Source organism: Rattus norvegicus, chromosome 4 (genome assembly GCF_036323735.1).
Source record: "Rattus norvegicus strain BN/NHsdMcwi chromosome 4, GRCr8, whole genome shotgun sequence".
Classification (NCBI taxonomy): Eukaryota; Metazoa; Chordata; class Mammalia; order Rodentia; family Muridae; genus Rattus; species Rattus norvegicus.
The window spans coordinates 51,438,850-51,510,938 of record NC_086022.1 but is presented as its reverse complement, the minus strand read 5'-3'; the positions used below and the strand labels follow the sequence as shown (position 1 = coordinate 51,510,938).

The following is a 72,089-nucleotide window of genomic DNA, read 5'->3' as shown; positions in this document are numbered from 1 at the left end:
TTATGAAACCCTGGACCACCAGCTCAGGGATGGCACCACCAACATTACTCACTAATAAAGAAAATCCTCTACAGGCTTGCCTCCAGCCCACTCTTTTTTTTTTTTTTCCGGAACTGGGGACTGAACCCAGGGCCTTGCGCTTGCTAGGCAAGCGCTGTACCACTGAGCTAAATCCCCAACCCCACCTCCAGCCCACTCTTATTGGAGGCATTTTTCAGTTGAGCACTCCTCCTCTCAGATGACTGTAGCTCATGTCAAATTGACATAAAACTGTGCATCACTAAGAGTCTGTATGGAAGGGTTTTGCATCTCTCCTCCAGGTGGCTTCCTTCTGAGCTAGGCTCGCCTCATTGGTTCGTCTCTACTGTCTATCCCAGTACACTGGACTCGCCATATGCTTAACAATAGAGGGTATTTCAGTTAATGAGCTGTCCTGCAGAATCTCTAAGGCTATTCGTGGAAAGAAGAACTAGACTTAGCCTGGCACAGTGGCACATACCCAACTGCAGCACTCCGGAAGTTGAGGAAGGACTATCAAGATCAGTTCAGTATTAGCCACAGTACACAAATAGGCTGTCCAAGAAGGGAAAGGAGAATGTGAAGACAGGAGGAGGAGGAGGAGAAGGAGGAGGAGGAAGAGGAGGAGGAGGAGGAGGAGGAGGAGGAGGAGAAGGAGGAGGAGGAGGAGGAGGGAGGGAGAAGGAAGAGGAGGAGGGAGGGGGAGGGGAGGAAAGAGGAGGAGGGGGAGGGAGGGAGGGAGGAGGAAGAGGAGGAGGGAGGGGAGGGGAGGGAAAGAGGAAGAGGAGGAGGAGAAAGAGGAGGAGGAGGGAGGGGGAGGGGAGGGAAATAGGAGGAGGGGAGGAAGAGGAGGAGGGAGGAAGAGGAGGAGGAAAGGGAAGAGAAGGAGGAGGGGGAGGAAGATGAGGAGGGGGAGGGGAGGGAAAGATGAAGAGGGGGAGGGGAAGGAAAGAGGAGGAGGGGAGGGTAAGAGGAGGTGGAGGAGGGGGAGGAGACGCTGGCAACCTAGCTACAAACTATTGCTGTCTGCAACTGTACAGAGCAAAGCCCAGGGAAAGTAGAGAATGCAAGCTTGTCACCTAGACTTTGTAGCACTATTCATATGTTCTTTGACAGTATCTCTCTTCTGGGAGTGCTACAAGGGTGAAAGAGTTAAGACTTGTAAAGCATGGAGAGCCATGCTTTCTACCTAGCAAGTACTGTGCTTGTGTTTTTAAAATAGTAATGTCTCATCCTTAAGCGTGAGGAGCCAAGGAAATGTTCTGAATCTGAACTATGTGTGACACATATGAGTCTGACGGGTGCAGCCAAAATCAACAGCACATAATCACCTTCTGTACAGGACACTTTGGGGGGGAAAACATACTTAAAGCAGTCATTCCCCCTTGCTGAAGAATATGGTATTTTGTGGAGGAAGAAACTATTTGTCCTAGTTTGCTTCCTGTTGCTGTAATAAGACACTGACCAAAACCATGTCGGGGAAGGGAAGAATTTATTTGGATTACAGGGTACAACCCATCGTTGAGGGAAGCCACCTCCGAAACTCAAGGCAGGAACCCAGAGGCAGGAACTGCAACAGAGACCGCCACAAAGGGCACAGCTTACTGGCTTGCTCTCCATGACTTGCTCATCTTGCTTTTTATACAACCTGCAACCGCCTGACTGGGCTTGACATCACTCACAGTAGGCTCTCTTGCCAATCGGTAATCAAGAAAATGCTCCCTCCCACCCCCGCACCCAGCTCCGCCATCACTTGCTTACAAGCCAATCTGATGGAGGCGTCATCTCACTCAAATTTCCTCTTCCCAAATAACTCTGGTTTGTGGCAAGTTGGCAACTAGCCCACACACTCCAAGAATTTACCTGCAAAGTGGGATGAGACTCCTGAGAAAAATGTATTTGAAAAATAAACGTAGAAGGGGTGTCTGGAACTATGCCTAGCCATGTCCTCTGATCCACATGGGATTATAGGGAATGTGTGATCCTCACTAGGCCAAAGTAAACAAACAGGCGTCTGGGTGAAAGGGGGAGATGGATGTTTCCAAATATATCAGTGCCACTCAAGTGAAATACAAGGATCCAGCATTTCTCTCCTCACACTATTTTTTCCCTAACCACAGGACACGCCTCTGTTTCAGCGGGCTCGAGCACAGCACAGATCGGAAATGAGCAGAGCGTGTCTCCAACTCTTCAATCATTTCATTTTGAAAGCTACCATGCCTTCCCCTCCACCCCCCTCAGCCAACATTGATTTAAGTAAGAGCACTGTAACTTTCACCAGCATGTCCTATATCGGGCCCATTTTAAATAACGAAGAAGTGCTGGCCCTGTTTTATTATAACCTCGATAACTTGTCCTAAAATTCCAACTCACTTCTGAGACTACAGTGTATAGAGGAAACAAGGTTGTCAGGAAAACGATGTTGCTTTATTCTGTAGCGTAAATGTGTCCTTGTAATATTTATAACACAGCGAATCAGCAGAGTGGCCCAATACCAAAGGGCAGGGACAGTTTTAGCTAGTCCAATAACAGGTGCACATGCTTCGTAAGTGAAACAGAAACTGTGCAAATAATTATGTCAACCGCACCAGCAAATGCAGGACTATCAAACGTGAGAACTAGCGCTTTGGGAAATAGCTTGTGCTCACACTGTCGGTTTCAAATGCGTACCTTTAGTGGAACCATGCGGCTAGCCACTGTTTGCGACTCCAGTGTCCACTCAGGCTCACAGCCCTGCCGGCCAGGATGTAGCAAGGCAGAGGTTTTCATACTGCAAACCCCTGAATTACTTGCTGCTTTCTTATTGAGAGGTTTGTAAAGTTCTTCCCCGGAAATCAAGTTGCTAGACTAGGTGAGAGCCTTTTTACGGATGAGCACACTATTTTTACTGGAAAGACTTCAAAATCTGAACTCTTTATATCACCTTAGATGAAGCGAAGGTGGATTATTGCAATAAAGTACTGAGACTGTTTGATGGAGGAATGTACAGCAAATGGAGAACTGGATCGATCATCACAACGTGGGCTTGAATTCTGGCTCTGCTGCTCGCTTTACAGACTGGGTCGAGTGTTTTAATCTGTCTATATCCAAGCATTCTCAGGCATGTTGCTGACAGAACAAATCCTACCACTTGTGCTTGTGTTGAGAGCAAATGATGTTTTGATATAGAAAAGCCCAATAACACAATGGTCTACCACTCAATGATGCTAAAACGTACATAAAGGTGAATTACAATAGTGTAGTATAGCTGTCCTTTTATATTAGGAATTCTCTAAATTGGTAAGGTTTTGTCTCTGTCATGAAAAACAATTGTTATAAACTATATTCTTATATTTACGATGTTTTCCTTTATGGGGGGTCACCATCTTTTGTTATGCAAATAGAAGTCTATTTTTTTTAAAGTTTTATGGTTTTATTTCAGTTTTAGCTTGTAGACATATTGCAGAGCAACTGGGGACTGAGCTGGGATTCTTTGTTCCTGTTGACCAAAATTCATCAAAAAAACAGCAACAAGAAGAACAAGAAAAACCAAGCCAAAGAAAAACAAAAAACTTGTCTGCTAACTGTAGAAGCCTTTTCACAAATGCCTGCTAAAGCAATATAAACCCATCACTTCATATTTGTAAGATTTATTTGTTTAGCTTTGCAGGGTGAAGGATTGAACCAAGGGCATACGGCATACTGAAGTCTTCTTTTACTAAATTATTATGTGCACATTTTTCTTTCTTTTATTGAAAATAGTTTTTACTGCAAAGCTTCTGTAAGGCAAAGGACACTGTGGTTAGGACAAAACGGCAACCAACAGATTGGGAAAAGATCTTTACCAATCCTACAACAGATAGAGGCCTTATATCCAAAATATACAAAGAACTCAAGAAGTTAGACCACAGGGAAACAAATAACCCTATTAAAAATGGGGTTCAGAGCGAAACAAAGAATTCACAGCTGAGGAATGCCGAATGGCTGAGAAACACCTAAAGAAATGTTCAACATCTTTAGTCATAAGGGAAATGCAAATCAAAACAACCCTGAGATTTCACCTCACACCAGTGAGAATGGCTAAGATCAAAAACTCAGGTGACAGCAGATGCTGGCGAGGATGTGGAGAAAGAGGACCACTCCTCCATTGTTGGTGGGATTGCAGACTGGTACAACCATTCTGGAAATCAGTCTGGAGGTTCCTCAGAAAATTGGACATTGAACTGCCTGAGGATCCAGCTATACCTCTCTTGGGCATATACCCAAAAGATGCCTCAACATATAAAAGAGACACGTGCTCCACTATGTTCATCGCAGCCTTATTTATAATAGCCAGAAACTGGAAAGAACCCAGATCCCCTTCAACAGAGGAATGGATACAGAAAATGTGGTACATCTACACAATGGAATATTACTCAGCTATCAAAAACAACGAGTTTATGAAATTCGTAGGCAAATGTTTGGAACTGGAAAATATCATCCTGAGTGAGCTAACCCAATCACAGAAAGACATACATGGTATGCACTCATTGATAAGTGGCTATTAGCCCAAATGCTTGAATTACCCTAGATCCCTAGAACAAACGAAACTCAAGACGGATGATCAAAATGTGAATGCTTCACTCCTTCTTTAAATGAGGAAAAAGAATACCCTTGGCAGGGAAGGGAGAGGCAAAGATTAAAACAGAGACTGAAGGAACACCCATTCAGAGCCTGCCCCACATGTGGCCCATACATATACAGCCACTCAATTAGACAAGATGGATGAAGCAAAGAAGTGCAGACCGACAGGAGCCGGATGTAGATCTCTCCTGAGAGACACAGCCAGAATACAGCAAATACAGAGGCGAATGCCAGCAGCAAACCACTGAACTGAGAATAGGTCCCCCGTTGAAGGAATCAGAGAAAGAACTGGAAGAGCTTGAAGGTGCTCGAGACCCCAAAAGTACAACAATGTCAAGCAACCAGAGCTTCCAGGGACTAAGCCACTACCTAAAGACTATACATGGACTGACCCTGGACTCTGACCCCATAGGTAGCAATGAATATCCTAGTAAGAGCACCAGTGGAAGGGGAAGCCCTGGGTCCTGCTAAGACTGAACCCCCAGTGAACTAGACTATGGGGGGAGGGCGGCAATGGGGGGAGGGTTGGGAGGGGAACACCCATAAGGAAGGGGAGGGGGGAGGGGGATGTTTGTCCGGAAACCGGGAAAGGGAATAACACTTGAAATGTATATAAGAAATACTCAAGTTAATAAAAAAAAAAAAGAAAATAGTTTTTATAGAATGTATTCTGATCCTAGATTCCCATCCTCCAACCTCTCCCAAGTCTTTCTACCTCCCCACCCACCCAATTCCATGCCCTTTCTTTCTCTCTCTCTTTAGAAAACAAAAGAATAAAAATCCAAAGAAGTCAGAAAAAAAAATGAAGAAACACAGGAGTTGGGGATTTAGCTCAGTGGTAGAGCGCTTGCCTAGCAAGCGCAAGGTCCTGGGTCTGGTCCCCAGCTCTGAAAAAAAGAAAAATAAATGAAGAAACACGGACACACAAAACACATAAAAATACAAAATTAGAAACCACAACATAGAATTTTTTTAAAAAAGTAAACAGAAAATGCCTGAACACAAGCAACATGAGACAAAAAGTCTACAAAAATACCTTCGAGCTCATTTTATCTCAGTCTTCTACTCCCGGGCATAGGGCCTACTCTTAAGTGTGGTCTATATACCCAAGATTCTTTAGAGAAAACCATTTTTCCCTTTGTCAGTGGATTTCAATTGCAGATAGCTTCTGGGATGTTAGCAGAGGCCCTCAACCATCTCTCCCTGTCAGCACTGAGATGCCGTCCTGCTTGAACCTGTGCAAACCCTGTGCTTGCTGCTGCAGTCTCTGAGAGTTTGCAATTGTAGCAGTCCTGTTGGGTCTTGAAGAAAGCGTTTTCTTGTGGTGATCCATTCCCCAGGCCCACACCTGGTTCTAACATCTCTTCTCCATAGCTTCCTGAGCCCTGAAGGGAGGAGCTTCAAGAAGAAGCACCATTTAGAACCAACTGTTGTAAAATATCTCACTTTCTGTACATTGTCTACTTGTAGGTTCTGTGTGAACGCTCATCTATTGCAAGAAGAGGCTTCCCTGATGCTGGCTGAGCAAGACGCTGACCTACAGATAGAGCAGAATGTTGTTGGGAATCATTTTATTGCTCTGTTCCTTCAGCAGAATAGCATTTGGTTTCCTCATGGTCTATCTAGTCTCAGGTTCTTAGCCACCTAAGCAACCGGCCCAAATTCTATTTCATGGAGTAGGCCTTAAGTCCAATCAGAGAGTGTGTGGTTACTTCCACAACTACTGTGCTATGTGTACATTTTTTATATGTATGAATGTTTCTCTGCATGTATGTGTGTGTTCTATACCTACGCCTGGTGCCCCTGGATGCCAGAAAAGGGCATTTAAATCCCCTGGAATTGGGGTTGCATTGGAATTGGTTTTAGGCTGGTACGTCAGTGTTTGGGACCAAATCCAGGCCTTACATAAGGCCAGTGTCTGCTCTTAACTACTGCTGTCCAGCTGCACGTTGGTTTGGCAATCAGTTATGCACTAATGAAATGTGAGGAGCAGAAAAGCCTGCTCCGCTGTTTCTCCCTTCAGTGTTTTCTTTCTTAGAGGTAACTTCTTCCTTCCTTTTTCCTTCCTTCCTTCCTTCCTTCCTTCCTTCCTTCCTTCCTCCCTCCCTCCCTCCCTTTCTTCCTCTCTTCCTTAAACTCCTTTCAATGCTGCTTTTGAATTGTTATTTTCTCTATCCTTTGCAATGTTCACATATGCACACATTGTATTTTGACCACACCCCCACCCTCTTCCCTGCTCCAACTTCTTCCAGAGGTCCTCCACATCCTCCTCCCAACTTCACATGCTCTTCTTTCTTCTTTGTAACTCCGAAATTGAAGTCAGATCTTCCCTCGTGCCCACAGGTTTACCGCTGCCCAGTGGAGGGAGCATAGGCAATCAACTAAAGGCCACACCCGTTGACCCTCCCTCACCTGCCAGTAGTTCTCAGCTAGGGATGGAGCCTCACAAGCCCCTCTCCCATCCATAATTGATCTTGTTCAGACAGCCCCACAGCTGCTGGGAGTTCATGAGTGCAAGAGCCATGCTTATATCCAGAAGATCCTGTTTCGCAAGAGTCCTCCCTGACCCCAGGCTATCACGACCTTCCCACCACATTTTCTGCAAGGTTCCCAGAGACTTGCCCTGAGGAAATGAATAGTTGTCCTGGTTGGAGCTGACCACTGCTCAGTTCTTTGCTCTCTGCAATTAAACTAGTAGTGAGGCTCTATGGTAAATTTCACATAAGAAGTCTCTCAAGGGGCGGTAGTGGTGAATGCCTTTAATCCCAGCATCCGGGTGCAGAGACAGGTAGATCTCTGTGAGTTTGAGGTCAGCTTGCTCTCAGTCTACAGAGTGAGAGTTTCAGGACAGCCACAGCTACATAGAGAAACCCTGTCTTGAAAAAACAAACGGAAAAAGAAGTTTCTCTAAGGAGGGCTAGGAGCTGCACTAACCATGGATGTAAGGGTAAGTGGTTAATGTGATCATTTAGGAAAACAATAATATAGATTCTCCCCTAGACATCAAAGGGTCATCACCTCTAATAAGCAAGCATTATTTGTTTTATATTATGTCCACTATCGGCTTCCTTACATCCAAAGGGAAATAAGTTTGTGTCTGTTGAATTCCCCTTTGTTTTCTCAGCCTAAGGACAGTATTAAGCATAAAGGCACAAATAACAACATGTTTTGAATGGATTCATGTAAACATTTTATTCTTTAATATGCTCAAAATGGAAAGTAATTAAATTTATGTCAAGAAATATAGTCTAATAAGATTTTATATTATAGCAGTCATGGCAAAGATGAGTTTGTATTTGAAAAACACAATGAATTTACATTAAAATACTGAGTAAAGAAAACATTCTTAATGTATTATATTTCTCAGTTACTGTCAAAGTCTTCACTGAAACTCACACAAAGTCAAAAAGTACAGCTCTTTAAAATAGTATAGGGCCAGAAAATAAAACTTGCTTTTTTTTCCCACATGACAAAAAGACTTTTTGGTGGATTTATTGAAGTAACCGTGTATTTATGAGAGCTTTTGATCTCAAGTACAAATCATATGAAAGACTTTGGGATGAGTGTCATAGACGACTAAAAGTTAAATTGCCTTTTTGGTCCAGACTTTTGGCATTTAAAAATATTACAGAATTCTATCATAGTGAATTATGTTTTAATTTCCCCACTGTAAGAATAAAATAGGTTCTTTCCCACCCTCAGGGAAATGTACATTTATATAAGAGAATTTAGGTAATAAAATGGAAGGTATTTTTTTTCAGACACATATCAAACATAGTTTTACTTAAAAGTCTAATTGCAAGACAGTAAGAACCCAGCGGGTTCCTGGACTTGCTGGGAAATCCTCCTAAGAGCATCTCCTGACCAGAATTGGCTCAATGGCAGTATCACTTGATGCACAGGCTTAAACCCAAGTTTGAGCTCTAGGACCCATGCATGTGGCCCCATCGTGGCCCCATCACACACAGAGTACCAATAAATGAGTAAAGTCTGAGGGCGCAGCTCTTGAATGAAAGGTTGGTGAAACTTCATCTACATCTTGCAGTAGATCCAAAGGAATCTCAAGATGGTCGCCAGATGGCCACATTTTTCAGAGCACAAGAGTCTTTTGATCACACTCCTAAATCGTAATGGGGTATCTGGACTCTTGGTTCTTCTGGACGGACAACTCTTTCTGTAAGTTATTCTGCGTTGGTGCCAAGCAAACAGCAGAGTAACTAAAGCAACAATGTGTCAATGTGGCGGGCAGCTTTTCACCAGGGATACAAAATATTCAAGCGACCACGTGGCTTACCTCCTACACTCCAGGAACCCACTGGCACTAAGAGAACTAACAGAACTAAGAGTCCACCATGGAGAACACACAGAAACAACCGGTTACAATCATACTAACATCCCTCAAACCCAGGACAGAAGATGCTGAGGAAGCAGGGTTCTCTCCAGCTGCTTTCTCTAATTCTCTCTTGCTCTTTCCTGCCGCTCATTTGCCATTCGTTCATTTACCTCTTTTCTATTTTTCAAGCATGGTGTGCATGATGCTAGGACTCCGGGAAGGCAACAAGGAAAGGCCTAGTGAAGTTCCAGACCTCGCTGGAAGCGTTTGATGAAGTCGAGCACAATGTGACTTCCAGAGGAGATAATGGTTCTGGCCTGCCAGATAATGGCTCCGGAAGAACGCCTCCTGGATGGCATGTCACCGTGGCTCATCTGTTTCGTTGAATGTAGCACAAGAAAGAAGACAGAGAAGCAGAAAAGAGATGAGAAAGGAAGCCCAAAGGTCCTTGAAGTTCAGCGCCATGGCATTCTTTACTGTCTGTGGTAAATATGGTCGGGTAGGTAATAAGAACTGTACCTGAGGGGGTTTTAGAGAAGAGTAATGCGGACTTACGGGTTGTCAAGCAGCCAGTAGGAGATCCAGACCCACGTAGTCAGGACGATAAAAGTCCATCAGTTTATGCTGACTCCTTAGGAAGGTCTTACTTTAATGAACTTTGAATCCTTCTACCGAGAGCATGGAAGGGGAGACTAGGGAACTGGACTTAATGCAGGTAGAGGGACGGCAGTTCTTGTTTTCCTGTTTTCTGAGAGCATGAGCGTCTGGATAGGTTCTTGAAGGTCAGACAGACTTTTGACTAGAAGCACTCCTAAAACCTAGTAGCTACTTCATGTCATACAGAAAGTGGGTTTTTAAAGCTGTGTCGGTGGGCGGTAACCCGAGAGACTCAGCAGGAAGACCGAAGGGTGAGGCTGCACTCAGGTGACTCCACCCATGAGGGAAGCCTGGGAAAGAACTGTAAGGGCCAGCTATAGGCTCTACACCGTGGAGCGAGGCCTGGTGTGGTAGAGGCGGGCGGGGGTGGGGGTGGGGCAGACCAGCAACTGCATGGTCCAATACGATTTGAGAAATGGTTTTGGATACATTCAGTAAACAGCCAAATATGACCCTGATTAGCATACAGGGGAAAGGCAGAGAAGAGTAGACACAGCTGGACCGGGCCATCTGCACAAATATTTGTGGATACATGATCCGATACGAGAGTTGTAATATGTCCTTGAGAAACATCTGAAATACTAACATCTAGAGTACAAAGTATGAGGCTTGCTTATCAGGAAAAACTCCACATCTAGAAAACACGAAGTACGCTATCTGCAGGTTGTGTCTAAAGGCTTCCCAGGTTGCTCTACCCAAACCTGTGAAACAACACGATGCCTTCCTTCGAGGGGCCACACTGTACAGTTGCTGCATATGAAGAGAGAAAGAGAAGCAAGAGGAGAGGAGCAAGCTGCAAGACAGAAGGCAAAATGAGGGAAGGGAGCAGCTAGCTTCTCAGCCTGCACACTCCAGCAAGGATGCGGCCATGCTGTATGAGGGGTCATGTCTGTGTCTACTCGTTCCTCCTGCAGGGAAAGGCTTGCATACAGCATGGATCTTGGAGATGAGGAGAAATTAGAAAGGAAACCAAGAATACAACCATAGCAGTGTCTCCTGGAGTCCTAGCCATGACTGATGGCCTACCCTGGTCCTGTCATCCCATCTCTGTCCCCACTCCCTTTCAGATAGCACTAAAAAAACCTATCCTCTCTCCCACCTTGGCTTTTCCTAATCTGCGACCCCCCTCTGTTTTGAAAGTAATAGAAAACCTGTTTTTCAGCCTCCTTTGGAAGATATTCCTCAGGCGAATCCAAGACTCCTTGCTTTGAGATGCCACCCACCATGCACAGCTGTGGGCCATCAGTTTTCTGCTTACTATAACTCTGCAGACATAACAAAGCCCCAGCTGAGAAGATGAAAACACAGCGAGAGCTGGGACGCAGTGATCAGCCTGCTCCGTTCAAGATGGCTTTCGGAAAGAACTGTCTTGAAACGAGATCGGGATGGAAATACTCTCGCCTAGTTAGTAGCTACTCTGTACTGTGGAGCCAACGGAAGCCACTCCTTCACTGCGTAGCCCACTTTAGTCTCTCTGCTTCCTTCTGTCTTCTTCCACTGTATCCTCCTCTCTGTGCAACCTCTCCAAACTCCGATAAAGCTTAACTGGAGTAGGAGGTTGTAATTTTCTTTGCAGCCCAAGCTCTGGTCACACCCCATCTATGGCAGAATAGCTGCCCAGCTCCTTTGTGGGATCCTTCTTGCCCTCCGACCCTCCTAGCACTCCTTACAGGACATGGTCCATAAGAAAGAAAACGCGGAACCGGAAATCCACCCTCATGAAATAGCAAGGCTCGGACAAGGAAAACCTTGTTCTTTGGAAACATGTTAGAATAATAGCCTCCATCCCTGGTGCCTAAACAAGGAGGTAATTCAGCAACTCGGCCTTAAAATAGCAAGTCCCTACAAAGTGAGCGGAAGAGAAAGGAAGGCACACTGGGGCTGTTGCCACGATATCAGTACCTAAGAAAGCACCAGGACCCGGCCCGGCGTCTTCACGGATGCCTGACGCTCTGAGTCTCAGTTTGAGGCTCTTCCAGCAACACTCCAAGGCCTGCTGAGTACCAAGTCTCCTTCTCGTTCCCATCACACCATGGTCCGTTAGTCAGTTATCTTCTGTCCAGTCCTCCTTTGACGCATTCGGTTCTCCTCACCCACCCTCGGCAATATCATCCCCCATCTTTCCACTCCTGCCAGTGAAAGGATCAAAAGCCCATTCAAGGAAGCCTCCAAAGCATACAGTCTTTCATGGATGTAGAACCTTTTAAAGGAAATGTCTTAAACGCACATACCTTAGAGGTATAGGCTGGCCAAAAATAGGTAACTCATAAACTGCACGGGTTGATATGCGTTAATTATCAGTTTTATAATAATGTTCTATCAGTATATTCACACATCAGGATATCAAAAAGCCAGTTATTGAACATTACATTCCCTGCTGTTGCTTAGAAATGATGGTCATTCCTAAACACTCTATGGACCTTCCCATAATGCCTACTTATTCAGCTCCCAAACGTCCCAGTTTCAGCCTCCATCTCATTCTTCCTTCTCCTCTTCCCATGTGATGAAAGACAAAGCTCGCTGCCTGTCTTCCCACTTCCAGACCTGTTTATGTCCCCAACTGTCTGCCTATGCTTGCTATCTTCTCTGCGTGTCACCTCTGCAGTGGGGTCACCGTGAGAAACCATGTGGCAGCTGGCCTGGAATCTGACTCTGGCATCAGAGCGTTCATGTTCCCCTCTGGGCAGAGTCCAGCCTGAGGAAGCACCTGCCGGATGTGAGGGTAGAACTCAAGCTCTGAACTAAATGACTGAGAGGTTTTCCGTCCACTCGCTGCTACCTTATATTTAAACCCCCAAGAGACAGGAGGATGGGTTCCTTAGCCTACATTTATTTCATATGATCTAAACCATGCGTATTCCATCTCTGGCTGTTTCTGCCTTCCTCCTTCCTCTTAACATTCATAGCTGGTTTATCTGGATTCCTTCCCAAAATCCATGGCTCCAGGAACAGCACTCCATGCAGGTGTTCCTGTGTCCCCAGGGCAGCTGAGGTCAGCTCCAGTTCTTGTTGAATATCAGGCATGGCTATAAGACAGAATCACAGACCTGCAAACTCAGAGAAATCCTTATCTCCCCTGTGCAGGAGCCAAAGTGGTAAGAGGAATGAGGGAGAGCGCGCTTGGTATTCAAGAATCACGCCCATGTGGAAGGAGTTGCTGGCTTTGCCTACAGCACACAGATGTAACTTGCCACTTGTTCTGTTCCCTCACTTCTTCTGAGTGCCCACTCGACTGTTCACTCCCTAGGGGCTCTTATCGTCCCCTGAGTTCTGCATTTCTGGGCTGTAACCTTGGCTGTTCCTTGCAGATGACCCTGAGCAATGCTTTTTCCTCTCCTTAATAGCTGCTTACATCAGCAGATGTTACAGATGATGAGGAAGGCTCTAAGTACGCAAACGACAAACTTGTTCCATAAGGTGTTAGATGCCGGCTCCTTGCTCCCAGAATCAAGACTTGGCAACGAATGGTAGTCTCTAAAGAGACATGTACATAAATACTCAACAATTCAGACCCATCTCAGCATTCCCAGTTCTTTTCTCCGTGGGGCAGGCTATGTTGAAAGTTTTATATGAAGTATGAAACTCTGTTGAAACTTTTAGATATTTTTTGTTGTTGGTGGTGGTGGTGGTGTGACAAACAAGTTCCCTTCCTAGACGTTAGTTCTTAAAGTGTCCAGCAGAAACCATCCCTTTTAACAGGGCAGATGATTTCTAATCTTCTCAATCCAGCAGGAAGTAAGTATCTTTTAAGTGGAGGAGGAAATGGGAGGGGAGGTGAAATACTGGTGAAGATATCAGAATTCAAGGATCCAATCGCAAGTCCAGAGGACAGTTGGTCTCTCTAGGACATTTTATACTGGATACACAACACAAAATGGCAGTGCCTCCCCTTCGTCCATTTACCTGCCACTCAGTGTCAGGACTGAGGTAAACATGATCTCTGCCCTGACCCCTTCTTAGCAACTTAATGGGAGGTTTTGCTTTAACGCCAAGCTTCAAGATTTTGGTCACATTGTGGCAAATGCTTGGCTCCCTTGTTTGGGATTTTGCTAAGACGGGTATTTAAGATTGTTTGCACACCGTTGTATGATGAGGCACACTCCCTTTATTAGCACAGGTAATTGTTAAAGCTTCCTTTTAGGAGCTCATGATTTTCTATTAAGCTAAGTGAAAGGGGGCTGGAGAGATGGCTCAGAAGGTAAGAGCACTGACTGCTCTTCCAGAGGACCTGGGTTCGATTCCCTGCACCCACATGGCAGCTCACCATTGTCTGTAGCTACAGATCCAGAGGATCGGGTATATTCTCATAGACATGCATTCAGGGAAAACACACATATACAAAAAATAAATAAAATTAAAATGTAGAAATTGAGAACACAAATTAGAATAAAAGATAGGTGAGTAAAATAAATGATAGGTGAGAATCTTGAGGTTTCAATATCTAAGGAATATATTTCCACTAATACATTTTACCCCTCTCCATCAGTCTCTTAAAAAATAGATACATGGGGTTGGGGATTTAGCTCAGTGGTAGAGCGCTTGCCTAGCAAGTGCAAGGCCCTGGGTTCGGTCCCCAGCTCCGGGGGGAAAAAAAAAAGAAAAAAAAAGAAAAAAATAGATACATTTTCTTAATTTTTTTGTAAGAAAAAGAACGAGTTTACCTACTCCTGCTCCCCACCCCACCCCCTTTGCTTCTTTGTAACCAAATCTATCTGCTTCAAATAGCTCTGAAATCCTTGGGCCAATTGATTCATCTTATACTGTGGGAAACTTCAGATGTGTTGTTAATGGTTCCTGGTTGGAGGGGTATAGAAAATACTGATAAAGATGAGCAGGACCTAGGGAAATCACGTCTGCCCTGGGTGAGTCTAGGGAAGCCTCATGGCTCCTCTTTCTTGCAGAGGCTTTGCTGAGGTCAAAGAGTTCCTGGACAGCCAAGGAAAAGTTAATTTCCTGTTCTATTTCTCCAGGACCATTTGTGCATCTTGGCTACATTATTGCCCATTCTTCCACTAGGGGAGAAGCAGGCTTGCCGCTGAAGCTCTTGAAATGCCATTAAACTTCCTACTGCTTGTTAAAGAAGCAGAGAAACATCCAGAGGAAATTCAATTGCGACAACACAATTTTGGACTTCTACTAGCGTTTTAGAGCCTAACTTTGTAATTTGACATCTGTGGAGCACACTCTATGGCAACTTTTTTAAAAATGAAAGTAGGAGTATTTCCAGTAATCACATTTATGGTTCATATTATGCATTTTTTCCCCAAGAGCGGCCGAAGGCAATGAGGATATGCTCATGACATTGTCCTTTAGGAGATAATTTCCCTGCCTTTTAGAATCTCAAAGTATTTTGAAGCTTTCTCACCTAGTGCCTAATTTGATCCCACAACAGAAAGATAGTCACTGCCATTCCTAGGCCACATTAGGAAATTCAAACTGAGTCTCTCTCTCTCTCTCTCTCTCTCTCTCTCTCTCTCTCTCTGTGTGTGTGTGTGTGTGTGTGTGTGTGTATGTGATAGAGAGAGAAAGAGACAGACAGAAACAGAGACAGAGAAAGACAAAGAGAGAAAGGAGAGAGAGAGAGAGAGAGAGAGAGAGGAGAGAGAGAGAGAATATCACTCAACTCCAGCACTGACCTAGAACACCTGATGCCAATCCTGGACAATGTCCCTTCTGTTTGGGGAGGGTTTGAGGGTCACAGCAAGTCCTGTCTTATACACAGGTTGTTAAGGTGCTTTTCAGGACAATCCACTACTATCTGAACAACACACCCATCTTTCTATGCTTGCGAACCAGAAACACTAATGCCCAGAAGCAACAGCAACGTTGCTATTGAAGTACATGACTTTCCTCATACATATTTTTCACTGCTGTGAGGATTTTCCTGTCACCTAACTCAGCCATCCTGAACTGACCAAATACCCAAAATAGCAATGTCCAACCTCAGTTTGTCAAGCACATCTGTGAGGCTGGTTCTAAGAGGTTGCCTAGAACACTAATTAAAATGCCAAAGTTTACGAATAATGGACATTCATGCCAACAGTCTTATTTTTATCAGGAAAGGCAGGCTGCACTTCCCCCATCAAACACACGTTCTTGAGCAGGATAGGAGACATTTCTCACAACCAGGAAAGCGTTAAACCGTATACAGTTGTCATGGGGGACAGTGACAGAGGCCTGGTGCCAGAAGACAAGTGTCTTTAAACATTTTCCTCTACAAATCATAAGGAAGGAAGGAAGGAAGGAAGGAAGGAAGGAAGGAAGGAAGGAAGGAAAGAAAGAAGGAAGGAAGGCAGGCAAGCTGAGAGTAAAAATACGGGCTGTACTGAGTATCATAATAAATGTACTCTAATCCATACCACGTGCTTTGTGCAGGGTCCCGTTCAACGTTAGATTTGTTTCCATTTTTTCCCTCAATTTATTTATTACTCGCTTTACATCCTGATCACAGCCCCCTCCCTCCTCTCCTCCCGGTCCCACCCACATGGCCCCCTCCATATTCAAAGCTAGATCCTTAAGCACACAGCACTGCATCTGCAGACTGTGGCCCATGCTTGCTTGATGTGTTCAAGCATGTGAGTTGATTCTTATATGTTGTCCTCATTGTTGGTTTTTCCCCTGTTACTGTCTGTGATAAACCCTCTGACCAAAACAACCTGGAGGCCAAGTAGTTTACTTGGAGTTCAGGTCACAATCATCAAGGGAAACCAAGGCAAGAGTCTGGAGAGAGGAACTGAGGCAGAGACCACAGAACTTTGCTTACTGGTTTGCCTTCCAAAGTTTGCCTGGCTTGCATTCTTATACGACCCAGGACTGCAGACCTGGAGAGGATATCACCCACATCAATAACTATCCAAGAAAATACCTGCATAGAAATGTGCACAGGTGTATCTGATGGAAGGAATTCCTCCCCTGTCTGACGGTCCCTCTTCCCAGATGCGCTACTTTGTGTCACATTGGACAAAAACTAACTGTCAGCTTAGATAGTTTTACTTCTTCTCATGGAAAGACTGGGGTCTTACAAGGCTAAGTGAAGTTTGCTACGGCCCTATACGCAACAAATTATACAGCCTGCTTTAAAACAGACCCATGACAGTAACAGACTTACTCACTATAGTGACAGGATTGGCACGGGAGGCTTTGTTGGAGACCTATGTGTCCATCCCCATTGGTAACATGCAGAGCTGAGGTCTTATCCCTTACCATGTTTGGACGGGCTGCGTACTAAGCAGACTGGTGGGGAATGGTGACAGAAAGGTGGTTATATTTCAGGGCATATCAGCAGGCACACTTTGCATCACTAAATTCTTTTGTCCTGACTTATAATCATCTGTGCGTTCGGATCATAAACACCGCAAGCTTCCCTGAACTTAATTGAAAGGAATACCCTTTTACATATGTAACAGATTCACAAAATAATTTCTCGTTATATAATATATTCCATCCTGGAACCTCATACTAAGTTAAAAGGATGGTTACCTTTTGAACATGTATCTGAAATTATAAATGGCCAAGGTACAACTTATCTTGTCTATTTCCAACTTTGGCATAGTGTATAGCAGAGAACACCAATCTAATTATACAAATGAGCTCATTTTTTTAAACCAATGTTGCTTGTCTGGGGTGGGGGGGCGGAGTATTAAAAGGAAACCAAGAGGAATTTGTCTGTTTTTTTTCTTTCTTTCTTTCTTTCTTTCTTTCTTTCTTTCTTTCTTTCTTTCTTTCTTTCTCCCTTTTTTAGAATTAGCAATGCTTTTATCATTTGTATATTTTGTTATAAAATTTTTAAATGACTCCGAATCAACCAGCTCAGAGCAACCCACAAGCATTGAGTGCCCACCAGGCAGTCTACGTTCCTCAGAGCAGCCATACACCCCTTTGTTTGCTGGTAGCCTCCAAAGGTCTACTGCGCACGGGTTCCCATATTTAAAGAGCGTTCTGTCTGATCCAGTTAAACTGAAGAGTACAGGAAAGTCCAGTTTTTAGTACAATAAGTCTACTAAAGGTACAAATTCATTGATAGAGAGGTGGCAAAGAGGACAAGAAGGATGGGAAGAGTAAGGCAGGGAAGCAGAGAGAACAACTTACCAACCCAAGACTCCTGTTTGGGTTACACATACCACCATCCTTGTTGAATTGCACACTTGGCAGCCTGACCCCTTTATGTACTTATGTGTACATACTGTATCCATCTCCAGACGGTAAACCTGGCAACCTCAAAGACTCCTCAGACCACACACACACCCTTCTCTGAGCATTAGCATGTGCCTTCCTGCCCTTCACAACTGTCAAGTTTAGAGAATTTCCATCCAAATATACTTCTGATGTATTCTGTGTGAACAGGGGAAAGGCCAGCCCAGTCTGAAATGGTTCTGAGTGTGTAGCAAGAAAAACTACATCTTCCAAGTGAACTTTTCAAGCAAATCCCCTATTTATCCTCCTAGGTCTCTGTATAAATTATGTGTGCCTGTGGTTAAAATCAAATGCTTTATAGGAAGGAACGCTTGCAGAGGGAAAAGTGATGTAGGACTTAATCTATCAATCAAAATAGGAAACAACTCAAACTTTAAACCACACAAAAAAAATTAGACCTCCGACTATAAATGACCTGAAGCCCTAGAACAGGTTTCAACCTGTGGGTTGAAACCCCCTTTGGATGGTGACTGACCCTTTCACTAGGATTGTCTAAGATTCTTTGCATATCAGATATTTTTGTTATGACTCATAACAGTAGCAAAGTTGCAGTTATGAAGTAGCAACCAAAGGAATTGTGTGGTTGGGGTCCCCACAGCATGAGGAGCTGTTTTAAAGGGTGGTAGCATTAGGAAGGCCGAGAACCACTGCTTGAGAGTTCCGTGCACCTGTGTCTAGCTTTCAACCTTGATGGTCCATCTCTTTCTAATCGGATCTATCATTTGTTTCCAAATAAAGTTATCTTCGCTACTTGGACAAATTTGTCTAAGCCCTTATTTTAAAATCTTTGTATCAAGAATCTGGGAGAATCTGGCCAGGACCCAACCACCTGAAACAAAAGCATTCCCTTTCAAAAAATATATATATATACATACATACATATATATATACATACATACATATATATATACATACATACATACATATATATATGTATATATATAAATTGTTCATACACTAACAATTCCAATGAGACAAAAAGGGCAAAGTAACAGAAAAGATTGGGTAAGAAGTCATGGAGCAAATTCAGCAGATCGCTTAGGAGTCCAAGAATGAGCATGGAAAAGCTATGGGGGTTACTGCTGCAGGAAGGAGAAAGCTGGCACTCCTTGGAGAGCAAAGGAAGGAGGTCTTGTCATTTCCTGGCGTTGCCTTAGAGTTGGAACACACTAACCCTCAGGTCCCCCACAGTCCTTACTCAGTGCCCACTGCATTCCAGGCACAGCCTTAGCACAGGAGATGTACCAGTAAACCAATGAAGTCATCTCTGACTATACGCAGTCAATATTCCTTGTAGAGAAAGACAATAAATTAACGAATTGGTATGCCTGTGTATTTATTTGGGGTCCCAAACAATCTTATAGCTGCTCCTCACTCAGTTCACCTCTCCAAGTCCTCAGCTACAAGATGCTGTCAATCATAATATCCTGTGCTTTAAAATGTATCTGATAACATTTCAAGCTGCACCCACAGATAAGTAGATCCACCTTTCGATCTCTCCAATCCTTGCTTGATTCTAAAATTCCACTTCGCTGTGAAAGATAGCCTTGTGGAGGTGGGGGAGTTGCTGTTCACTGCAAAAGCGGTTGCTCACCTACTTTGTGAGGGAAACGATTAGGGAATATTAATGGGGATGATGGAGCTGAAAAACCCTACGGCCGAGTCTGCCAGGTCCGGCAAATGTTTCAAAGGTTTCATGTGACTTAGCTCACTGGAGCTCCTTGTTCGCCACAGGACAGAAGTACTAACGTATTCATTTTCAGGGAGAGAAACTAAATCCCAGAGAAGTCAAGAAGTGGGTCCAAAGGAACAAGTTAGCAAATGGTACTCGTTTAACTCCAGAGAGTTTGGTTACTAGGGCATTCTGCTTCCCCGGTTCCCCTAGCCTCTGAAGATTGCATGACAAAGTACCAAAATCTGAGTGGCTTAAAACCAGACAGTGAGGGTTGGGGATTTAGCTCAGTGGTAGAGGGCTTGCCTAGCAAGCGCAAGGCCCTGGGTTCAGTCCCCAGCTCCTAAAAAAAGAAAAGGAAAAAAAAAAAAAAACCAGACACTGGTTATTTCATAATTATGGAGGTGAGAGGCCTAGAATCAAAGTGCTCATGGAGCTACACTGTCTCTGAATCCCAAGGCGGGATCGCTGTGCCAGCCTCTGCTGCTCATCTCGGACGCTCTTAGGTCTGAAGCTTCGGTTACATCCCTACCTTCAGCCTTGCACAGCATCTTTCTTAGAAGATCTTCACCCACATCGCATTAAGGGCCCACTGCACTCCAGTGGGACCTCGTCTTGACTGATCGCATCTATTACAAATTTACTTTCAAATGCAGTCACGCTCTGAGCAAGGGGTTTGGACCTCAACCTGTCTTACAGAGGAAGGTAGCTAATTCAACTCTATAACACTAATGGATGGTTACAGGGCATGAAAAAGAACAGAGACAGAGAACAGGTCTCGGTCCATTCCTGTCTTTACTCTCAACTCGAGGCCTCATTTTGTGAACCTCATTTTCTTCCTTTATGGAAGAAAACCACTGAATCCAATATTACCTAACTTACTTTAAGTCATAACACTCTACCTTTTATGGATAATTATAATGAAAAATGACTTCCACCAAGGAAGTTTGAAAAACATCCACTTATAATAATAACGGCTAGAATTAATAAAGGAATGAAACTTCATGGGCTTAAGACAGCTTTAAGAGATTGTGAAGATTTATTGATGGAGTTATCTTGACTGGGGCTTACCACTTGGAAGAGACTTTAGACAGAGGGAAGATTGGAAAATAAAATTATAGGCTGGGTTCTGAAGTTTGATAGACAGGCAGAATTCCAACAATAGTAGAAAGGAATCCTAGGCCATGGCAGGATGAAGTATAGTTCAGGACTTAATTATCTTAGTAATCTTATTAACTTGAACCTGAAATCTTTGGAGGTGGGGTAAAAACAATTCCACCTTATACTTTGCACTTGGTATAAATAGCTAGTATTAAGGCCACATTTACTAAAGTACTCTGTATAACAGGTTAAATATCTTTCATGGTCTCAGAGAAAAATCAAAACTTATATCTAGAGAAGGAACTGTGTGCCTAAAGGTGGTATATAAAGGACACAGAGGAAATATAAGGGTGTTTAGATGCTAAAAGCACGGCAATAGCTCAGGAATCAATAGGCAAACAGGATGAGATAAATGGCTCAAAATATGCATTGTATATACTTAAATGGTTAAGAGTATACATTTTATAGCATATGTAAATAGTTTTACCAACATTAATTATTTTTAAAAGGATTAAAACACAGCGCAAGAAAGAAATACGATGAATGCTGTGGACGCTCCAATTTGGAGCCAGTCTTGTGACTGAGTGACCAGCCTCAAATCTGGTCAGGAGCCAGATCACTAAATTTAGAAAGGACAAAGTAATCCCATGGTTCAAAACCATATATCAGTATAATCAGAAGACTGTAGGAGGAAGTCAAGTCTTATCATTAAAGTAGGAAGGTCGAGGAATTGTTGGTGTCATCATATTTAAATGTGCATAGGCATTTTTACCACTCTAGACAGCATAGCAGAGAACGGAAGGAGTAGTTGATGAGTGACGCATTCGTTCATCAAGGAACAAAACAAGAAGAAGCCGAGGGATGAGAGAGGGAGATGTCTATCTCTATCATCGTCATGGGAAGAAGGGACATGAGCGAACCTTGAAAATAAACCATCAATTACTCAGAGATCATGGGATATTTCTATTGTCCTGCTCTGGTAGAGAGGGAAATTTTAAGATGTTTTCTTTAGTAACGAAAGATGCTTCTAGAGGAAGGAAGAAGGTGAAGGTGTCTAATTATTGATTGTTTGTCGGGGGTAGCCAGGAGAGGAATTCAAAGGCTAGAATGGGTGGAGATGACCAGGGAGTAATCATAAGAGAAGCAGTTAGAGTGTCTGTGAAGGGAACGAGAGAAGGAGCAAGAACGGTAGGCAGATTTGTCCTGTGCTAAGAAGCTTGTGGCTGTGTTATCCTTACAAGCATGCTTATTGGGCCAATGGAGATGCCTGAAACTTCTTATAAGTAACAGAGTAACATGGGGCCAATCCTGAAGGAGACTGAACAAAAAAAAAGTGCTTACAAATGATCAAGGAAGGCTGGCAAAAGAGATGTTTGTTTAATCAGCTTCCCAAGCGGTCTCTCTTTAGTTCTACTTGGCTTCAGTTCCTTTTGTAACTTGTCTTCTGGAATATTTTCTCATGAATCAATGTGTGCCCACCTCTGCATTCTGTAGGGATTGCCCTATACCTTAGGAGTTCAGACAGAGAATTATGCACACACTATCAACATCTGGGCTTTTATTAGATTTTTTTGCACATATGTTTGAGAGCACACACACACACACACACACACACACACACACACACACCACATGTGCATGCACCGTAACAGTTTATTAAGGTACACAGTGTTTTTCATGTAGGATTTTATGCTTGCTGCACCTTAAAAATAATCTCCAGGTCCTTCTTGCCTCCTCTCATTACCTCTAAAGAATAGAATTTATCCATTTTCTGGCATTACACTTACTCTGTCTCGCAATGGCTTCTATTGCTGTCACCAGTATCGTACTCGTTTCCCTGCTAGTATCAATAAAAATTTATACATTGAGTAAAAATGGATGAATAAATGTTGAAAAAAGGATCAAGGAGAGAAAGAAAATGAGAAAGTGAAGAGTTTTTTTCCAATTGAAGAGTAGAGTTCTCCATGAGACAATTGCAAATATTTTTTTTTATTAAAGAGATCAAAGTCATTTTCTGAGGGGTAGAGCCATGGAGATGTGTTGAGCAGATGCTTAGACAGTAAAATGACTACCACTGCCATAACAATTGTCATTAGATTTCTGTGCTTCCCCAACCTTCTGGTGGGTGACTATCACACCATTCCTGTGGCTTTCAGACAGGACTGTTTTTCCTGTACCCAACCCTTCACACACACACACACACACACACACACACACACACACACACACACACACACACACACACAGAGAGAGACAGACAGAGACAGAGACAGAGACAGAGAGACAGAGACAGAGATAGACACAGAGAGAGACAGATAGACACAGAGAGAGAGTGACAGAAAGAAAACATTCTCACTGCCACTAACTCTTACTCACATTATATATTTAAAAGAAGGGGCCATTTCAAACAATTTCGTACTGGCAAAGTGACACCTATGTAGGTAGGTCCTGACAACCCCTAATGGTTGCCCTAAGAATCCAGTGACTTTGGATGGATACCAACCAATGGAAGACAGGAGAAGAAGAAATCAGGGTCTCCTCTGGCTTCTAATGTCTAAGATTCAGCAGCTGAAGACAGCTTCTCTGTATGTGACACCAAAAAGTGCCACTGACCTTTCAATCCATCCTTCTTTCTCCTTTTTTTTTCCTCCACTTTGGTATTCCTGAGATTGTGTTTGCCAATAAAGTGTCATCATATAAGAGTTTATCTAACTTCCTGATGCTACAAAACTTGGACTAAACAAGACATTTTCAAGACATCTTCAAATGCTAACTCTGTTGGTTATCTTTGCAAACACAAACACAACGGACTGGAATATGTTTAGTGAAGACATTTGCTTACACTGGGCTGTGCTGGATCCCGGGGGTAGTAAAACGTACACAGACCAGTCCTCGAAACTGAAAGGAAAGTGAGGAAGACTTGAAGCTGCAAACGGTCCAGCAACAGTCTAAGGAATAGTAGTCCTCATTGTGTAGGCTCAACAGGAGATAATCAGAAACACATGGCTCTCATGAGTCTAAACCCAGTCCCCAAATAGCTGTGTTTCCAATAGAGGAGCGTGGGCTAAGGAGATCTTACTCATTGTGTCTGTTTATAATGTAATGTCTTTGGTGTTATGCAATGCTAAGGCATCGGCTTCCATGAAGTAGAGAGATCTACAGAGGAACGCACCTCAGGGAAGACAGCATAACTTTTATAATTAAGTTGGAATGGGCTTAAGACGTAGCAGATTATTAAATAATACTCAAACTTCCAGTGCGGAGAGAAAAATTCAGAAGAAATGACAATATTACGACTGCTTAGCAGGGCACATTGGAAAGGACAAATGGAAAAAGGCATTAAATTTGGCCGGAACGAGGGAGCGTGATTCCTTGTGGAAAGTTGGCAGGGCGAATCCTAGGATCTCACTGGCACTGGGAACAGTTTTAGTGCTGAATCGAGTCCCAGTGGGGAAGGTGTGGAAGGCAGTGTTAGTGTCTTCAAGTTTTCCAACTCCACAGTCCTCTGTTACTGGGTGGAGAGAGTATAAACAGTCTCTTCTGAGAAGGAATTGCAGCTCCAAAGACCAGTAAACCCTTCTGCTTATTCATCAATGACTGACAACTGTGATTAGAGAAATATTCTGTTATCTGCTAGTCTCAGAGTTTACCCCAAACACAGCTCTGTGTCATTTTTCCTTTGTTTGTTTTAAGATTCTCATTTGGACACTTAATTAAGATTTTTTATTCATTTTAGATTTACTTATCCAGACCAAAATTATATACTCAAATTTATGTACACAGAAAGCCAGACAAATTTATATGCAGTTAATTAAACATTGAAGAATGCAGTGGTCTTGGTATGTTTTTAGTTCTGAGATCTCTATAGACACATACACACAAGAGTTTGCATGAAATTTCCAGTGTTTGGAGATCTTTTAAATAACCAAACACACTTTATTTTTAAAATGTAGGTAATAAAGTCCAGTGGTTTTAAGCATCTTCTAAAGGTGTTTATAATAAAGGAGAAAAAGAAATGAAGGATTCAGGTAAGTTGAATATTTTGATCTATCAATAAAAGTAATCACAAACTTCGAAATATACAGATAAAAACAAATCTGTAAGATATCATATCTAAAAGCCACTTGTAGGTCTAAACACCCACCTAGACAGTGTCTCACTGGTCATTTCATTAGTGACTTTTAGTGGTAGGAACCAGGCATTTTTTTAAAATGATCTATATAGCATTCATAGATTGTTTTCTCTCTCCACATTAGATATCTGAAGGAATGTTTAATCATTGCAGATGTTATCACTTGATTCCTTTTGGAAGATAGGTGATGAACAGGATTTGTTGTTTCTGGTTTTAAATAAAGCCTACATGACAACACCTTCCTATCTTCCTTGCTGTCAGTGGGTTGCACACATTAAAACCAGAGGCACAGAGTAAATGTTTGGAAATACCATTTTTTTTTGTACTGACTGAACTATAATTTTGAATTTAGAAACTTGCTTGTGATTTTTAACATTTAAGACTGTGAATCACTTGGAGGCCAAAACCATCATGCGTTTGGCATTCTTTTGGTTGAAGAAAATGCTAGAGTGAATGTTTTGTTTTGTTTTGTTTTTACACCAACAGCCAATATGTTTCAGATGTTTCCCAAGGAGCAGGAGTTCTGAAGCTGAAATGGAATTTTCTGTGACAGTCTACAAATAACAGTTAGCATATGTTTAAGTTACAAACAAGGCAGGAATCAGGAAATGCTTAGTAAGGAAGTAAAGGAGGCTAAAAGTTAATTAACAAAATATTTCCATCTAAATTTCCTAGAAAACATTTAAGTATTTAAAAAAAAAGATGCTCCTCCTCTATTTTTAAAGGGCATCACTATTACAGACCACCAAAAGGTAGCTTTAAAATGAAGGAAAAGTAGCTTTGAAATCAGTTACATCTGTCATAAATCCAAAGTGTTCAAGAAAAGAATAATAAAATGGAAAGTTATAGTCATATAAATTACCCGAAAGTATATACTTCTGTGATTTCATAGCATTTAGGGACTGACTCATACCGAAGCTTCCTTTAAAGATGGCTCTGCCCTCATCGTCTGCCATAATTTTCTCTGTCCATGAGTCAACGCAATCCTCATATTTTGCTAACAAAGAATACACTCCCATGGCAGTCTTCAAAAGCTAATCATCTCCACTGTGATTTGGTGTGGGTTCTTCAAGTCTTAGCTTCAGAAATGGTCAGGCCAGTGTTGAGTTTGTTTTTATTTAGGGCATTATATTGCGGTGGGAACTAAGCAGATTGACTACTGTGGGATGTGGCAGGGCATCCTGCTAGCCATGTGGACCACTTGAGCATCCCTCGGTGACAGCCAAATTGGGTTAGTTAACAGCAACGCTACACACTTCCTACCTACTTGGGTTATGAGCCTGAAACGAAATGAACAGAGTCTATAGAACACCACAGTGTCCCCCCGAGGTGTTGGTACTGACAACAGCGATCATGCTCCTACCCAAGACAAGATTTTGCTCCAAGTACAACTAAGCAGGCTCAGAAACTCCCCCTATGTCTACACAGATAAAAGGCAGTTCCTGCAGATCCCAAAGGTATCTTGCTGTATAATACTTCAAGGGCCACCCACTCGGTGGGCTTTCCATCACGACTTCTTGATTAATTAGTTTTTCATCTTTTTTTATTTTTCTTCTTTATACTTGGCAGTGAAAGACCTGCACTTGACTGGCAGGCCTGGACATAGTGGAGTATTAAAGCAGACATTTTATGTTTTCTGGATTTGTGTTGTTCCCTATACTTTACAAGTAAAAATAGTGAAACCCCTCCCCAGTAAAAATGATTTTTTTCTCCAACATTTTGTTTTCCTTCCTTCCTTTTTCCTTCCCTTCTTCCTTCCTTCTTTTCTTTTTCTTTTTTACTAAACAGTGTCTTATGTAGCTGAGGCTGGACTCAGGCATAATGTAATTAACCTAGACTGGCCTTTAACCCTTGACCCCCTGTCTCTCTGCCTTTCCAGTACAGACTATCAGTAGTCCATCACACCAAGCATAAATGCACACTTTAAATAAAAATGCCTCATCACTTAACACAGGCAGGCCCAGAACTCTTCATGTAGATCAGGCTGGGCTGGAGCTTGGCATAATTTTCCTGCCTCTGCCTCCTGAGTGCTTAGAGTCCAGGTATGGGCCCAATATGAACAACTAAATAGCATGTCAATTGTTCTTAAGAAACCTATAGGACTATTCTTTTAAATTCTTCAGAAATGAACACATTAGTTTTAAAAACAAGTCACCAATTCAGAACCAGGTCTTGAGATGGAGTTCTGGAGGAGTTCTAGAATTTGGGAGTCTTGGCATTCATACTCTTGGATTTAAGGAAAGAGATACAGGATTTTTTTTTTTTCGGATTTTTAAAACTAGCTTTTGTTTCTGATGTAGAAATCCTCAACTCTCTTAGACTTCTAAAGTTTTAGAAGCTATTTTTCTCTCGCTGTAATGAAGTTAGCCTCTAAAAGATAAAGGGCAGAACTCTGTAGGGTTAGGGAGCTTAGCAGCTTATGTAATTCATCTCCCAGTCACCAGGTCACTCTGGTCTGTTTATACTCTGGCTCGCTTTCGGACCTCATGGAAGTTAATTTTAGTTTTGCAGAAAGGAGAGAGAGGCCGACCAGACGCCCAGGCTAAACTCAGACTTACCTTCCTGATTTCTTGAGCGTTGGCAGAGAGAAGGAAGCACCGTTTGTCCTGCGGGTAGTCTTTCTCACATCTGCTACCCTGAGTTTGAGAGGGGGTGTGTGGGACAGTCCCAGAGACCTCCGCTGCAATCTTCTTAGTCCCTCTGAGTGTTAGGGTCTGGTAAAAGAGACAGATTGCCACCACCAAACCCACCAGGAAAGGTCGGGGGCAAAATCGCCGGCGACAAAGGAACCCAGGTCGACAGACCATGACCAGTCCAGGTTCACTTGGCCCCTGGCCACGTTGTCAGTATGAAAAAAACACACATCTGTCTTGCTTTTGCACAATTCTAATCAAGTTCGCCCCATCTCCACTGGAGAACTTTCCGAAAGTTCATGCCAAAGATTCACAGGACCCAGCGGTCAGAGGTGGTTAACAATAGCCCTTCCATGAAGGACAGTAAGAAGTGACTGCCCTGATTTTTTTTTTTTTAAGATGTCAAAATAAAGATAGTTGTAAGAAATCATCCAAATGCATCCCCAGCTGCCAAGAGTTCCTTCCGGCAATGTCTTACTTCCATAACATTCTTAAACTCAGGAGTTCAGCTTGTCTCTTCTTTGGGGGCAAAAAGAAAGCACAGTAATGCGGGTCTGAAGGCAGAAACCAGCCCTGAGAGACGCAGCCGATTAAACGCGGAGAGCCTGTTGCACAGCTGGGCGCCGGCCAGGTTGTCCTAGCAGTTTCTCATTTTCCCTCCGCTTTTAAAGCCATCCCGCTCTCAGCCTTTTATGTTGCAGAACTGCTTCCTTTCGTTCAGTTTTAAATTGCCACTTGGCTGCTAGCGTTCACGGCTTTTAACATAAAAAGAGGGTGGGGGATAGCAGTTTGGATGTATGTGGTCACTGTCAGGGTTTTGCTTGCGTTTGGTCTCATTCCGTTTCAAGTTCAAAGTTCTGTGTACTTACTCAGTTTTCATCCTTTTAGCCAGATTTTTTTTTTTCATGATCCCCTTAATGGATTGCTGATGAAAATCACTTGGGAGGAAGCACCCAGGCGTAGGACTCCACTTCATCTCACTCTCACGCACGGACACACACGCGCAGACACGCGGAGACACGCGCGTGCCGGCTGCACACAGGGCCGAGAGCCGGAGGACCCGGGCCATCCCTGCCACCCAGGCCGAGCGGGGCGGAGCTAAGCTAGGACTTTTCTGGCCTTGGGGGCTGTCCGATCGCACTATGAGCTCGTCACCAGCAAAGGGTGCATAGAAACAGCAGTTAGACATCCTAACTTGGAACGTGGCAATCTATCCAGACCTGCAGAATTAGAAACATACTTGATCTCTGCTCTTCTCTGTCACAGCGTTTTCCTAATACAGAATAACAAATGGCTTCTAGTCAATAGATCCTCAAGTTCGAGGAGGAGATGAAGGCCGACTCCGAGCTAACTGGGAGGTTCATCACTCCAGGGAATTGCGGTTACGCTTAAGCGGACAAGAGAGTCATCAGGACAGTCTGGACCACAGACTAGGAAACATTCCACAGTCCGTGTAGCTAAAAGTCCCCTCTCCATTCCAACATAGAGTCCTTCCGCTGTTACTACTGCTCTGAAGTTTTCCCATTGCAAACAGCCTGATGCTATTCAACTGAGCTGACTGTAGCAGCTTATTGAAGTCCTAACTTTTGCCCAGGAGAAAGGGGTACCCAGCAGGCCTTTTAATTCCATGCCAACCCTCTCACGGGCTTTGTTAACAGGGCAGACTGGCAAATTTCATCACTGTTGGCTCAGCAGGGTGAGAGACCATCGAAAGAACCTCCAGGTTCTTGCTTTGACTGCTCTGGGAAGGACTAGTTTAGGCTCATGGGGGACATTCTTTAAAGACTTAAATGGTTTCATACTTTAGGTCTAACCAAACTTCTTATAGGCAGACTTTAACCCGTGAGGCCACACCCCTAGACTAAGCCCATGCCAAAGGACTCAGCTATTAGACCCTAATATTTTGTGAGAGGGAGTGCCCCCTAGAGGCTCACAGCTACAAAAGATTCAGAAAAATGGACATCTCTTGCTAGTAAGAAACTTAATTTGAGTCAGCTGGGGATAGATGATGGGAGAAAGGAAAGAAAGGAAGGGAGGGAGAGAGAGAGATTTGAGAGAGAGATAAAGAGGAAGGAGGAGGAGGAAGAGAAAGAGGAAGAAGAAAAGAGAAAAGGAAAGGAAAGTTTGCTCCCTAAAAGCAAACTAATTTGGTCATTATAGAATAAGCATTAACTTATCTCAGGTCTATTTACATGAAGTCTATAAATTGTTTTACTACTCTTTGATATATAAATTCAAAGTCTTCAATACCATGAGAAATAAGGGAATGGGAGAAAATTAGCCTGGTTTTTACATGCAGACATTGAGAGGGCATTACTGTCCCATGATACAGAGTTTTGGTGGCTGTAATATAATCTAAGGGCCAATAGGAATTACTAGACCTCTAAATTGGAATGTCTTCTCTGCTTATGTGGTAAAGCTGTTTACTGGGTGTTATGAGCAATATAGATAGTTATTAATTATTAACGCTAGAATTCAGAGGAAGAACCCTTTTGGGGAGGGGACATTATTAAGTTGCTGAGTCATTTTACAGGAGAGGAAATTGGATGCTAACTGGAATTGCCTTTAGGTGGGGAGAAAGGAAAGGCAGCAGACCAGAAAATCTTTAGACAATTCTGCAGCTCTCCTTTTGGCTAAGAGGAATCCAGAAAGGCTTCCAATAAGTCGAAGAACTCAATTCCCTGTGTTCAGCACAGAGTCCAAAGAGCAGAAGACAGTAGCGATAATATTAGAAATATCATTAATATTAGAAATAGAAAGGGTTAGTTAGAAGAAGTGTGTAACAAAGAAAGCACAGCGCCAAGTGGACTGAGACTCCTGGGACCACATCAGGTATCAGAGGCAGTCCGTCATGGACATAGATTATAACATTCACCACCTCTTACAGGCTGTTCTGAAATAAGTGCTTTGGAATATGAAGTCTAAGTCTATCATTTGTGGGCTCAGTACCCACTCTGAGTGCAGTTGGCCCTGGTGAGATGGCCACAGACGGCACCTAGGCATTCTGAGGCTGGCAGATGGATGAGAGCGGATGCACAGACAGCACCTAGGCATTCTGAGGCTGGCAGAGAGCGGATGCACATCTGTCAGCTGTAAGAGCCCCAGGCTCAGCCCTAGCAGAGCTTAGGATGTGGTGAGGTGTCAGACCTGTGAGGAGATCGTTTAAATGGTGAGCCACAAGGAACACAAAAGAAGCAGACACAAACTCTTGTCACTAATTGTTCTCTTTCCACCATCCTTTGTGATGAAGGGGAATAGACATTTTGAGAAGATGAACTTGTGGGCTTTAGCCATGCCTGAGATCCAAATATCTGTGTTCTCAAATTTACAATTTTAATGGCTAGATGGAGATATTGGACATATTAAGGCAGCACCATGCAATGTTTCTATGAATGCATATAGCATGTTATCTAAGGTGATTTAAACCTATCCATTGACTCAGTGCTTCTCATTTCTTTGGAGTAAAAACATTAAGAATTCTGCCTTGTAGCTTTTGTACATATGGCCTGTAGTCACTCTATTGTGCAATAGCACATTAGAGATCCCTACTTCTGACTGTACTAATTATAACTCGGTCCTGTGATTAACCCTCCCATTCAGTCTCTCCCCATCCCTCATCAGTCTCTGGTGACCAACATTCTCCTCCGCTTGCAGGTTCCTCACAAGTGGGATCACACAGTCTTTACTTTTTGTAACTTGTCCTTCCCCCACTTAATGACCTCCAATTCCACCCATGTAGTTGTAAATCACAGTATCTCGTTCTTTTTTCTGTCGGAACGACGTAAGCACAGTTCACTGTCTTCGCTCGCCAGTTGAAGACTGTAGTTGTTTCCGTCCTTGGCTGTTGTAACTAATACAGTAAACAAGGGTGTGGGTGCCCTTTAAACACACTGTTGTATCCTTGATTCTATACACAGCAGTGGCTTTGAGTGACTATCTAGTAGTTCTATTTGCAAACTTTGGACGAACTTGCAACCCCTTTCCCCACTAGCTGTAGTAATTTACATTGTCACCAACACTCCACCTTCTTACTGCTCTCACCATTTTGGTCTTGTACCATGACCATCCTAAATGGGGGGAGGTGACCTGACCACTCTCCCAGATACTAACAAGTGATTTGACCTCTTCTTTTGACAAATGTCTAAATGCAACCAATTTTTTCAACGGAATTGTCTCGTTCTTTGCCACTGAGTTCTTCGGCTTCCTTCTATATTAGTTATATTTGAATGGAAGGCTAAGCAAGATTAGAGTCTTTACAGGAAACAATAAAGACAGAACATACTGGGCTTAGTGGTGCGAGTGGGAGGGCATATTTGTGGGACAGTTGTGAACCTGGGATTTTGACATTGTTTCCAATCAGATGCTTTTGTGATCTAGTTCATAAAGTAACGATCACACACACACCACATACACACACACACACACACACACACACACACACACACCACACACACACACACACACACACACACACACACACACGTCTTTAAAGGTAGGCATTTAGCAGCATTGAGAGGATAGTGGTAAACATGTACTTTAATACCAATGTTGTACAAAATAGAACCGTCTTCCACCACAAAACAAAAACCTTTGGTGTTCTTCCAACACATAAAACATGATCTTTTATTGGTTTCCGGGTATGGTCTCAAGGTGCTTGACTTTGACTCAAATAATCAATGAAGGCTTATTGTTCGCTTATGACGATGGGGATCAGACCCAGAGCCGTGCTAGGTAAGCGCTGTACTGCATACCTACCTGCAATCCTTGGGCTTTTGTTTTTGTTTATTTTTCATTTGTTTGTTTTTGGATAACAAGGTCTCCTTATATGGCCCATGGAGACCAGGAGCTTGCTAGGTGCCTCCTATTTCAGCTTTCCAACTGCTTAGATTATGAAAAAAATGCATTTTTAAGGTATTGGTTTTTAAAAGTGCAGATAAAAATATGTGTAAAAAGATTTCAGTACTGGATCAAGGACTCTGGGAAGGTATATGGCTTGCTGAATTCCAACCTCATCATAAGACCAGGGGCATTGTGATCAATAGCTGGCCTCAAAGGTCACTTGATGATCCAAAAGTTTTGTTTCTGCAACACATCTCAATGTGAATATCCCCTCTGTTGCAGTCTTCTGAGCCCTGCTCGTTTACTTCAGGGTAGAGTTTTTCTCTACCAGAAGGTCCTTCATCATGATACTGTAAAAGCTGGCTGCAGCTACTCGTGGTGGTGTCCCAAGTCACATTTTGGGGATGCTACCAGCAGTAAGGGGTCCCTCCCAGCTCTTATCATTTCTCATGCTATACTTTCTGGAATTTTCCCAATAAACTCTAAATATAAGTTAGTAGTTCGAAATCATGAGTCACATCTTAAATCTGTTCAAAGGTATCCTAGACACTCTGGAAAACAGAAGACATGTGACAGATACTATAAATGACTAGGGTATGACACACTGATAAGTTGGTCCAAGAAGGATGACTTATCAGCTTTAAAATCTCAGTGACCTAATGTGTTAAAGTTCACATCTCAACTTCCTATCCCTTCTCAGTTTCCATAAGACACTTGACTTTACAGACCCTTAGATATCCACCACACTTCTCTAAATCTTATTGGCACAAGAGGAACAAGAAAGAATGGGTTGTTATCTCTTAGGAGGAGAGCTTCAGATTAGCGCATCATTGTATCAGTCAGAGCCTGGTGATGAGGGAAGTGTACCTTATCAATAAGCCTAGGAGGAAAAGGGAATGAGCTGGCACACACAGCTGAAGTGAAGATCAGCCTTGTGTTCTAGAGACACAAAATAGGGAATTCATCTTTCAGGAAGTGGTTAGGAAAGCTTCCAACCCCTGGGCATTCCTCAACTGGCCTGGAAGAGTCTCAATAATTTCAGCTGCCACTGAGTGCAAAGCATGGACTTTGTTTCTCAATGAGGAACCATTAAAAGAAAGTTGGGAACGTATTAGCTACAGATGAGATGGCTTTAGTAATTTCCAAACAGAAATGAATTTGGTCTTAGAGAACAAACCTTAGGCATCCAAGAAGTTTCTTAATGGAGAGATCACAGCCATTGAGATTGGATAAACGTGACCATTTTTTTTTTTTTAAACCAAGTTTGATCGTAAACACATAAAACCAAGTTTTCCTTTCTCTGTCAGGTGGGATAAAAATAACACCTGCAAAGGTCATGTGATTCTTCTCTGTAGTGCAAAATAGATACAAAGTTGAATAGAAAATGTTGTGTGGACTATATTCTTCCCGCATCCTTTGTGCCTTGGGAGGCTGATGCTACACTCATGCTGGCATACACAGCCACACCTCCTCAGGCTTTCTAAACAAAGCTCTGCACGCAGAGATGATGACTCCGTTTCAGATTTAGATCATGCATCCTTTCATTTCAACGGAATGGCTTTCATCCATTGCTCATGAAGTCAGAGAAGTGTTTACGTTTAGGCTCATACATGGTTGTGGATGTGCTGTGGCATTAGTCAGTGAAATCACCAAGTCCGGACACTAAGACCATGCCCTCGTTGTTTGTTTGTTTTCATACTTAATGTAGTCAACATTTGAACATGCTTAATTTCCTTCAAATCGAACTTGTGTCTCTCTAAATAGCAGCCATATGGAGCCATTTTTTTTATTCAAGCTACGATTCTCAGTTTAAGAGAACTTTTTAATATGACCAAGGTCTGAGAACCGTGTGGACTGGTAAGGCAGCACTCTGCAGTCCGCAGAGCTGCCTGCTTGCCCGGTGTTTGTCCAATGCATACAGGGAAGTACATGCAACACAACTTCTTCATGCTCACACTGGTCACACTTCTCTGACTGTTTAAAATGGTAGATCCAGCAAGCTGGACATTTCAAGATGAAAAAATCCGTCCTGAAAGACCGAAGCCTCTGAAGCAAGTGCTTCTGGTTTTAGATCTCGCCTTAGACAGGCACTTGCCAGCCACACATTGCCTTGGCGGTTTCTTAAGTGAACATTTGGTTCCATTAGTTTTTTTTTTCTTTTAAAATTTTATTTATTTATTACATAACAAGTACACCGTAGCTGTCTTCAGACACACCAGAAGAGGGCATCAGATCCCATTACAGATGGTTGTGAGCCACCATGTGGTTGCTGGGATTTGAACACAGGACCTCTGGAAGAGCACTCAGTGCTCTTGACCACTGAGCCACCTCTCTCCAGCCCGAGAGTAATTGTTTTAATTGGATATTTTTTATTTACATTTCAAATATTACCCCCTTTCCTGGTTTCCCATCCATAAACTCTCTATCCCATTCCCCCTCCACCTTCTTCTATGAGAGTGTTCCTCCACCCATCCACCCCACCCCTTCCCACCTCCCTGCCCTGACATTCCCTTACACTGGGGAGTCCAGCCTTGGCAGGACCAAGGGCTTCTCCTCCCATTGGTGCCCAACAAGGCCATCCTCTGCTACACATGCAGCTGGAGCCATGGGTCTGTCCATGTGTACTCTTTGGGTGGTGGTTTGGATGGTGAGTTCTGGTTAGTTAGTATTGTTGTTTTTATGGGGTCGCAAGCCCCTTCAGCTTCTTCAATCCTTTCTCTAACCCCTCCAATGGGGACCCTGTTCTCAGTGCAATGATTGGCTGTGAGCATTTGCCTCTGTATTTGTCATGTTCTAGCAGAGCCTCTCAGGAGACAACTATATCAGGCTCCTGCCAGCATGCGCTTCTTGGCATCAGCAATATTGTCTGGGTTTGGTAGCTGTATGGGTATGGACTAGATCCCCAGGTGGGCAGTTCCTGAATGGCCTTTCCTTCAGTCTCTGCATTTCCTCCTATTAAATATTTTTGTTTCCCTTCTAAGAAGGACTGAAGCATCCCCACTTTGGTCATCCCTCTTCTTGAGCTTCATGTGGTCTGTGGATTGTATCATTGGGTAATTCGAGCTTTTGGGCTAATATCCACTTATCAGTGAGTGCATACCATGTGTGTTTTTTTGTGATTGGGTTACCTCACTCAGGACAGTATTTTCTAGTTCCATCCATTTGCCTATGAATTTCATAAAGTCATTGTTTTTAATAGCTGAGTTCTACATAAAACCAGATATGCCCAAACTAATAGAAGAAAAAGTGGGGAAGAACCTCGAATACATGAGCACTGGGGAAAATTTCCTGAACAGAATACCAATGGCTTATGCTCTAAGATAAAGAATCGACAAATGGAACTTAATAAAATTTCAAATTTCTGTAAGGCAAAAGACACTGTCATTAGGACAAATTGGCAACCAACAGATTAGAAAAAGATCTTTAGCAATACTACATCTGACAGAAGGCTAATATCCAAATATACAAAGAACTCAAGAAGTTAGACTCCACAGAGCCAAAGAACCCTATTAAAAAATGGGGTACAGAGCTAAACAAAGAATTCACAGCTGAGGAATGCCGAATGGCTGAGAAACACCTAAAGAAATGTTCAACATCTTTAGTCATAAGGGAAATGCAAATCAAAACAACTCTGAGATTTCACCTCACACCAGTGAGAATGGCTAAAATCAAAAACTCAGGTGACAACAGATGCTGGCGAGGATGTGGAGAAAGAGGACCACTCCTCCATTGTTGGTGGGATTGCAGACTGGTACAACCATTCTGGAAGTCAGTCTGGAGGTTCCTCAGAAAACTAGGAATAGCTGCTACCTGAGGACCCAGCTAAACTTCTCTTGGGCAGATACCCAAAAGATGCCCCAACGTACAACAAAGACACGTGCTCCACTATGCTCATAGCAGCCTTATTTATAATAGCCAGAAGCTGGAAAGAACCCAGATGCCCTTCAACAGAGGAATGGATACAGAAAATGTGGTTCACTAGTTTTAAGTATGAGTCAACTGCTTAGTTCACAATTTTCGGTTGGTCACTCACTTCCCACAATTGTGTCTTCACGGGTGTTTTCAATTAACTTCCACTGGCACCAAATGTATTTGAATCACTGTGTACTATATTTTATTTCACACCGTGCTAACAGCTCTGTATGGCATGTAAGTTATCACACTGCTTCACATCAAAAGCTACTTTGCCTGTCTCTGTGCTTCTGTTGTATCTAAGTGTCTACTTCAAGTGATTGCCTTAAACAATTACATTGTGGAAACCTACACATTACTCATTAAGATACTCTATCAGTCTTCCCATAGTTTTCCTAATGGTTTCCCATCTTGGTGATATTTGGTCTCAGAAGGCAGTTTCTTCCCTGGGGAACCTTTAGTAGTTTGTTTCTAGAAACATTTTGGTTGTCCCCACTGGCACTGGAATACTTTTGGCACGGGTGCTACTGAGTTTTAGGGTGGAAGCACCCATTGCTATGAACTCTGTCGTCTAGTGACGATATCCCCCAAAACAATCAGTGGCAGAAAAAAATACCAAAAATGCTCAGGCTCGGGAGTTTTGAATTTAAATAAAAGATGACTGTATAGTTCCTACTTGTGTCTGCCAGAGATTTATTTGTTCTGCACATTAGGATAGTGAATACTGGGCTGGAGAGATGGCTCAGTGGTTAAGAGCACTGACTGCTTTTCCAGGGGTCCTGAGTTCAAATCCTAGCACCACATGGTGGCTCACAACCATCTATAATAAAGTCTTTAAAAAAAAAAAAAAGGATAGTGAATACTTCAGCAAAGGCACGGTCAGCTTTTTTGAGATTTTAGCAACTTTATAATTATATAGCTCCTTTCCTGCCCAAATGCCAATTATGGACAGAGAGCCTCCTTTAAGCCTCTTAAATGCCTTTCACATTTGCATCCTTTAAATTATGTATAGGCCTTAAATGGTGGGATACGTCTAATGTCTAGGGTATAAACAGTCAGGAAGCTGACACAGGAGGATCAGCACAAAATCTCCGTCAGCCTGGGCCGCATAGGGAATAGCAGCTTAAAGTACAGGAGGAGGCACTGTCAAAATACCAAACAATAAAACAAAACCCAGAAGATGCAGATATTCTATGCACATTGATCTATGGATGGGGCTGGATGGACAGATGGACAAACAGATAAAGGGGGAAAGAATCACTTGCCTCACTGGGCACACTAGATGTTTCACTTTCTTAAGGACAAGTTTACCCACTGGCAAGGAGCCACAATTCGTTCTTAGGAGTCTAATGATATAGGTGATGTCAATACGTTTAGCTTTTGTTACGTGAAAATATCAAATTACACTCCCAATAGGATTCTCATTTGTCTGTTCTATGGATCGGAGATAGAGGACTCTCTAGGAGCTACAGTACATTTAGAAAGTTTTATAAAACAGCTATGAGATTTTGCTTTTCCTCCCATCGTGCCCTCCTACTTTCCCTCTCTTCCTTTTTATTTTGTATAACTCAGATGTCTGTTCCCATTTCCTGAAAATAAGAGGTATTCTGACTTTCCCAGCATTAAGCTTGTCACAAGTTGAAGGGTGTAGGTTGTCTGGTGGCTCGCGAATGCTGGCCCTCATTTAGGAAGTCCGAGTGGGTAAGAAGGCAGCATTCACCAACAGAACGTGGTTCTTCAGTCATGTGTCCACGACATAAAGTTCTCTTCCAATTTCAAATCCAAACAGTTAATCAGTACACATACTTAACTATGTATCAGTAAGAAAACAAGCTTCTTTTCAAAACATCCGTAAATGGCAAACAGCAGTAAGGGAAAAGCACTGTGTGCACAGGCTGGGAACCAGAGCATGCCATCTTTATAACCAGTCCTCAAACTCAAGGAAATAACCCGTTCCAGTCCAGAGCGACATACAAATGCTTCAAGGGCAGGGACACGCAGTTTGGTGAATCCTAAGTTATACACCAGGGAAGACGAACTGAAAACCACCACCAGCTATTAGCAGGTGTCTCACATTGACACCCGGACTTACATAAAAGCATTCCTGGCTGAACTATTACATCGCATTTAGCAAGTAACAGCCATTTCCTGTCATTTGGCACCTACTACAGTTGTCCCTATTTTAATGTCTCAGTGTTGAGACTGCCTCTCCTGGAACGAATATAACAATGCAAAAGCATTAAGTCATAGCCACTAGTTGTGTGATTTGTTTTTTTCCCCTCTGCTACTGCATTAAGAGCCGCGATTTAAATGAGCTCACCTTTAAAACGAGCAGGCACAGGCTTCCTAGGCAGAGTGATTATGATTCCTAACAAAGAATGGGAACGGAATGCAGCTGCAGGTTGCCTGTGCTCCCCTTGCTTGCTTCCCGCGTCAGCTCCAGGTCCCAGCAAGTGTTCAGGGGTTTTAAGCAACAGGAAAATAAAAAAAGAATTATAATGCTTTCCTTTGTGAGGATCAAGAAAGTAAAAAAAAAAGGAACACTGGATTAGCCGAAAACTAAACTATACGGCTCCGCAGATTATATTAAGGAAATTATTGAAGCTCTTTCACATAAAAATTCTAACCATGCTGACATTTACCGATTACAACTCACAGAGCATATGCAACATATTATTTTAAAACAAAGTAATCAGAAAAGAAATATAGTTCTTTTCTATCAAACTTCACTTAAAAGCAAAACCTAAGGTCGACTCATCTTTAAATCAACATTTCAGTAACAGAATCAAGTCACAAATATTGTATTAGGTCAAAGTCAAAATCTGATTCTACAATACTGTTCTCAAAATAAGGAAACTGGTAAATCTTGACTTGCAAGTCTGATTTGCTGTTCAGTAACTGAGGGTCCAGCTGGCCAGGTGGATCAGTAGGTAAAGACACTTGCCCGCAAGCTCGGTGGCCCGAGTTCGGATCTCCAGAAGAACCTGCGTCAAAGCAGGGAGAACCAACTCCACAAAGTTGATCCTTGATCTCCATGTGCACATGTGTGTCTCCTGACCCCCAAAGGGTAAAGATTTACCTTAGATTTAACAGTTAGCAATTTCCAAGCTGTGGGCTACTTTGAAGACATTGATGCTTTTTAATTCTTATCAATGATTCTTATGATCATTCTGGTTTACTCACAACAGGTAAATAGCCCCCTGTCATTACAAACTATTCCTTGGTTAAAGCTCTTCTCAAATCAACTGTTGCTCAGCTCTGGATTCTTCTGGACACGGTATCTACGTACTTCAGGCCCACACACTGCAGCTCACTGGTGTTCTGAGAACGCAAATGTTATGCTTTCAGGATTTAGTTCAAGTGGTTCATCCTCCGGGTTACGCGTCTCTACTGCAGTAATCAAGTCTCTTGCCTCCAATGTTCCCAAAGTGCTTTTACAGTCCTTTCGGCATTTGCCAAAGTAATTGTAAGTATTTGTCAGCACTGACTTCCGTCACAGCTCACTTCGGCAACATGCACTCCTTAGTGTATGTATAGCATTCTAGTGTTTACGATCTGTTATATAGATATTTTTGAGTTTTTTTATCTTACAGTCTGTTTGCTCATTTTTTTTAATGTGAGAAGAAAACTGCACACCAAGTCTACATACCAAATAGCTTGCCTCTTATAATCTAAATATAACAGACAGACAAGGATTTTTCTAAAATTAATGGGGAATTAATTAAATAAAGAAAACTGGTTCTAAAGTCCAGGGGCCAAGAACCAACATTATACAAACCTAACATTGTCCACAACCTAAAAAACATTAAGTGTACTTTAAGTAAGAAATGAGCCAAGGATTTACCTATCCTTAACAAAGAATGATTATAAGGTTATCGAACACTCAGCTTCATGTAGGAATTTAATTAAGCCATTTATTGCTTCAAATGTGTTACCATGAACATTTAAATATACACTACAGCAGTAAGGCCTCATTTTTCCCCACCTATAAACTGCAAACTCACACGTGGGCCTTTTATGCCACCCACTGTTACAGAAGTTTTGTACAACAAAGACTCTGAATGTCTTGGTGTAAATGCAACAAGTGTATTATATTAATGCTGGAAGGACTGCTTTAGTGAGGTAGTTCCATGTTTGCTAATATATGGTATGTACGTATATACATCTCTATCTCATTTAGTAACAGGTTCTACTCAGTTCTAAGTATTTAATGTAAAATTTTGGTGTATATACTTTCTTTATATATAGTTTGTAAGAGAGTCAATGTTTGAGCTCAAAGCTTGCTACCTTGTTTTCTTTCTAAGAGACTCTTAAGTACAGCAGAGAGAGAGGAGCTGTAGGGACTCAATATAGGAATGTTCCTGACTCAACAAATAAGGTGATGTCCTCTAGATAGCTCTCAGGGTGGATGACTTTAGAAGAGTCACATTGTGTGACTGTGTGTAAGCCTATAAACGCCTCTCATCCAAGCATCTCCAGAGCTAACAGAACAACTGTATACATTGCTTAGAGGCTTACAAAATACTGTGAAATCATCACACTCTTGATGATATTAAATCCTAAGGACTGTATGAACCCGTCTTTGGGGCTGACAAAAGTTATAAAGTAAGCCTGTGTCAATTCAGCATTCCAGGATCTTACAGCAAGATGAGGCTCCTAAAATCTGTCAAATCTCTACCCTTTAGGTAGCATTACATAGATTTAACACTGCCTTTTGAGTACATTCTAAAAGATTCAGAAGTGGGCTTCATTAAAGCACAAGTCTGATGGATTTCATATATTCCAATATTGAGAAGTCTGATCTTTGAGGTTTCATCAATTTTTCTACCCATCCACTGAACTTTTATTAAGTGAAGCCTCCACGATGTGAAGTCCATCGCCTAAACTGCACGCACAGTAGGAGTGCTTGGAAACCTGCATTGCCTTGGTTTCACAAAGCCCAGAGTGATTTAAGAGTTAATTAACTGCCACATCACGATGTCACAGAATTAAAAACAGAACTGTATTTTAAGGTCTCTTTAAATCATACTGGCCACACTGCTTCCAGTCCAAACATCTATAGCCATGATTTTCATTATATCTGCTGTAATTAGGTTCTTTTTATATCCCTTAGATTCAAAGCAAAGCCAGAGAAATATTCTAGAAAAATACATTTGACACTTCAAATTTACATTTAAAATGTTCTTTCCTTATCCTCATAGCACAATTTCCAACCATTATTATAGAAATCATAGATTACATAGCATTCTGCATGCTAACCTCTAACCTTTTTCGATTATGAAAATTAGAAATAAATTGCAATTAAGAAATTTTCATAATTAAGTGTGTAAAGTATAAATACAAGTTATTTTTTTAAAAAACTTTATTTTAACACCTAATACAATTCCAATTTAAGGATTACTCGCACAAAAAAATAAACACATTTGGTATAAAAATGTATCACTTTAACGCCCTTTCCCCCAGAGGCCCCACCCCCACCCCCTTGAGCTTGAGCGGCATTCTATCTGGATGCAGAAACATGTAGACTAATGGCACGGATCGGGTTTACCTACAGGAGTTTCTGTTTATGTACCCAGGTACTCTAGAGGACCTCAGCCCACTTTATCACATAAACCAATCCCTTCAGCCTGCTGAATGAGTTTCACAAAGAAACAAAGCTTATTATAAAGGCATCTTAAAAACCATTATCTTAATCCTTTTTCGAAGGACTGACTTTTTTTGTTTGTTTTTTGTTTTTTGTTTTTTTTTGCAACCATTTATATACAGTGTAACATAACAGCTCTGGAGTACAGTACATGCAGCAGAATATACCTGTTGAATATAAAATTCTTTCTTAAAATCTTCATCGTTGGAATTCTTTGAAGTTTAAATTATAGAATGCCCATTACTTTGAGAAAATGGTTGAGGAGTACAAATGTCTGCATATGTTGGCCACAGAAATAATCCAAGGCTAACTGGAATAATATTCATAGCACACCAGGAGTGCATAAATAATTTACTTACATTATTAAAATACAACTCATAAAATTCAAGTTCAAGATCTTATAGGATTGTCTATGTAATCCTTTAAGTGGTCGCCTGGAAATGAGTTGTTTCTTCGTCCTCGTGTCGTTCCTTCTAGAGTCCCGTATAAAATGCCGAGCTGAAGCTCTCCCTTCCTGCGGTGAAGCCCCTCTCTATTTGTGTCGACTGCCTCTTCTCTTCATGGCAGCCGTGCACTGCGGACAGAACCACTTCCCCTTCGGTGCTTCTGTCAAGCCGACACACCCATAGTGGAACCACTCTATTGGACACTGGAAAGGAAACATTAAAAGAGGGGGTTGGTATTTCTAAAGAACATCTAGTAAAAAACTGCTCAGGACACACAGTATTTCATTAACCAAACCTAGATGTGTGCAATCAGATTTCCTGACCCTGGCAATGACTTAAAACATTCCTGAGTCTGACTGATTTACCTCATGGATGAAAAAATGGACACACAGAAAAAGGATGCTTCTTTGATAAGAGGGAGGCTCATGGACTCTATGCCTGAGCGTTAAGAAATGGACATTCATTCACCGCCGTCAACTTGGAGAGTCAGGCAATGCCATCTTCCAAAGGTAAAAGAAGATGAATTTTACATGAAGGAAAACATGTGAAAGACTTAAAAATATCCAACCATCATTGTTCCCTGGAAGTGGAATGAGCCAGCTGTAACTAAAGACATTAAATGTCTGGGTTTCCTTTCTGGTGCTCTATTCAGAGATATGGAGGAAAAATCCTCTCTGAAATACTCAGAAATTCTTCACTCCACAGGAACTCTCAAGACCTAAACAGCACAGGAGGAACTACAGGGACCCCAGAGGACATTGCTTTAAAACACCCCTACACCACCCCCCTCGACACACACCCAGACACACCCAGATAGACACACACACACACACACACACACACACACACACACACACGTTGGCATAGGACAGTTGGGGAGGGCCTGTGCCCTTCTAAAGAGCACACTGCACCCACCCTGCCAGGGAAGGAACACACACAACTGTCACTGCAACAAGGCCAATCCTTGTGACTCTTAATATTAGAATTCCAATACTACTGGTGTCATCACGGTCACAGATTTCATGCTATTCCTTTGAAGTACGACAGGTAACTGCTGTAGGGCAGGTAAGGAATGAGCCAAAATCCCTAGACAAAGTCTGTTCAGTATTTAATCAAACGTGCATATTTAACCTAAATTAAATACCTTTTGTGGTTTGAACATGAAATTTCCTGATAAGCTCAGTTGGTCCCCAGCTAGTAGCACTGTTTAGGAAGTTTCTAGAAACTTTAGGACAGGGAACCTTGCTGGAAGTGCTTCACTGGGGGTGGGATTTGGGGTTTTATACCCTGCTACCACTTGTACTTGCTGTCTCGCCTTCTGCCTCCACTAGGTGGGTGAAATAGTGTCAGGCAGCTTCCTGACTACCAGGCCAACCTCACATTCCTGCTGCCATGCCCTCCCTGCCAAGATGGACTGTATTTCCTTTGGAACCATAAGTCAAAAGACACTCTTCCCTGACTTAAGCTGCCCCCGTCACGGTGTTCTTATCAAGTAACTAATACCCTTCCTAGGAAAGGAAGCAGGAATCCTTTCTCAGACCGTCTCTAATTTTCCCATCAGAGATGGCTCATATAGCCCAGGTCCCTGGTGGAGAGAATGTCAAAATCTGCAATAACGGGAGGGGATGCCCACATTAGGTCTTAATTAGCTCTGAGCATCATCTGCCCAGAAGAGTTTAGGGAAGTTTCACTTCTTCAATGGGATAAACAGCCTGGACTCTAGTAAATATAGTATCTTGGGCAGAAAGAAAGGAAAGCACTTGAACTGTCGGCAGCAATCCTTGTAAATTTAATCTGAACCTGACACCCAGTAATACCACTCTGAAAAACTAAGGCAGGAAAATCATTAAAAGGCACGATCCTTTTATGGCCACGTAGAGACTTCCAGCAGGATAATGTAGTTGTCACAAATGGAAACCTGATTTCCGAATTGGGAAGCAGAGTTAGTAAGACAACTGCTCAGTCATCCACATTTTTACACCCCAGTACAGAGACACAATACTCACGTCTTGGTTATCACATCCCACCATCTCTCCATAGGATACCTGGGTGAAAGAAAACGAGATGAACATTATAACTTTGTAACAAGCATTTACTACAAACCAGGTGTTTATAGTATCAGAGAAGTGAGAGAAACTCGATAAACACACAATTAAGACGAAGTTGAGAATATGGTGGGTTTTGCGACTGTCGTTCATAAAGACTACAGGAAAAGGCAAAAGGATCTGCCCAGAAACCACCCACTCTTTGGAAGTCTGAAAGAACTCGCTAGGAAAGCCACCGACAGGGATCAGGTGTGGTGGTGATGCCGTCTGATGGTTCCTACTCCCTCCTGGCTCACTTCTGTACCAACAGACTATTTCACTGACTCTGCCTACGGAGGCCAGAGGTACACATTAGGTGTTTTCATCAATGAATCTCCACAGAGTTTGAGATGGGGATCTCCCAAAATATTAACAGTGGACATAATAAAAATAATACAAAATATAGCCAACTGTGCTAGAAGTTAATTCAGAAGAATATAAAATGGTTTTTAAAAGACCCCAGTACTAAAGCCAACTAAAATGGTCATGTAATACAAAACTTTCAAACTGGCACGTGTAGTTTGTAAGAGAAAATAATACTGGGCTTTAGGAAATACTATGCATATCAATTTTAGGTACTGTAGTTTTAGAAGTATCTTGGCAGACTATATTAAACATTGATAACATCACTGAATTTAAAAGGATTAATAAAAAGTATGAAAGAAATTACATTAAAAATAATGCTTATTAAAATATCTGTAATCTAAAAGAAAAGAGAATTATAATATACAGCTAGGTATGCACTAAATAAATTATGGTACAAAGTATAAGAGCTAACTCTGAAAACATTTTAAAATGAGTATTTTTTAGTAAACAAAGGACAGTTATAAAAAGAACATATTGTGACTATTACTATCAAACTCACAGTCATAAAAACCATATAACCTCCATATATATTATGTGTATGTATCTGTTAGGGAATGAATGTCTACACAGCTCTAAAATTTCTATTTTGAAGCCATAGCCCTCTCTGACTGGGTCTGTGAGGAGTAGTTATAGTTAAGTAAAGCCTGAATCTGATGGTTCTCGTGGTTATCTGAGAAGAAAAACTGAAAGGACGTTGGCACATGCTTGCGTATCTGCACAATATGATCTTCTTCTCTCTGATTCATAAAAACTCAGTAAAGACAGGACTGTCTTCAATTCAAAGAGCGGCCTTACCAGGCACCTAATTAACCAGCACCTTAATCATGGATCTCCTGGTCTCCAAAACCACAAGGAGATGAATTTCTGCTGTGTAAACCACATGACCCATGTGATATTACATCATGCATGCAAGGTACATGCGGGTATGACATCAAAATGTCTCACCATAGGTAGTATGGGAAAGTCCACTTACATGTAATTCACATTTCTTTATATTCTTGGTATTTATAGCAAATATACTACTTTTATGAATTCAGTAAATAAATTATGTAAATAAATCATTCTTGATTTTAGCTAGAATAAAAATGTGCTGATTTGAAAGTTATCTTCCTTCTTGTTTATTCAGACTGCACTTTTACAGACACGCAGCAGACTTTACCTGATTACAGATGCAATACCGGGGTTCATTTGGGTCGTAAGTCCAATCGACCTGACTGTTGGAATCAGATTCGGGCACTACCGTTGTTTGCTGGGAAACTTCTTGTACTACAGTTGAAGATGACGAACACAGAGATAAGGAGGAGGAGGACGAGGATGAGGATGAGGAGGAGGACTGCTGGCTTGAAGACTTGGTGTTATTTCTGGAAGAATTAAAGGAAGATCAGGTGCATTTGCTCACTGGGAAGGTTCCCTGAGAGTGACTAGTAACCGACAAGAAAAGAAAGGCATGCTGAGGTCTGATGCTACGTTTACAATTTGTTTTCTAGAGAACAATTTCCTTTAAAAAGGAAATAGTCTCAAAATCTTCTACTTAAAATAAATATAAGAAAATTCTCTTAAAACCTTTCCAACTTTTAAAAATAATTTCTAAGTTAAGATTACTATTTATTGTTGACTTAAAATTTTTGGTAGTGTTCAAGAATAATAGTTACACTATTTCACATTGTTGTTTTTACAGTAAATTGAAGAGTTCTCATCAAAACCTAAGTACAAATATATGAAAGTATTTGGTAAGAGTCCTAACATTAGCTGGCATGTACCCTGTCTACCAAGTATAAAATATGGATCTCAGAGTATCAAAATTCAGGAACTGTTTACCACCAACTCCAATCTACAGTAATAAATGCAGAAACTTATTATAAGGAGTTTCACTAAATGTGGGTGATTCATATCAATTTTAAAATGAATAACAGTGCTGTGAACACTTTACATTGATTATTCTTTCAGAAGATTTTGTAGAGCAGTAATAAATGTAAAATAAAATCACAATGAATTCTTAGATAACTAATTCTTCTGGCCTCTCATTTGCACCTTTTTTCCTTCAGACAACAGGGTCTCTACTGTAGTCCTGGCTGGCCTGACCTCCTTATGTAGATTAGGCTGGCCTTGAGCTTGAGGTAATTCTCCTGCCTTCGAAGTGCTAAACTTACAGATGAACATTGAATTTGCAGTCTGTATAAATACCCAGTGTAGTCATTACCTTAGATGAACAATGGCACAGGATTAAGTTTTCATTTCTGCAGTTTATATAATCACCTAAGTCTCACACATACCAGGTCTAGAAATACCATCATATAATCAGTTTTAGGAACATAGGCAAAAATTCAGATACTTCACTGTTAGTCAAAACAAAAAAATCTTGTGTAAAAAACCTCCTGGGATATAATTTGCAGTTTATATTAATTTACCACTAAACACCTAAGCTAAAAGTGGAAATGGTGTCACAAAATGATTTATCTGAGAGAACAAAGGAAAGTAAAGAGAGGCCACTTACATAAACCTCAGAACAATTATAAATGACTATACAGCTTGAAAGACTTCCTGCCTCCAAGGAGAGGCTGTGCAGAGAGCTGTCTGCCTAGCCCAGTGTCCAGCCTGGGCCACCGCACCCTGCCGTGGCTAATCCCTGGAGACATGATGGACAGGCTGCACACAAACAATCTGGACAAAGACAAAACTTACTTGCTCTTCCTGCCACTGCGAGAGTCGGCGGCCGAGGAGCTGGCATTCTGTGTTAAGGTTGTCATGAGTGCCGACGAGGAGGAATAGCCTGCTGTCTCTCTGGGCATGGAGAATTCTTTTCCCAGCTGGAAGTCATTATTCTTAAACGCTTCATAACTGGCTTTTAAACTCGATGTTCTTCGTCCTTCTTTCATCTTAAGTAGACATGTATTGACAACATCAATATGTGTACATATGTATGTTCCTCTTTTAAGTATTATATGCTATGGTTATTTAAGTCATAAAAGACTCAAAATCACTTTTATGCTAAATTGAGAATAAACATGGGAAATGGAATATCTCAACTCGCACTGTGTGCACACTACAGAAATGAGCTAACTGAGGACAACACAGAGGAAAGCCCGATGATACAGAGAGAACAGTAACTGTCCTCATAATGACGAGAAGGTAACTTGAACACTGACTAGGAGAGGGGTCAGTGTATGATACGCACGATGCATCACCCTGTACCCAACAGCTTCTCTGCATTATTAATAAAACATCACCTAGTCTAAAAGTGCACCTTCAAACTCAAACCACGTGATGTGTGAGACCTCTGCTAACACCTAGTGGTTCCTACTGAGGTTTGCCAATGACGGGAACAAAGTGGAGCATTTGTCTCTAACCTCCGACTATTTACCTGTGCTGTTGCTTGCACTGCCTGAGCTGCTGCCATGGTGATGGCCCCTGCGCCAGCCCCTGAAGATAATGAACCAATATTGTAGGATGCCAGGGGTTGGGACGAGTTCACATTGTAAGCATTGTTGCAGGAAGCTGTGGAATTATTATTTCGACAGCCTGTAAAGAAGAAATAAAAATGGTTGCAGAGAACATAATGTTACTGAGATTAAAATAAATTATGACACCATATATAATCATGAAATTTAAATTCTTCGTATACTTTAGGAATTGAGTCAACTGAGAAATACGAAGCAATTTTTCTTTTCTCCACATGTAGACTTTAAACAGACAGCACATGTGTGAATTGTAATCTCGAGTGCTTCTCTATCCCTTACTCCAACACAAACAAAACAAGCAAACTACCCCTTTCAAGAGAACAAACTCACCCAGCGTGTTCTCCTTAGAAGCATCAGATGTAAGGGTGGACAGGAGAGCTTCGGATTTGAATTTCTTTTCGGGGATATGGTCTGTTGCTGTATGGTGAGAAGTTGGATTATATTTCCTTTCTGAATCAAAAGAAAGAATTCACAAATTTCAACCTTCAGGGGACTACAGAGAGGAATACTTCCACCCCTTTATAAACGGTACAGTTATGATCTAGTTCCTTGTGAAATGGACCATTATGCTCACCAAGGAGGGGACAAGCAAACAGCCTTTGTCATGTGTTTCATCGAGAGAACAGACATTTCAAGCACTTTAGAAACTAGGAGCAAAAAACTAAAGACAATCCAAGATGACTACAATTTCACATATATCATGAGAGAACATCCATTTTAATATATTGACTATCATTTAGAATAGCTTTCAATTTACCCCCTCTTTCCTATTGAATTGACTTCTCAAAACTGTAGCACCACCACCAATTCCCTTATTCACTAACTCAGTAATAATGAGATTTTATCACATGACAAATATCAGGTTGAGCACTGAGAGGCAAGGCTGAAAGAAATGGGCCTATGTGAAGAAGTACATAGTTCAGGTCAGTCATAATACTCCCTAGGTCTGTTTTATATACTCTGCACTGTGTTTATAGAACAGACTTCCTGCTCCCAAGCTAAACATATGTTGCTTAAATGGAGAGTCTACAAGTAAACTGTGATAAAAAGCCTAGTTTTTAAAAATGGAAGGGAAAGGCTATTTCTCATTTGGATGTGTGGAGCTAATAGAAGAGAATGTATAGGTGACATTCACAGTTTTAAACTGTCCTTGAAGCAGACTTACTTTCCACAGGAGTATGTGAATGAGCGTGGTGATTGTTCACTGGCTGCGAAGGAGCATCTAATTCCAAAGATCCTGGAGAGAGGGCACAGAGACAAGCCAGGATTAAATGTCACCATAGAACTCCACACATCAACCAACCACAAACCATATGCCCCCTCACAGATGACTGTCAAATTCTGGTGCATATGCAATATGATTTTAGACAGATATGTGGAGAGTTACTGTCTTCAAATTTCATGGTGAGCAATCCTCTCTTTTAGTAGTAAGACTCATTTCTCAGTATTCCCCTCGGTAGACAACAGCTCGAAATACGCTGCTATCTACCTGGAGAATCTTTGATGCTGGGTACCCCATGAATAGGAAAAAGGACACAACAACTGTATGAATGGTCAGAGCTAAATGAGTCAATCCAGTAACAGAATTGAAGGTCTTTGAATAGGTAATCCTAAAGGTCCAGGTGATATTATTGCATACAAAGGAAGAAATCCAATCACAGAAATTGTGATACCAACAACTCCACAAAAGAGCTTAGGGCTTTGCCTGCAAAAAGTAGAGGCTACGATTCCTCACATCGAACCTTAAACCTTCTAAAGAAGCTCTGAACTTGTTAATGATTGCTGAGATAAAACTATGTCGGAGGCAGGATGCAAGAGTTTTATGTGATGCAGTCCCATTTCATGTGTCTGGGTCCTTGGAGTGGATGTGTTATTAACCTTCCTGCAGCAGTGAGTAGGCAGGCATGGCTTATTCACAGCCACCAACAACGTTTCCAAAAGAAAAAAGAAAAATACCTTCAAAGGCCGTCATACGATATTTTACTTTGTTCCCCAATATCTATTATCCTCAGATAAGTTTCCTCCAGAATAAAAGTATCACCAATTAAGAAGATAATTATGTGAAGTGATGATCGACTTTTAAATTAAACTGCAATTCTCATTAACAGACACACGCTGGGCTTGTCCAGTTGCCTGTGTAAACACAGCTTGGGTACCATGTGGTCATGAAACCCACTATCTGCAGTAGAAACAGGAACAAGTTCTGGCTGGTGAATGTACCAAGGAATGAGGTCCACTGGAACACTGTAACCGAGCGCTCACACTGTAACCGAGCGCTCACACTGTAACCGAGCGCTCACACTGTAACCGAGCGCTCACAGGAACCACCCCCAGGACTAACTTGGTTCTATTAACACTCAGTGCTGCCTCCTCTGACCCTACCAACAAACTTTTATCTCACCCATTTAGGCTAAAAAAGATGTTCAAGTGGTTGAAGACAGACCTCAATCTTGCTCACATTTTGAGGAAATCTCCAGAGTTAAGCCCAGGAAATATTTTGTACTGAGTTTAAGCACATCAAGAACAAATATCTTACAACAACAACAAAAAATATTAGGATGGCTTCTTCTGATAAGGGGAGGTTTTGAAAAGACTTCCTAACAAAAGAGGAAGTGGTACGGAACCAATGGAAATCTCAGTTCACACAGGTGAGGCAAAGCTTCAAGAAGTTCCTCAGGAGGAAAACCCAACCTTCCTCTGAGCTCAAGCATGTACAACAGATTTGACTCGTTTCTCATTTTGGACACTTGCACTTTTCTGCCTTTCTGCTAACTCCTGATCAAATTAGCATATGTGGATATTAAGCTCTCACAGAGTGTGCAATGTGGACACACACACTCGGAATCACAGACCTCTGGAGGCCGGGGCAGCAAGCTCCATCTTAAAGTGAAAACAGTACAAACTGGAAAGACTTTGTACGCTATCTTCATAAAGACTGGCAGCTTGTATATTTCTCTCAGTGTTTATGACCCAAAAACGTCAATGCTAGACTAGAAGTTACGGGACCCAGAGGCCACCACCCACCAAAGGGCATATATGATCTGGCAGGCTCCTGTGAGAAATCTACTCTCCAAGGTGATGGAAACCCATAACTTTTACTTACGCCTCTCCAATATTTCCGTAATTCCAGCATTATCAGCTTCCAGCTCCATTTTAAACTTAGCCAGCTCCTGGTCCAGCTTTCTCAAGTGGCGATCTACCTGTTTTAAAAAAAAAAAAAAAAAGGTAACACCAAAATCTGGGGCCCAGCTAACACACAGTCTAATGAGGAAACTTCAATATTTGTTTCTTTTTATTAAGTCTGCTTCATATTTTTAGGCAAGTTAATCAACCTTCATCTTAGAGCACTATGCTAATATTCCCCCAACCTTAATTTTAAGAAAGCAGAGTCTCAAGTCTGTTAGGAAATGTTCTGTAACTGATTTTCAGAAGAGGGGCTGTGAGAATCCAAGTAAGTACAGGGTTCTGAGGGCTGGAGAAACAGCAACTTTCCAAGTGTGCCTAAGTTACCTTCTGCCTGGGCTAACCTGGAGCCGCGCATGGGCCTCAGAGCTGCTCTTAGCCTACCAGAGGGAAGACTCTCAACCAACAAATGCAATGAGCGCCACACAGCAGCGACGTGGGCCACTACTACTGCCAACATGACTGCAACAAGGGATATTAACTAAAATCTACATTTGTGAAAAAGCTTGGCTTAGGTACAGCAAATTTTTATTTTACCATTTACTTCTAAATCTTTTCAAAAACAGTAAAATTATGACACTTTCAAGTAGCGGTGTTGTCAAACATTGTTATCTTTCCAAACTTACTATTTTAAAGGTAAATAAATATCCATGAAATTCTTTAAGAGATATTTTATTACAACACTAACAATTTTTTTTTTCCAAAATCTAGCCTGACTGATCACTGTTAAGACTAGGGACAGCAGAAGATGGAGAAATGGCTCAGCTCTAAGGTTAAAGATGCTTATGTTCTTACAGAACACCAGAGACTAGGTTCCCATCACCCACATGGGATGGCTCACAGCATTCCCCCTCCACAGGCACTGCTCTCATAAACACAGACCCATTTAACAAATGAAAAGGAATATGCACAGCTAAAATACAAAAGGGAATCTCAAAGACAAGTGAGCTGCTGGGGGTTGTGGTGTAGGCCTTTAACTGGGAAGAAAGAGTACACAGGATCTCTGAGTTCCAGCCACAGTGAAGCATGAGCTACATGGTAAGTTCCTGGCCAGCATAGTCTACATGGTGAGCTACAGGTCAGCCAGAACCACATAGTGAAATGTTAACCTAACACTCCCCCCACCCCACCGTTCTCAACAATAACAAACTCCAAACCACAATATATTACAATATATAAGATGAAGAACAAATTTCTAGTAAGTTGTTCAATTAAATACTTTGTTTCTAACACTAAGAGGAGGAGGACAAAACGAAAGACATGATGCAGATCAGATGCTAAGGCCATGTAACAACTGTGCCCTGTGCTTTAGATTTTGTCTTGGTTATGTTTTTGTTGCTGTGATAAAACACCATGCCCAAAAGCAACTTTAGGGGTAGTTTACTTTCAGGGTAAAATTCAAGAGGCAGGAGCTAATGCAGAGGTCATAGCTCATGGACTTGTTCCTCATGGCTTCTTCAGCCTGCTTTCACACAGCACTCAGGGCCCTCCCATATGCATCAATTAAGAAAGCGTGCCAGTCTTGCTGGAGTGGTCTGAATAAAGATGGTAGCCCATCCGGCTCATCACCGATTTGAATGCTTAGTTACCAGGGAGGGGGACTGTTTGAAAGGCTTAGGAGGCATGGCCTAGCTGGAGCATGTGTGGGCCCTTGTTGGGGAAAGCATGTCACTGGGGGTGAGCTTTAAGGTTTCAAAAGTTCATGCCAGGCCAAGAGTCAGTCAGTCAGTCAGTCAGTCAGTCAGTCAGTCAGTCAGTCTCTCTGTCCGTGTCTGTGTCCCTCTCTCTCTGTCTCTCTCTCTCTGTCTCTGCCCGCCCCCCCCTACTGATCAGAATATAGTTCCCAGCTATGCTCTAGTGGCCTTCCTGTGTGCTGACATGCTCCTTGAAAATGATAGACTAAACCTCAGAAAGTGTATTCTATTATAATGGTTGCCTTGGTCCTGGTGTCTCTTCACGGTAGAGACCCTTGTTCCTAGGCCAGTTTGGTGGGGGTGTTTTCTCAGTTGAGGTTCCCTTTTCCAAGAGGATTCCAGTTGTGCCAAGGTGACATAAAAATAGCTAGGACACATGTCCTCACCCTAAAATTTAAGGCAATCCTCTTTCCATGAGAAAACAAAGAGCAAGGCAAAAGCAAAACACACACACACACACATACACACACACACACACACACACACATACACACACACACACACACACACACCACTGGCTCAGATGAGTAAAGTGGCATGCACAAGACTATACAGCTTTCATATTACAGACATAAGATTTAATGGTCTATATGGAGTAGACAATGCATCCTCACTTATATCTAATACTTTTTGAAACTCTGTTTAGGAACAAACTGTTCGTTCTTTTTAAACATAGAGATGCATAATTCAAATAGAATAATAATGTCCTATTGCTTATATTTTGTATGCTAGCAACAACTTTCAACATATTTCTTCATCATTTTTCAGCCATTTAAAGCCTAGTTATCACTTAATATTTACATACAAATTACTCTTCAGAATTTGGTAGAAGTCATGGTTATAATATGTAAAGCCTACTGGTGTCATATGTTTGGGCTAGTCACTCCTATTCATAGGACACAGATAACTTTTGAGCATCCTCTAATAGCATCTTGCCTTCAACAAAAGAATGATCATAAATTTCCATTATTCAACAGTATAGTGTCTCTTTCATTGTCAAAATGTAATCTTAAGGGAACTCAGAATAATGAAATATATTCATTTTAAAACACCACAATGAAAACCTTCCACCAATTTATCTAAAATTAAACTTACAATAAACACTGAGTTTCTGGTATGTACTTGGCGGAGGTGAAAAAAATCCCAGTCCTCACTGAAATTAGAATTTATCCAACAAATCAAAATTCATAAAATGTTTAACATAATAAAGACCAGACCACTGAAGATACGATGTAAACGAAACAAATACACATCAGTTCAAAGGGAGTGGTCCGTGGTCCCAGAATGAAACCATGTGATCCTGGACTGTGGCAGACACAAAGCACGGAGGACTGAGTGAAAAGCACACTGCATTTAAAGAGATGGAAGAGGGGAATTATAAAAATGTAGACAGTCAAACAGTACGTTCAGAGTAAGAGAAAGAATGGTCTAGTCTGTAACACAAAGAATTGAGGAAGAATATTGGAATCTCAGCTGGGAGAGTGGTCTAAAGTGATGTGAAGGCGTTTTCCCCACACCATACACTTAATTCATCCTCTCTCTACTTGAAATTGTTTTATTAAATATATTATTGATGAAGTTCACTAGATGACTCAGAAGAATAGAATTTAAAGAATTAAAAATCCTCAAAACTAATTTCCTACCTCAGCAGGCAGAGCAGCTGTAACCACCTTGAGGGTGGCAGCTCTGGAAATGGCTTCTTGTTCAAAAGCAACTGTGAACTAATTACTTTTTAAGCAACTCTCAGAGTATGTGAATTATTTTTCTTAAACTTATCATTGTTATACTTACTAAAATAAAATTAGAAGTCAGAGAATAAATTGGCCAGATGATTAACCTTTAGCGAAACCCCCAAGATAGAGCTATGCAAGCGGTGGTGAAGAACTATAAAAGGAGCTGAATTCAACTTAACTGAAATCTTGCACCTCCCTTTGACCCACATGAGTGGAAGGGCCTGTTCCTGTTGGTCACTATCATGAGCACACAGGTGTCAGGCGGAACAAGGTCTTCGACTCTGCCACCCCTCTACACATACTTGAACTTGTAAGGTTGGTTTACAGTAATAAAGAGGGTATTAGTCTACTTAGGAGAGAAAGTGTGTTTGCCACAGATTCCAAAGTCAAAGTTAAGCACAGAGTCTTAATGATTAGTTCCTCACCTAACAGCAATAAATGCTATCCACAAAAGCTCTCCTTCTACAGGTCCAAATCACTCTGTAACCCCAACCACAATGGCTCAATCTAAACTACTCTCCTTTCCCAGGACTTTTCTGAGGCAGAGAAACATTGCTTGCCATGTTCACAAGAGTAAAGAATTTAGTCAGACTTGGCCTCTTTGTATGAAACAACAAAACCCATCTCCTAATACTTTAGAGTTGTAGAACTTTATTTTTCTCTTTTGAATCTGTCAGTTTTTCAATATTCAGATTTTACAATGTGTCAGTGATGGACTTACATTAAATAAACACGTAACTGTTAAAAAGTTTCCACATGGTCCATCACTTCCCAGACAGTTGAATTTTCCAATTTAGACATCTAGCTTGACCTTAGAGAATGAGTAGTTTATTAGATCCTAAGAGAAAATCGATAGCAGTAGCAGGTAAGTTTACCCAGGAAAGGATTCTGCCGTAATAAAGGTGAACTGGTAGAGGTACAGGGAGTAATGACATCAAAGTATCCCCTGATAAACCATAAAATGGTCCTTGACATCTCTAAATTCTATGACTAAACCAAAGTGTGAACTATTCTGTCTTTGGCTTAACCAAGTACTTGGCCCAAGAACATAAGCTACCTCTAACCATCTTCCTAAAAGACAGCAGGGACTAAAAAGACAAATCAAAAGGTTAGACTCCCATAATATTATCTCCTTATTTAGACTATCAGGTGAAGTTTATAGGCAGAATGTGGGTCTGAGGTTCAATCTCCTCAGGTCCAGGCCGGAATACATAAACGGAAGCAAACTCAAGAGTGCTGAACAATGCCAAACTACGGAAAGCACCCAAGCACTAACTAGAAGCTGGAGTCTTGGCAAAGTGGGCAGAAGTCAACCTGACTGGGTACTGCAATGGAAAACTGCTTAGATGGTGGGATTTGGGTAAGGAACACAAATAAGTGTTTAATTACTGATTATATATCAGGTTTAGGAAATTATCTAACAAGGTAACTTTTTGTTTTGTTTCTAGATTATTTTTTATTCATAGATGCACAACTTTTTTTTCCTTAATAAATGACATAACCAGCATAGTGTTGGTCAAAGGAATACATTCACTGATATTAAAAGCAAAGAAAATGTTCCAGTATGAAAAAGCATAATGAAATCCTCTTTTATACAAAACTCTGAAACATGAAATCTGGCTACAGACAGACTCAGTGCCTCTAAGAAAATGTATATACAGAGCTGCAGGCGTTTGAGATTTCCAATGTTTTCAGATCTGGGGAGCTTTACATAAAACACGGCGGTATCTTGAGGGCAGAGTCAACTCAACACAAACCTCCATCTCATGCACTCATAATCTAAGGTGCTATCCACATCCTGCTTTGCTGTCGAGATATGAAATAAAACCAGACATAAATGTTTTTACTAGTAGCATCATTCAACATCCACAAAGCTTCATTTCTGGGGAACACTTCACATTTTGAACCTTCAAATTAGTAAAGTCTACTCAACTATTCTACAAGCCTGTAGAGGTCAGAGACCAGCTTATGTGAGTCAGTTTACTCCTTCCACCATGGGGGTTCAAGAAATCAGATTCAGGTCACCAGGCTTCGTAGCAGCCTTTACAACCTGAGCCACCTTGCCAAGTGGAAGATTTAGCATTTTAAATGCTTCTTTTTGTTGAGCAAATCCACAACTCTTCCTTTAGAAGAACTCTTTCACAATTATCATATTATCATATGCATTAGAAAAATAAATTAAATTCAAGAAACTAAAAAAAAAAAAAACCCATGAGAACATATTAAAAGTACTAAAAAGAACTGAGCAAAGACAGGATCAAGAAGGAGCCTGCCGATCTAAGTCTGGAACAAAATACCAATGGATTTCAATCAGGGCCCCAGCATGATGACTGTGTATGTTAGAACAAGCATGATAGATTTATCAACTGGAGTCGGGCACCCCACAGTCACTCGCTCTCTTCACCTGACCAGTTGTGGATCTCTGCGATAGTCTCCATCTGCTCTACAGAGCTGCCGTGATGAGGAGTAAGAGCTACACTTATCTGTGGGTTTATACATACATATTTAAAATATAATTTCAAACTATATTGGTTGAGGAAAACGGCAGCAGTAGGTTCTTCTCTAGGGTCTATGACCTCTCTAGTACGTGGATAGGTTTACTATGTCAGGCATGCACTTCCTCCGAAAGAGCAAGCCTCGAATCCAGTAAGACAGCGATTAGTTACTCCCAAGATAAAAGGCTCACTATTGCAGCCTTGGGGACAGCTTGCTATGCCAGTCACTTTTATGGTTTGTAAGCTTTATGGTTCAGTAGGACTTGGGGACTCAGGAAAGAGGGGTAGATGGAAAGATTTTAGATACCAGAGGACCAGGACACCTAATGGTAGATGTCTTCTACACATAACACAGAATCTGCACTCATGCAATGTCAATAATGATTGTTTCAGTAAATCTGCATTATATACCCAATTGCGATGCCAACATACTCAACAAGCCCTAGATGAAGAGCCATAGGAAATCAACAACTCGTGAGAGAAGAATCAGATTTCTTCTACGATGAGCTCCCTGTTGGCTACTCAATCCCAGTGGTTAGCTCTAAGATGTGTATATATAAGCAATGATAAGTAGAGCCAGTCACACACACGCACGCACACACACACACACACACACACACACACACACACACAGACACAGAGAGAGAGACAGAGACAGAGAGACAGAGAGAGAAAGAGAATCAATAGGTAGATAAGTAGGTAAATAGGGAGGTTGGTAGATAGATGACATATGTGAACATATATAATAATAGTAATTACAAAGTGGTCATAAATTTGAAAGGCCATGGAGAAACATGGGAGGATGTCTTGGAGGGAGGAAAAAGAAAGGTAGAAATCATGAAAATAAAATATTCATGTTTGAAATTCTTGAAAATATGTAATTTTAAAAAAGAATAAACATGATAAATCAAAATTGAAGAACCATTTAGAAAAGTTCCTCTAGTCTTTTCAGTACTTACTGAATATATTCTAATGAATATATTAGAGGGCCTAGGTACCAGAAATAGCGCAAAGGGGGTTTCTAGAGACCAGCAATGCTTTTTCTATTCTCTAGGATATGGTTATAATAATACATAATAGTCAGAATGTACATTACAGTTCAGTGCATATACACTGTACTCTTTCTAATTTCAATGCTGTTTTTAAGAAGTACTAGAACTAGCAGGTTAAACAAGTGGGGAAATTAAAACGATCAGGCCATGGCGATCGAGTGGGAGACAGGTAGGAAGCAAGACTGGAGGAGTTTTGGTGTCGCAATCTGTGTGGAAGGTAGGGGGTAGGGAATACAAAGAGCATCTGAGCCAACAATTTATTGTTTGATATGCTAACTGATTGTCCCTGCCCTCTTGACAATTGAGAGAGGGTAAAAAATTATCTATGAGCAATTCTTTCTTTTTCTTTCTTCTTCTTTTTTATTTTTTACAGAAGAAAATCTTTATTTTAGCTCACAGTTCAAAGTACAGTCCCTTTTGTGATCAAGAAAGGCCACAAAGGTGGGAACATTTTTGTTTAGCCTTCAAGTAACCATTCATGACAAAGAATGCCAAAGAAAAGAGAATGGTAAGCAGTGTTAATTGTACCACGAGTGCCCAGTGGACCAAATGAAGAAGTTATCAACTGGAGTTTCGGGAGATTGGCAAGGAGAATACAAACTGCAAAGGATTTAGGAATCAACCAAAGATAAAAGAACATCAAAAAGCCCAATGATAAACTCAAGAAAGACTTTTTCAGGACAGTATTTGTTTGGGTGTCTGTCTAAGTGTCTTTAAAAGATAAGGGAGAAGTGACTGTTTAAACGCTGTGGTATACAACCAGATGACAAGAAAGTGTAAGGAAACAAAGCAACGTCTGAAGATAAAGAAGAGAATGCATATGTGATATAGCCAAGTCAAAGACGGTGTAGGAAGGGACAGGAACGGTAGTAAAAGTGAACATTCATAAGTTCAAGACTAGCCTGAGTATATGGAGAGATCCCACCTGAGACAGACAAAGGTACAACAGAGAGACTGCAGGGTGGTGGTGGTAGAGGAATAAGAGATCAGTAAGTAAAGCTACAGAAAGAGATGACAGTTGTATACCTGCAGGTAGAGATAATGGCATAGCAGTAATTGCAGAAATGGTCACTAGAAAGCCTCAAATGATATACATTCTTGTAACTAGAAGGCAAAATCATGTAACCAGAGAGGGGATGTTTGTAGGAAATTAGGACATTGTTTTGGAAACAACCATGGGGGAGAACAGAAAAGAAACAGATTCCATTCAGACACAGGAGTAATGCACAGTGGTTATTGAAAGGATCTAAATAAAACTGAGGCTACCGAGTCTGCAGAGGTGGCAGCCTCACAGCTGCCTAGGATCTCCAACTGTGCTAAGCTACATGTGACTGTTGGTGACCGTCAGAGCAAGTGAAGACACTTTAAAATGGTAGCAATGGAGAAAGTAGTGAAAAACATAGACAAAAGTTCAAGAACAACTATAGTCTCAGATTAAAAGAAAATTGAAAAGGTAAGAGGGTTCACAGGAGAACAGACAGGAATAAAGACCCTGTTTCTTAAGGAACGACGGGCACTGCTATAGAAGCCACTGAAACTGTATACAATGAAAAGCAGAGGAACTATAAAGATCATTAAATCTCAGAAGGCAATTTTGAAGCCTAATATGCAGGGGCTAGGGAGATGGCTCAGTGGTTAAGAGCATATACTGCTTCCCAGGGGACATGTTTGGACAGCCTGTCTTCTACTCCAAAGGTTCCAAAACCCTCTGCTAAACTCCACAGGCACTGTATGATTACTGCCCCCCACAACTGGCCCCTCTTTCAGTCTCTATCTATGTATAGATATCTCTCACATGTACACACACCCCCACAAACAAATACATAAAACTGAGGCACTATGTGATATATGAAAACATAAATAATGTATAATATTCAAATCAGAGTCCATCTCACCAACACTTGATCTCTTTTGCTTAAGGGTAAAATCAAGGAAACCTTTGCTTCTACCTCTTTAAAAACAGCATGCAGTAGTAGACTTAGTACCTACTCACCAGCATCCCCCGGTGGTCCCTAGAATCCCTAGACAGAGACATCAAGCTAGAACTGAGCTGGAAGTCTCCTGTGAACTCCTCTCCCAGTGCCACTGGGGACTATGCAAACTGTTGTAGGAGAGAAATCATCAGTGTTGCCCAATTGTAAGACATGTGGTGTAGTGACAACCTGCAGGCAAGCTGAGCCCTCTGGTCCACAGCTGCCTTGATGTAAAAGGGAGTAAATTGGACTTGAAGCTCACTCCACAGGACGGAACTCATGCCTAATGTTATAAACCTGGTCAAACGTTCAGGGCTGGGGAGACCAAAGACCTTAGAGAAGAACGTATTACTATGGTTTTTGCTAAACGGCCATGTCAAATTTACTTCTAAATGCTCAAGTTTATATGTACAAGTGAGTGCTGTCCTCAGCCTGGGTCAGAGAAGCCATCTTATGTCAGTGTGTGCAGTTAATGCAGAGAAGCTAGTCAAAGTGTGGAGAGCACGGGATGGGGTGTGTTCAGCCCTAAGTGAGCATCCACATAATCTCCTCCAAGGCCTGGTTCAGTAACAAACAGGAAGATGTGAAACAAAGAACACATCTTTTGGATTTGCCACAGTGCTATACTGGCGAAGTCACCATAGCTGTGGTTACTTGCACAAGATTGAGCCTGTCAAAGTTTCATCATGGATAAGGACCTATGAGGTCCACCCTTCCTGATGGTTCGCTGTCAGTTATGGTGCCTGGGGGGTGGGGTGTCACTTTCTTCAGTGCTGGAGTCTCTGAGAAATTGGCCATGCTTCAGGAAATGCCCTCCCACCCATGTCGGTGCAAAGAACTCTGACTAAAGTGGGTCACCCAGGAAGAGGAGGCATGAAAGGAAGGATGGCTTCTTGAGAAGACTGTCTCAGCAGGAGGTGGTGTGAGAGAGGGGGCCGAGGAGTCAAAGTGATGAAAATGCATTCTACACAAGAGGTATAACTGTCAAAGAATAAAAATAAGTAAAAGAATAAAAAGAACAGCCCTCATCTGGGAGATGCACCATCAGCACTAAGTTACTAAGTTAGCAGTTACTTACCTCTAGTAACTCAGGCCTAAGCATTTTCAGAAGCCTCAGATCAGTAAACACTCGGTTTTCAAGAAAGCTGTCCTTTCCTTTTTTATTTTTAAACATTAGTTTATTTGCAATTGTACCTTTCAAACAGTTGTCAGTTTAACAAGATTATAAAATTACTTAAACATTTCACTATATTAAAAATAGCATACTTTCTTATGTGATGCTATTTTTTTAGTTTAAAGTAAGCATTTGTATGCATCATATATAAGGTGGGTGTCTTTTGTCCTAGCTAGCTTTAACTATCAACTTGGCAGCCTGTAAGCATGACTGGAGTGTGTGTGTGTGTGTGTGTGTGTGTGTGTGTGTGTGTGTGTAGTGGTTGTTAGGTGATGTGAGAGGGTCCTGCCCACTGTGGGTGGTACTATTTCCTGGGCATGTGACTCTACTGTATGAGCTGCCTGGGCAGGAGTCTGTAGGAGTCAGCACAAAGAGTCCTTCATGGTTTATACTTCCACTTCCTGTCCCAACTTTTCTCAACAAGTAACTGTAACCTATAAGCTGAAACAAATCTTTTCTTCCTCTAAGTTGCTTTGGTTAAACTATGTACACCAGTAAAGAGATGAAACTAGAACATTTCTATGATGTGTCCTGTTCACTAACATTGTATTCACATGTATCTTTCAACAGAAAACTGTATCTAGAAGACACTGCAAAGCTAAGAAAGATACAAAATATAAAAGTTAACCAAATTGAACATGGACTTTACCCTGATACAAAAAGAAATTATTTTTCCTAAAATACACAGTAAGAAGCTTTGCATTAAAAACAAGGGCTTCCTATCATGTGGTAATGATGTCATCATGACATCAATTTAAGAGGCACATGTAAGTGTATCTCTCTTCTTGGTGATTTCAAACTTTGGGAATTACTGTTGCAAGAAAAAAACACTTTTTTTTGTTTTCCTTTTCTTTTCTTTTTATTAAAATTTTTTTACATACAATATATTTCATCAGTTTTTCTCTTTAAAAATTTTTTTTACATACAATATATTTCATCATAGTTTTTCTCTTCCCCCATCTCCTCCCAGATTTTTCCCACCTCCCTACCCACCCAACTTCATGTCCTCTTTCAAACAACAACAAAAACATAAAACAAAAACCCAAAAAACAGAGGTAAAAACAAATAAATAAAAAGGCAGTAAGACAAAAACACTAAAACAAAAAGCCCACACTTAACATGGAGTCTGCTTCACTTTTTTCTTTAGGTGTGTATAATCTGACGTTCCCAGTCATGTACCTGACCCAGGTGATGCCCACTATGTATTAGCATCCTCGACCTAAACACTGATACAAGAAACCCTCTTACTCATTTCAATCAGACTACCAGGGACTCTCACTAACATGGTGCTCTTAACCACATCATCATAGAAACAACTGCAAAATGATAGAACAGGATTAATTAAATAAAGCCAATTCTTTCTAAAATAAAAATATCACCCACAAACTTACAGTAGTCATCACTGAAATGTGTGGCTCTTGACCTATTGACTAAACACTGTGGACTTCTATGACTCTTCCACAAAGAACCAAGACACAGACACTGAATTCGCAAAGTAAATACGATCAAGAGAGCAACACTCCAGTTTACACTTAAGCTACCACAATTGATAAAGTCCAGAATCCTAGCACACAGATCATAACGTGCACATTCTTTTACTTACCAAATCATAAATTTGGTTCGCCAACTGTACTTTCTCATCTGCATCTTCCAAAGCTTTATAGTAGTCCTAAAGAAGAATATTTTCATTTTAGGCACTGGTAACTTTAGTAGACATACATATACATATATTCCTGATTTCTCAATACTAAACAGGGTTATCACTTGCTCATCTCATATAACAATAACAAGCCTCCAGGCAGGTGGTTGGGAGAGCATTAGAAATGAAGTGCAATGTAAAAAAAAAAAATCTCAGAAAACATATATATAGAAGAAAATTACAGCAAGTCCACCCTCTTTACTAGGAAGTTATGAAAGAACAAAAGAATGCTAAGATTTAGCTAACATATAAAACTTAGAACACTCCATTTTTACAACTTGAAAAAAGTATCTTATGTGTGTAAGTGTGCTGCCTGAATGTATGTTTGTGTACCATGTGTCCACCGAAGTTAAAGAGGGCATCGGATCCCCTGACTTGCAGTTAGGATGGTTGTGAACCATCATGTGGGTGCTGGGAATAAAACCGTGTCTTCTAAAAGAAGTGTTCTTAATCATTGAGCCATCTCTCCAGCCCCAAGTTTTACAGCAAAAATACAGGATAGAAAGGATTCTGATCTGTAGGTTTCTGCTATCCAATTGGTCAACAGTTCTAATTTTAAATTAGATATAAATTAATACTACCCAAATTATAGTCTATATTTCTCCATATTATTTTTTAAAAAGAACAAAAATTACTTTTCAAAAAAAGAAAAAAGTATCCTATGTGCTTCCACAGACAAATAGACTTTGGGGGTATGTTCAAATTGTGCTACATAAAAACCCTTTTAGTCGAATGGGATGGCCAATTAACTCTAGATTTACATGCACAAGCTCAAACTTTCTTCATACCTGGGTATTTTTATAAACCAGGATCACATCTCTCCTAATGGACAATCTTTCTTACAGACAAATAACTAATATAATTGAAAATTTTAATTCCAAAATTATGTTTCTGTATATCCCTGAATATTTTTTATAAAGGTTGGGTGTAAGGATTTATTCTTCCTCATACTAAAAGACTTGACCCAAGTCACACAGCTACATGGCAGTGAGGACCAAAGTCAAATCTTTGAAGTTGTGTTCCTAGTGCACCCTTAAAGACAGATGATCCTATATGCACAACTCAGTGAGTTTTTCTAATCTGTAATCTAATCTGCAGGACAGCCGTAAGTCCCACAGCACTAGCTAAACCTCAGAATGACAGGAAGCGCTAAACCAGTGCTTTTCTACCTTCCGAATGCTGTGACCCTTCAACAGTTTGACACAGGCCCTCATGCTGTGGTGAGCCCCAGCCAGGAAATTACTTTCACTGCTACTGAGTCACTATAACTTTGCTACTGGTATGAATCGTAATGTATTTTCCTGTGCTTTCCGGCAACCCTGTGAAAGGGTCATTCGTCCCCTTAGTTGAGAGCTGCTGTTCTAAAATGTAACAAGCACCCCCAAGCCTCTCACCCCATATCCAGGTATCTCCCTAATTTTAATATCCCTTCCAAAGGGTCCCCATGTGACTGACAATCATCGAAGGCATTGCACTTACTTTTTTGATGGATGCCATCTGTTCTTCTCGCCACTCGGGTTTATTCTTCTTTGCATTCATAAAGAATTCACTGACTCTTTGTTCTAGTTGATCCATTGCATCTGACATAATAAAACATTTCATACTTAGCCGACCCAGCTGCTTTGATTTGAGGAAAGAAAAGATGTCTGACAACAACAATGTACTGTCTTAGTTTGCTAGTGGCTTATATGCATTTTGTGCTATGAGCAGTAATGCCTTCATTACCTTAGCTTTAAAAAGCTGAAATATTCTCTACTGACTTTGCTATTTCAAAACAATTTCCAATAACCAAGGCAGCGTTAACCACATGGACAAGGATCTAGGCCACGACCCTGGAACAGCACAGCACTGAAATCAAAGCTAATGGCATTACGTCAGCTGGTTATGGCAATCAGAGTTGCTTACTGACAATGCTGCTGCAAAGTTCTCAGACTTCTTTTAATAAGAATTGTGACACTAGAGTCAATGTTTGCTAGAGAGCGCCAAGCACCTCATCACATCCTCTCGTAGGAAGGTATGATGTATGTGACTGTTTGCTCACTTGAGACACCATTAACTCACTCACACACATGCTATTCATTCTATGTAAAGGTTCGCCAAGGCCTGGGTCGAAAATAATGACCTCAGTGGAAGACTGCTAAAAAATAAATCAAAGGGATTTTGTTGTGGTGGAAATGGAGAAAAACTTGACCACTATTTATATTCATCATTTAAGCAACTTCAGTGCAGGATGGCTTTTTAAAGAAGATGGTGAGACATTCTAGTTAATCTTGATTGTCAAACACAGTTTACTTCCAGCTGCATTTGCTGACGGTACCCATGCTGACACTTTTGTTAATGTGTACTCACTGTTTTGGAAAACTCCAGGGTTATAGTAGAAGTAAACTTGAAAACACTGTCACATGTATAGACCAAATCCAAACTATCCCAGAATTTTAAAGAACTGAATGATTGAAAATATTTTAAATTATCGTTTATTCTAAACCTATTTGTAATGGGTATTATACATCCTAATTATCTGTATTATTTTAAATGCTCAGAAGACTGTCTGTTTACAAAGGGGGGGGGGGGAGTAAGCAAGCCCCCAAGGTAGCAATGCAGCCATTAAAGATAAGGAACTGGAGTCCTCCGAGAGTGAACCCAAGTGTGTCTGCCCCCAAGCTCTACTCAATCCCTCTGGAATGTGCCTCAGCAGATGTTTATTACTGCAACTACCTTAAAGTCAAAAAAAGAAGCATGCCTATACTGGTCACAGGTTTATGACAGGCTACAGGGCAATGAACCCCAAGAGATGACCCAGAGACTGAGATGAGTATAGTCGGGGACAAAAGGTATAGAAATGATGGGAGGGGTGACAGAGGGCCAAGAATGATAAGAACAAGCCCTTAGCAAACTCAAGTTACCTTTGAGCCTCTTCAGTCTAGCTTTTCAAAAGAACAAGGTTCATTCTGGAAACAAGTCACACATAAAACTGCCAAGCACTGACAGCTAGCCATGCCTGTAATCCCAGCACTAGGTGGGCAAAAGTAGGAAGACCAGGAGATTAGAGCCAGCCTAGGATACATAGTAAGTATGAGACCAGCCTGAACTACTTGACTGTGTTTAGAAAACAAGAAAGAAATGAGTAGGACATCCTACCAAATGTCTACATTTTTCTAAAAAGCAATAGGATGGTTTCGGCAAAATCTGATTTCTCTCATTCATTTTTTTGGCTAAGAAAATGACCACGCTGTTGAGAGCTCTAAGTGTCTTCTATTAATACGCAACTTGTCAAAGTTCGGCCTTCCAAGTTCACTAGGGTCCCTAACCAGCTGCACAGAACCTGCCATTCTGTCTTTGCTCTTGAGAAATTAGGAATGTAATGAACTTTTAAGTCTGAATGCAGAACTCCAAGTTCCACATACAGGCTCAGGTGCAAACCTTCTGAAAATCACGCGAGTTTCCACTGCGGTGCAGTGTCGTCATCTCCATGCAGTACACAAACACAGTGTTTGCTGTGCCCCGCGTGTTAACGGTATGGTGTGCCTGCCGCCTCCTTGTAACAGCCTGAAAAAAGTAGCGCGGAGGACCCGCCAGGCGATGCCCGAGGGAGGCCGGGGCTGCGCGGGGCCGTGGAGACGCGCCACTTACTCTGCACCTGCAGATCCATCTCGCGCATCTCCGTGAAGCGGTCCCGCAGGTCCATCGGAAGCTGCTCAATCACTGTCAAAGGCACAGTCCGTCAGAGGGCGGGGCCAACGGCGAAGGTACGCGCTGGCGTCACGCGTGTGTGCGTGCGTGCGTGCGTGAGGGGGGGGCGGCTCACAACGAGGCTGCCAGTTACCGTGAGAAAGAAACATCCCCCGCTCCCCCTCCCTCCCGCCATCCCGCCCGCCCGGCCACTCGCGCTCCCGCCCGCCGCCGATCCCGCCCGCCGCGTTGCCGGCGCCGCGCACTCACTTTCCAAATAGTCTTCTAGGTACAACATCGCGGCCCTGAGTGCTGCGGAGACGAACGGGTCCAGGGGTTTATTTGTGTCACTCGCTGTCGCCGGAGTTTTGTCCCTTCCAATATGGCGCCTCCGCTAGCAGCACCCGCTCGACTCCGGCAAAGGAAAAAAAAAAAAAAAAAAAGCAAAAAAAAAAAAAAAAGGCTCCACTTTGGCGCCTGACGGCGCTTGCCTCACTGCCGCCCGCCGTTGCCATTGGCTGTCTGGAGCGATGACGTCAACCGGCCGGTGCGGATCTCCGCGGAGTTCTGGGAAATGTAGTCATCTTTTTCCCCGAGCGTAGCCACCAGTGTGGTTGTCTCTTAGAGTGGCAACTACAGAAACCACACGCCTGCGCGAAACGGGCACGCCAGAATCCGAAATGCGGTGACTCTGTTTATTTGTTGATTTCTTGCATAGGGGATGACGGGAGTTGTATGCGCCTGCCTGACACAACTAGGAACAACTTTTCACCTGTTCTGTGCTGTGGTTCCAAGCCCGCCGTTTGTGAGTCATGGATTTCTGGCTGTGCTAGGCACATAGCAAAGATTCCAAACGCTAGAATAATCGGCTAAGTTCGGAAAATTCAGATTGTTTAGAACAGAACTCGCTGCTGGAATTTAATCTTCATAAGTCACTCCTGATAAATAAATGGGACAAGTGATTGGTGTCCCTGCAACGTTAAGATAATTTGTAGTGAGACCGGAGGGAATGTGCATTCCCCAAATTAAAAGATACTCAAAATTGTATGCAGTAGCCAGTTATGTTTGCAGTGTATCTTGTGTTCATTGTAAAACAACTGTTCTAATGCATCTGCAATAAATACATAAATAACGACCATCCATAAATTTTGGTGATTTAATGCATTGCTGGCATATACTAACAATGACGTGAATTTATGTTGTGTAAATAGCTGGGCTAAGGTTTATAATTCTGGGCAGGCTCTTTTAATAACCCTAGCAAATGTTGGTATAATTAGTGTATCGCGGCCCCGTTTCTGTCTTAAAATACCTTTCATAAAAAATCGTGCACTAAATAAATACTTCTGTGTTTGGGGGGAAATGATCCTTTCTTAGACTACAGAGGCGTACACCTGTAATGCCCTAACTAGGAGAATTGAGACAGGAGGATCAGGAGTGTGAGCCTTGGCAACATAGGCATTTAGAAGCCAACGTAGATTACGGAAGACCCTATCTCATACAAAAGAAAAAAATCAGTATGATGCATTTTATTCACTACTCTGTATATTTTTATAGTACAATTTTATTTAGAATGACACTTTTTTATTCATTTGTTCTCTTTTAAAGCCATTTTCTTATTACTTGAATGTTAAATATATGTAGTCTACATCTGTTTAGTTTAAATTCCATACTAAAAACTATTTGTCTATTTGTACTCTTTCTTCAAAATCAACCACATTTGCTCACAGGGCCTAATTTCATCTGGGTTGAGGTTTTTACCTCTGAATCCACTTTTCTGGGGGATATAAATGTGAAGATTTTTCACGGCTGGAGTTAAAATTGAGTTTTGCTAGAGAATATTAGCATTTGATTCTGCAACTTTGCTGCAAGACACCATCAAACTTAGGGCCAAATTAAGTTATGTAGTTGAGGTTTATTATATTGCACAGAGAGATTGAATTGGAACCTGTAATGAAAATACTTCATTATATACTCTCAAGGGGGACTTTTCCTTCCTTATTGGCCTCTAAGTCCAAGACAAGCATGTTTTCTTATTGGCCTCTTAGATGAAAAGAGTTTATTGCTTACTCATTCTTACATAGGGACTAGTCCTCTTGGGATCCTCTAATTCTGTCTTCTACTGGACTCCTCCTTGAGAACTGACCATTGATGTTATCCTCTTGCAGTGGCCTGATGCATAGCTGTTAAAGCAGGAATTCTGCATATCCGGGATTTGGTTGATAATCTCTGAACTAAAGCTGACTTTGGCCCTTGCTCTCTTCAGACGCACTCATTTTCTTCACTCATTCACTCTGTATCCACTCTGAAAAATATCTGTATGTTCTAGTAGAATATCAGTACATTTGAATCTGTTCATTTATTTGAAACAGGCTCTTGGGTAGCCCAAGCTGGCCTCCAACTTACTACCATAATCAAAGATAATCCTTGAACTTTTAATCTTCCTGCTTGTGCCTTCAAAATGTCGACTTTACAGGCTTGTACCACCTCAGCTCATCTGGCTCTATTTGAGCCTGTTATCCCAGAATATTTTCCTTGCTTTTAGCAGACATTGCACTCCGAGTGGTTAACATGGCATGCTGTCAAAAGTAGAAGTTCACCGTGTCTGTGTAAACCAACCGAGCTTCCTCAGAGAGGAAGTGTTCTGTAGGGAGGAAAACGAAATTTTAAAATGATTTCAAGCACAGTCAGTGTACGCACACCTTCCAGAGAAACCCAGAATAAAACTTACACACTGTTTTCATTACTGAACATAACCCTGATTGCTGGACTATCTGTCACCTGCAGGAAACCATATGTCTATGCCATTGGATTATGCCATTAAAACTTGTCAATGTCACCTGCACACAGCCAACACCACATTTCTTGCAGTGGTTCCTATGAGGTGAAGGATTGTCTATGTATTAATAGTCCTTCACTCCCTGATAACATCTTATTAATTCATCAAGGATACACTGAAGGTGGTCCTACGTTAGGCACCTAAGCACTGCCTTCCAGGGTGAAATTGAGAATGAAGAGATAAGACACAACAGCAGTGTGACGTAAGTGCGTTCATTGTAGCACATCAATGTGTGGACCTCTTGCTCGTTGCTAAGCTGCCCAGTGAAGCTCTCATTCTTTCCTTGCTGTTCCCCACTTTCTCTGTCACTCTGTCTAACAAGAGCTGTGCAATGTGGAAGGTGGTTTGAACGTTCAATGTGCCCGTGTCCAGATGTGTATATGGGAAATAGGAACAGCGGTTAAGACCTGGGGATGCTTATGAAATTGTCATCTATGCAGAGCTCTTAGATTAATGCCAGGGATATGCTATTATTCCGTGAACGTTAGCTGCTCTTACCATCATCATTCTTAAGATCATATGTCCCTCATAAGTTTACCCATATTGCATTTGGGACTTTCTGCTGCTCTGGGGTTCTGCTTTGCACCTATGGTTCTTTTCAGGGCACATACTATTGAAAAAATTGTATTATTGTGTGTGGGGGCAGGGGGGAATATGTGTGTATTTGTGTACAAGTGTGGGCATGCACATTCTGTGGCTTATGTGTGGAAGTTAGAGAACAATTTATGGGAATCAGTTCTCGATTTCTTCCCTGTTGATTCTAGAGAGGAAACAAGATCTCAGGATTGACAGCCAGTGCTATTGCCATTGAGCTATCTCCAAGGCCCTATAGAATTAACTTACCTACAGCTATGATGATTCCACTGTCATGCTAAATTCTAGGGAGTGACATGCAGGGAAGATGTACCGTGTACATCAGGGAAAATGAATGCCTAAGTAGAGTTAGAATTTAAAGAAATGGTTCAGAAGTTGATGCAAAAATGTGAGGTTACCAGAGTTCAAGACAAGGAGGAATTTAAATCATTTTGCAGAATGTTCTTGGAGGAACCTTAGCATAAAGTTATAGCACTTCCCAGGTTTACAAAGAAAGCCACCATCATGAATTTTGAATAGACTTTGAAGATTTAAGCTGGATTCTAATTCTGCATTAAACAGTATGCCTGACCTAAAGACGTCTGCATTGTGTAGAAAGAATGAAAGGTATCCTTAGTAAACTTCTCTACATCATTAAAATTCATCAAACTACTCCCTAAATGAATCATACGCACGCCGATAGAATGAGTCTTCCCTTCACAGATCTGTGGATGTCAAGACTTTTCCTCCAGAATGCTCATAATTTTCTGAAAGATTTACTTTCTTGGCCTGGTTTCTGGGTATTGGTGATGGGAGATCTTGGGTGAAGGAGAAAAGGACCTAGTGGGGGTGGGGGGCTGTGCTCAGCAGATTGCCCTTCGACAGCACAGTGAATGGGGAAAGGAAGGGCACAGAAATGAATGATAGGTCCCTGGATAAAAAGCTTTCACAAAACAGTTCTTACAAAACACAGACTCCCGATGTAAGAAGATATTCAAAATTTAAGAGGACACTCAGAACTAAGAGAACACATTTCACGCATGCTAGAAATAAAATAAAAAAAAAAGACACTAAGTTGAACGGTTTCAGAAGCTGAAATAATTTAGTTTACAGGTATTAACTGATGGGTTTTAGTTTAGTTTAGGTATTTTGTGGGGTTTTTTTTCTTTGTTTTAGTTTTTCAGGACTGGAGATCATACCCAGGCCCTAAGCTGTACTGGTAGTTTGTATATGCTTGGCCTATGGAATGTGTCACTACAAGGAGGTGTGGCCTTGTTAGAATAGGTGTGGCCTTGGAGGAAGTGTGTCACCATGTAGGCAAGCTGTGAGGTCTCCTAGTGCTCGCACTCTACCCAATGTGGATGATAGTCTTCTCCTGGCTGTTTTCGGATCATGATGTAGAACTCAGCTCACCCAGCACCACCATGTCTACCTATATGCTGCCATGATTCCTGCCATGATGATAATGGACCAAACCTCTGAAATTGTAAGCAGCCCCAATTAAGTGTTGTCTTTGATAAGAGTTGCCTTGGTCATGATGTCTCTTCACAGCAATAAAACCCTAAGACACATACTAAACATATGCTATAATACTGTTACATCTCTAGCTGCCAGGTGTTGAAGTTCTGATTGTGTGCAGTGAACGTACCAACTGGATCCGGTGCTGATAGGAAGCTAACAGGAACTATTTGCAATAGGTCAGTTATCATAGATGGATACTCATTTAGTTAATGTACCCTGGCAAATGGGACAGACTTTCCATCCATCTACTGAGATCATGGTTGAAAACATCCATCGAACATGAGAACCTCCAACCACCACATTTTTGTGCTAGAGCACACTGAGATTCCTCAGAAGGGGCAGAGACACCTATCATAGTAAAAAATTATTCTAAACTGATACATTAGCTAGATTTGTT

The 72,089-nt window shown here is 41.6% G+C and overlaps 2 protein-coding genes across 8 annotated transcripts in view; both read right to left on the bottom strand.

The window, feature by feature from the left end:
- Positions 1 to 28,442, bottom strand: part of Cped1 (cadherin-like and PC-esterase domain containing 1) — a 272,944-nt gene extending 244,502 nt beyond the window's left edge. The window contains exons 1-2 of one of the 3 annotated variants that reach the window (XM_039108607.2): positions 28,211 to 28,441; positions 27,267 to 27,422 (exon numbers count right to left, since the gene is read on the bottom strand). Coding sequence is in view for 2 of the 3 variants with exons in the window: in XM_039108608.2 (XP_038964536.1) it covers positions 27,267 to 27,515 (249 nt within the window). In the remaining variant the exon portion in view is untranslated. Of the gene's footprint in view, positions 1 to 27,266 lie in introns of all 3 variants that reach the window. The other 2 variants (XM_039108608.2, XM_002729287.6) reach the window with 2 other exon arrangements.
- Positions 28,443 to 41,436: 12,994 nt separating this feature from the next.
- On the bottom strand, positions 41,437 to 71,721 carry Ing3 (inhibitor of growth family, member 3). 5 transcript variants are annotated; one of them, XM_006236140.4, is made up of 12 exons: positions 67,033 to 71,721; positions 66,724 to 66,795; positions 64,573 to 64,673; positions 62,998 to 63,063; positions 51,194 to 51,290; positions 49,256 to 49,327; positions 48,421 to 48,507; positions 47,994 to 48,151; positions 47,315 to 47,508; positions 45,792 to 45,993; positions 44,189 to 44,227; positions 41,437 to 42,385 (listed from the first exon to the last, which is right to left on the bottom strand). In XM_006236140.4, exons 1-12 carry the CDS (start codon positions 67,058 to 67,060, stop codon positions 42,269 to 42,271), a joined length of 1,233 nt encoding a protein of 410 aa, XP_006236202.1. In that variant the 5' UTR covers positions 67,061 to 71,721; the 3' UTR covers positions 41,437 to 42,268. The 5 variants fall into 5 exon arrangements, with proteins under 5 accessions (XP_006236202.1, XP_006236203.1, XP_063142042.1 ...); NM_001034107.2 differs by having other exon boundaries at positions 41,440 to 42,385; positions 48,421 to 48,540; positions 67,033 to 67,128; XM_006236141.4 differs by lacking the exon at positions 66,724 to 66,795 and having other exon boundaries at positions 48,421 to 48,540.
- Positions 71,722 to 72,089: the final 368 nt, after the last annotated feature.

Excerpts from the sequence above, each read along its gene's own strand:
- Ing3 (NM_001034107.2), bottom strand. The coding sequence starts at position 67,060 with ATGTTGTACCTAGAAGACTATTTGGAAA. Across the intron at positions 66,796-67,032 it reads CCTAGAAGACTATTTGGAAA|TGATTGAGCAGCTTCCGATG; the intron begins GTGAGTGCGCGG and ends TGCCTTTGACAG. Across the intron at positions 42,386-44,188 it reads TGGGATGTGATAACCAAGAC|TGTCCAATAGAGTGGTTCCA; the intron begins GTGAGTATTGTG and ends TTTCCTTTCCAG.